Genomic DNA, 60,948 nt, shown 5'->3' with positions numbered 1-60,948 from the left:
ATAATTTCTGATCTTAATTGAGTGGTTAGATTTTCAAACTAATCAGTCCATTGTCCTAGAAGCATTAGTCACGGGCATTGGTAATGGAAAGGTCTTCATCAGCGCCCACAAAATCCTCTCCTGGGCCATCACTGGATCTGCTAGTATTGCCACCAACATGAGAATAATCTTCATCGTCAGGGCCTTTCTCGGGTTCTCCTTCCACCTTTCGCGTCAATCGCAATGGGACCCAAAGCGGTGTTTCCTGCTCCTGTGGAAAAACACAAACAGCTCCCCTGGATCTCCTTACTACGGGATCCGGTCCGCACCAATTATTTGTAATAACATCCTTCCATTTAACCATCTCAGTTATAATTTTAGGGTTTTGGGCAGCATGTCTATCTGCTGCTGACTTATCATCACTATTTAAAATTAAAAAATTTAAAGTAAAAAGTGCAAGGGAAAGTCTTTCCCTGGGAGATGCTCCTTCCGCAATTCCCCCCTTTTGTTTTTGAAGTATTTCTTTTAATTTTTTGTTGGTTCTTTCCACAATTCCTTGTCCTTGCGGATTGTATGGTAACCCTGTTGTATGGGCTACCTGCATTTGCGCACAAAAGGCGCGGAAACCATGAGAAGTATAGGCAGGGCCATTATCAGTTTTTAAGTGAAGGGGTTTTCCCCAGGCCGCCCAGGCTTCTAAACAATGTACTTTTACATGGGAAACCTTTTCTCCTGCCAAGGGCGTGGCATGTACTATGCCAGAATAGGTATTTATTTGCTTATAAACATCCCAGGGGAAATTTGTCTGATCAGCAGCCCATTGTCCTTGCCCTAGGAGCATGTCCACAGTCCACTCGGGCCGCCCTTCTTGTACATTTACTCTATATTGAGCCTGAGCTCTGTCCATAACTATAGACCTGAACTCAAGGAACTGTCCATAATCGAGGCATGTCCGCGCGACCTCATACCAATCATTAGGTGTCATAGCATTAACAGTTAGTCTTCTAAGCAAGGCAGTGGTATAACTGGCCGCAACTCCATAATTACGTACTGCCTCCATCAAATCCTTTAACTGTTTATAGGAGACTGGTTCAAAGGTCCTTTCCTGGGTAACTAGGCTCTCAAAAACTGGGAACGCAGCCGCCAGGCGGGACCACGTGCTTCCTTTTATGAAATGACTTTTTCCCGCCGCCACAGGATAAGGCGGGGGCGCAGAGGGCATGGCTCTCTCTTGCTCATTTCCTTTAGACACTCCGGCCAGAAGGGGTCGTTGAACTCCATACCTATCCTCCTTATACCTAGCAGCCGCCTCCTCCAAGCCTTTTCCCTCTTTCGGGTCCTGTTCCTCATCTGAATTGTTAGTCACTTCCTCATCTGAGTTGCTTAACTCCTCATTTGAATCGTTTAGCTCCTCATCTCTAGACTCCCTTATTTGTAAATGTTGAAACCTGCCCGGGTCCGGGTAAGACTGCCCTGGGGGCGGCTCCATTGTTCTTATGCCTTGGTCCTCCTTATCTCCCTCCTGCCCGGTATCTTGAAAGGGTGCGTCCACCCTCTGTTCTTTGACATAAAATCTCCCTTTTTTATTTTCTTTCCCTTTTCTCTTTGGCCTACCTTTTTCCTCCCCATTTGATTCTGCCTCGGAGAGACTATCCTGGTGCTTCCTCAATGTCCTACTGGCTCTCTTAATCTGTGAGCTGCCGCAACGCAGACAAATGCAATAAAAACACACCAGCAGCACACACAAAGGAAGGACAACAGCAAGCACCCAGAATTGTACCCAAAGAAACAGCATGCCTGGGGATCTCAGCTGATCAGGCTGATTCTTACCGACGTCTCCTCTCCGTATGTTGAGTTCTGAATCCTCCTCGGCCTTTTCGCTTGTCGCCCTGTCTTCCCAAGGTCCCGGGTTTCGGCACCAGTTGTGGTGAGCTCCTCGACCAGCGAGGAAGAACGACCACCACTCGAGGATTCTTCTCAAATCATACTTTAATGGAGAGCCTTTTGGTTGAAGGGAGAGCAGGAAGCGAAAAGAGCTGGGCAGGGAAATGCAGCTGCTTATATACATTCAAGGAACAAGGGGCTCTCTACCATTGGCTACTCTGTTGCTAAGGCCGTTTTGAGACTCGGGATTGGTCACGCCCTATTTCGTCATGCGCAGACTGAAGAGCAACTTGATACTTAGTAACGAGTAAAGGCCTCGCACTCACATACCAAATAAGTTACAAGGAGCGAGGCAGGAAACAGGTGCCATCCGGCTCCCCACACTCAATTACACAGAAAGCTGATTTGAGAATCAAAGTTCAAAGCCATTCTCGGCTAACATATTCTCAAGGCTCTCACCTCCAATTATCCAACAAAGATGACAGAAATAGAGGTGTCATTTAAGTGGTCAAGAACTGATGGGGGTTTTTAGTCCTCAGTCCCTCCCGACCCACAAGAGGGACAGAGAGAGAACATGCCCTGGCCAGAAGAGGGCCCACTGACCACCTGCACCCACCCCTCCCTTGCCAGAGGACAATCAGATGTGTCAGGGAGACCCGTCAAGGCAGGAACTCGTTTATTGACGAAGTACATTCAGCTAATATAGGGTGCTGGAGTGCTGGAGCCTATCAGCACAACGGTGGGCAGGGTGGAAGAGGTCCACATGTTTACTCTCACTATAAGTCTCAGCAGAGTGATAAAGCAATAACACATTCGTACCCAATGGTAATCAAGTCTCAGCAGAAAGTGATTCACAAAACCTACAATATAGCTCAAAATTAGGCATGGTGTTCATTCATGACAGCTCATTTCTTTGTGTGGTTATCTTAGTGATGCAGATTCATGGGCCAGCCTGACCCTGCACTTGGCTCCCAACAGAGAGCAAGTTATAAGTGAAATGAGACTGTGAGGCCTTATGTTTCAGCCTCTGTACTAGCATCTTAAATAAACAGATGAATGCCATAAAAATATTGGAGAGATGAGACTGCAATTTTAACAGAATTATACAGGTACAAAAACATGAAGAGAATGATTAATATAAATGTGGAAACTGTCTTGTGCTACGTATAACAAAAATGCTAATGCAACATCCTTTTAAAGTATCAAAGAGTGTTAAACAGTATCGTCTACTAATGGTTTAAAATCTAGGCTTTGGAGTCAGACCACTTCTGTTTAATCCTAACTTCCATGTCAGAACTCTGAGCTAGTGAAATTTCCTCAATAAAATAGTTTTAAGGAGTTCATCAGAAATATATGTTGGTGATGATGCTTACTCTTAGTTACTATACAATAGCCATGTGAAATTTGTTACTACCTTTGTAAGAATATTCCTGATGTTTTTCTCAAAATTACCTTTTTTTTTTTTTAAAAAAGAACACCCTTGAAGAATTTCATGATGGGAGTGGGGAGAACGATTGCAATTTAGTACTTAGCAAAAGTTCTGCATATCTTTAGCATAAGGTGAATTATTTCCCAGTTTCTCCCTTTTTTCTTGGCTGCCAGGAAGCTAAGTCCTAAATCAAATATAACAAGCATTTACTGATGTGCATCCATGTTCTCCTTTGTCAGTTTTCTTGTCTCTCAGTTTCATTTTCTCTTTGTTTTTTTTTTTTTTTTTATGTCTGCAAGCATAAATTGCAGTTAATGCTTGGTTCGGAGAACTGTGTTTTGTTTGTTTTAGTATAACAGGACTCTTGGCAAAGTTTATCATCTCAGACACTTTCACATCTAGGTTTCCAGCAAGTGCTAACCCTTGCCTCAGCTCGTCCCCAGGGAGAGCTGTGTACAGTGGGTGGTGACTTAGCTGGAGGAGGTGGTGCCAGACAGTTGCTAGGATACGGCCAACAACAGAGCACTTGGGTACAGAGGGCTGCTTGCCAGGATCGAGGAAGCTACATGTCCAGAAGTGGCCTGATTCTTAGCCAGGTAAGAGAACAGTTCGTGGCTTGCCTCTTCTGGCCAGCGCCTTGACCCAGTCTTGTGACTGTGACCCGAAAGGTGGACTTGCGAGTCACTGATCCTGCCTGAGCTCCTCCACCGGTCAGGAATGCTCCTCCGCCTTTAACATGTTTAATACCTTGTAAAGTCATCCTGTCATTCTTGACTCCTTTCCTAGCTCCTTTTTTCTGATTTGGGATCTGAGAGCATCAGCGTCCAGCCAGTATATAGACTGCACTGCACACACTGGTTGCTTCTTGGGGTAACACTATACGAGGGAGGCTGGGCGTACTCAGATCGTCCCTCATTAAAAGTCTACCCATCCCAGGAGGTTATTTTCAGTCTACAGTACATCCAGATTTTCCTGGCAAGGAAATCCTCTCTCCTTCACCCATCATCATCTTTAAATAATTAAAAAATCAACAGACCTATTTAGTAGAAGGGTGACTGCATAACAGGTAAAAAGGGGGATTTTAATGCAATGGTAACACACAGCTTTTTTTTTTTTTTTTGCCAGTCCTGGGCTTGAGCTCAGGGCCTGAGCACTGTCCTTGGACTTTCTCAAGGCTAGAGCTCTACCACTTGAGCTTCAGCACCACTTTCAGCTTTTTTCTATGTATGTGGTACCGAGGAATCGAACCTGGGTCTTTGTGCATGCTTAGCAAGCACTCTACCACTCGGCCAAACTCCCGGCCCAACACACAGCTTCTCAAAACAATGATCAAACCGTGTGAAATAAGCATACCTTAATGTTTACAAGTTTAAACAAGCAAAAATGAACAGGGGAATTTTTACTCTTAGCCATTCCCTTCCCATCACTATTTCACCTTCAGAAGCAATCCATGTGTGTACTAACATGTAGTTGCACGTGGGATGACGTTGTACATGCTGTTTTACAAAGAACCCTCTACATCTTGGAATCATTCTGTCAGTATTTGCAGGCGTACAGCATTATAATGTATATGTATATGTCTGTATATGTGTACATACATATTTGTGTCTCATTGTGGAGTTTCTAAGCATATCTTGAGACCTGGGAACACCTAAACAAAAAGATGGATACATTTTCCTAATAATCTAAAGTGAAGGACCAATAGGAATGTAATTGCAACATACAGCAGGAGATTTAATTAAAACTCACGATACTATGATGTAAGGAAATGTCCAAGGACTGTTTTGGGGAGCCTAATACAGTGCTGTCATTTAAGACATCAGTTTGATAGGATTTAACAGAGGTAGAAACTGCCTGTCTTTTGATTTATTCACTCTAATTATAGCAATGCATTTTATTATATGCTCACACATGTAGTCAGATACATATGCACACACATATGTCACAGCCTTCTTTCTAACAGTAAGGAACTAGAGACAGCTTGAGTGGCTATCAATTGAGGAACAGTTGAATTCAATACAGTTTAGCCCTGAGATGAAATTACAATGAACTTCTTGGAAAAAATTGACATGAATGCCATATTTAAGTAGAAATACATGTTAAGGAATGCTAAGAATATATTAAGGGAAAAATAAATATATTAATGGGAAAATTACAGTTTCAATAGGTATAGAAAGCTAAATGATGATTGGTGTTTTCTGCTCTAATCTATGAGAGCAGAGCTAATGTAAAATATACAGTTATAGGGAAGCTGGCTGGCCTACTGAAGCTTCTAATCATTTTTAATGCCAGAGCATAAATACTATATCAGTTTAATATTCAGCAATTCAATAAATCCTTTTTTAAAGATTAAGAAATAGCAGATATTTTAAAGTACTTTCCCACATGTTAGCAGAATATTGCTCTCATAATTCTTGTCTTGAGGTTCCTATATTAATTTTTATTTCTGTTTTTTTAAATTAAAATATTATCAATGTTCTTAACGTGATGTCTGTCGTTAATGACATAATAACTATATAATGATGAGCTACCTTATTGTATATTAGGATCTTCACTCTTTACCAGCCAAGATATTAGTATTTGGCATAGGAACTCATATAGGTAGTAAATGTATTTCTTTTTCTTCAATCTAGGAAAATGTCTGCCCAAAAGGAAGAAGATGCTGAGCGAAAAGAGGAAAATGTCTATATTCCATCTCAAGAAGAACAATTTCCAGAGGCATATCTAATGGATGATGAGGAATATGATCAAGAGGAGTTCAATGAAAGGGAGGAAGCACTTGTTCCTCGTGAATACTCAGCTACAATGTCAGAATCATTCGAGGAGGAACCTTTCCCATTGCAGGCGGAGTCCTCAATTAAATCCTTAGTTAACTTCAACCAGCAGAAAATGCAATATGAGATGGATTCAGACTTTCTAAGTGATGACAATTTGACATTTCTGACTAGACTAAAGGCTGTCAAGGAGTCTCTGCACATGTCAACAAAGGAGTCATCAGTAACTGGTAGGTAATGGAAAGCCGAGGGTATTATTTTCTCATTTCAACAAACTTGCTTTTTTTCACTTGTTTGAAGGCGTACTCATATTTCGTGCTATTCTCCCTTGCAAATCAGACTTCCATAATTGCACCCCTTGAATCTGTCACTACGTGTGTAATAAGTGAGCATCATTACATTGTAAATGCATATGCAAATATATTTTCAAATAAAATAGGTTTGCAAATGCTTAAGGACCCAGAAAAGTAGCAGCTCAATTCTTGAGTGTAATTGAATTTCTTTTATATAATAATTTGGAATCAACTGTAGGACATAGCTATCAAATGGCAGGATGAGGACTTGAGTCCAGAATTTCTAGCTTCATATTCAGTGTTCATCCCACATTTCATGTTGCTTTGATATATTTCTGCAGTCTGCTTTGTGTTAACTAACCTTATCTTTAGCTTTGGAAAAATTATTTCCTTTCACTGTAGGTCAGTTTTAAAGAGATACACAGAATCATGTGGCTAGTTTATAGGAGCTTCTACATTGTTGATAACAGAACAGTAGGGATAACAAGGTAGTTGGGTAGGAAACCATTAAGTCACCACTTTTCCTCTTTGTCCATGAGGTTTTGAGAGCTTCCTCCCATGAGACATCATTTAATAGCAGTAATTTTAGCTTACCTTACCCAGTAATATGTAGCGTTTGAATACAGCAGAGTGGTTCATGCTTGCATGGACATACTACATAAAGAATGGCAAGAAAGGAGAGAAAAATAGTGAAGCCATTATGTAAGATCAGAGTATGAGTCAGTGCTCAATGTAACAAAAAGTTTTTTTTGTCAGTCCTGGAACTTGAACTTAGAGCCTGGGCACTGTCCTTGAGGTCTTTTGCTTAGAACTAGTGCTCTACCACTTTGAGCAAACACTTTGTCTGGTAGTTAATTGGAGTCCCAGGGACTTTCTCAGGTTTCTCAGAGTTGTTATGATTACAGGGTGAACCACCAGCAGCTAGCTTTTACCTAAAACAGGCATTACCAATTGCCATATGTTGGTCAAAAAGGATCTCTCTGTAAGAAGAGACAGTACAATAGACTCAATAAGAAAGCCATTTGTGAACAGGTTAAAAAAATGATGTTTCCTGGTTAATGTGGAAGGTAGAACAGTATCTTTCCTGAAACAAGGCCCCCAGCACTGGGTGACATGCTCAACTTTGTTGCATAGTAGCACAGTGCTTCTGAGACAAGGTCCTGCCTTGTCACAGCAAGAAAGGGGACATTTGGCAGGTACAAACTTACGGGACACAATGTTAAACTAACAGTGCAGCTCAACACCATAAACTTGGAAAAGCTCCCAAGCTGCTGACAGTTATGTTTCAAATGAACCCTCTCCACAAGGCTAGCTCAGGGTATCCAGGCATCTGCTGCAGCCACAAGACCTTCAAGCTGTGGTTCTAATAACATTTTCCTAACAAAGCCATCTCAAAATAGGACCGCTTTAAATATTACATTACAAATATCCCTGACAACATAAGGAAATCCAGAGGACTTTGTAAATTACCAAGATTTCATAGGGGGAACATGGGTCATTTTTTTATTAAATAATTTTTTATTGTGATTAATAGAAGGGTTACATTATATTCACCAGATAGAAGGTGCATAACTTCACAAACAATGATACCCTTTCTCATGACATGGTCCCCATTTCCCTCCTACCCTCCACCCCGTTTATCTTGATTTCCCCCCTTCCCTATCCAATTTCAAATAACCAATTAAGCACATATAAAATATATCAGATAACAAGGTGAAAAATTGTAACAATGTGAGATAACCAAGGGATGGCAAAAGAGATGAGAGATAACATAGTACATTAAGGACAACAATCACTCATTGTATGGCTTTTGTTTCCTTATCCTGGAGGTCCTTACATTTAGTGTCATACTATTTGGCCTAATGTCTCTAGATTTTGTTCTATTGTAAATCTCTGCTAGGAGAGCGCAAGGTTTCTACTGATTATGAAAAATGAGGGAAACCATTGAGCCTAAGTTCCTTTGAGTCTGGCTTACTTCACTTAATATGATTTTTTCTAAGTCTTTCCATTTCCATACAAATGGGGAGATGTCGTTCTTTCTGACAACAGCATAGAATTCCATTGTGTATAAATACCACAACTTGTTGATCCACTCATCAACTGAGGGACATCTGGGTTGGTTCCATATCTTTGCTATGGTAAATAGTGCTGCAGTGAACATCGTTGTGCTAGTGTATTAGTATGTCCTTGTTTCTGGACGATTGGGTAAATGCCAAGTAGTGGAATTGTTGGATCATAGGGGAGCTCTATGTTTAGTCTTTTGAGGAACTGCCATACTGCTTTCCATAGTGGTTGAACGAGTTTGCACTCCCACCAACAGTGTAGTAGTGATCCCTCCTGGCCACATCCTTTCCAGCATCTGCTGTTATTAGATTTCTTGATCCTGGCCATTCTAACTGGAGTGAGGTGGAATCTTAGAGTTGTTTTGATTTGCATTTCTTTTATGACCAGAGATGTCGAGCATTTCTTCATGTGTCTATAGGCCATTTTAATTTCTTCTTCAGAGAAGACTCTCTAAATCTTTGGCCCATCTTTTAATGGGATGGTTGTTTCCTTGGAGATTAGTTTTGGAGTGATTCAATTTTTTGAGCTGTTGATATATTTTAGATATGAGGCCTTTGTCTGTTGTATGGTTAGTGAAGATCTTCTCTTACTCTGTGGGCTTTCTATTTAGCTTGCTAGCTATGTCCTTTGTGGCTCAGTTTTTAGTCACTTCTTTTTTACAGTTGTACGTAGTAGGGATTGCAGAAACCTACATTCTAGGTGATTCATAATTAGGTCATTAGAACTGAAAGTGTGGCTCATATGGCAGCAACCTGCTTACCAAGCCTGAGACCCAATCAAACCCAGTACCATCAAAAGAAAAATAGCTTGCTGTTGTAATCCCAACTACTTAAGAGGCAGAGATTAGGAGGATCACTGTTTGAGTACACCTTCAACCAAAAGGTAGTTGGTTGTCATCACAACAAACAAGCTGAGTGTGTACCTGTCATCACTACTACCTGGGTAGCAGGATTATTGTTTAAGGATAAGCCCTATATGGGAAAATAAAAGGAAACTCTGCTTGAAAAAATAAAGTAAAATAGAGCTGTAGGCAAGGCTCAAGATCTTGCTAACAAGCTTGATATCTTGAGTTCAAACACTAGACACACACACACACACAGAGGCATGTACACACCCACACCCACACACTTCTGCCTGTAATTCTATACCTGACTATAGAGTGTAAGTAAATTACTGGAACTTGCTGCACTTGTCTGATTATGTCATTTCTCTTTTTTTCTACAGTAAAGGTTATACTTCATCCTGTGGGCCAGGAAATTATAATATCTTTTAAAGTTGACAGCATGATTAAACACCTCAAGGAACATTTTGCGCAGTTATTAGGTATCCCAGATTATGCATTGCAGATAAAGTATGCGGGTAAGTTTTGAGGTCATATGTTGATCAAGACCTTTTGAATATGAGCATGTAAACAATCTAGGTTTCTGATTTTCTCTTTAGATTTTTGATTTCTTAAACAGAATTTACTATTTTAGTATAATATGATTTTGTAGTCATTCAGTTACTGCACTTTCTAAGACCTGCTCTAGATACTTTTCTAAGAACTCAAGAATTATGAAACATTATTAACATTCTCAATTTGTCTCAAAATTGTAAGGAAGCATGCACACAATGTGCAAATGTTAAAATGAAATTATGCCCAAAGGGGAACCTGGAAGATTTTAGAAGTTTTGATTAATAAAAATATATAGTAAGGATATAATAGTGAGACTTTGGAATGGAGAAGACACTTTAGAAATCAGAGGCTCATACCTATAGTCCTAGGTACTCATAAGGGTAGCCTGGACAGAAAAAAGGATTGCTGTCTCTAAGTAGCAAAAAGCCAGAAGTGGAGGTGTGGCTCAAGTGGTACAGCACTAGCCTTAAGCACAGAAAATCAAGCGAGAGTTATAAAATATTTTCTGAGTATGCTTTATATTGATATATATCAGGTATATTAATAATTTGTGAGTTATATTGAAAATCCACACTGAAGTTATATAGCCTTGTGACATGACCAGATATAGTCTTCATACCTCATTGTAAACAAGATTAACAACTAACTAAATTCTTATTTTAATGGAATACACATGAACAAATCCTCATTGTTTAGCTTACACAGTTTTTATTTTTTATTCATATATTTAATTTTGCCAGTACTAGGGTATGAACTCAGGGTCTGCATACTGTCCTTGGGCTTGCTCAAGGCTAGTCCTCTACCACTTGAGCCACAGCACCACTTCCAGCTTTCTCTGTGTATGTGGTACTGAGGAATCAAACACAGGGTTTTGTGCATTCTAGGTGAGCACTCCACCAGTAGGCCACACTCCTGGACCCTACAGTTCTCTTATTGACTTATAAAAACGTTACAAAAGTGTCTATCAAGAAAACAATTCAGGGCCCGGGAGTTTGGCTTAGCGGTTAAAGTGCTTGCCTAGCATGCACAAAGACCGGGGTTCGATTCCTCGGTATCCCACATACACAACCAAGCCGGAAGTGACAGAGAGGAGACTGCAACAAGCGACAGAGACCGAAAGCAAGCACGGAGCGAGCAGGCCGGAGCGTGCGGGAGCGAGCCGAGCCAGAGCCAGAGAGGCCGGAGCGAGCGGGGCCAGAGCGAAAAGGGGCCGGAGCGAGCGGGGCCGGAGCGAGCGGGGCCAGAAAGAGAGAGAGAGAAGGGGGCAAAAAAAAAAAACAAAAAACAAAAAAACAATTCAATTTCAAAATTGAAAATAAAAAGTATGATAGTGAATATATGTACCCTTCAACTTAAGATGTATTCAAATAATGTATTAAAGATTGATTGGGAAAACAGGGTCAAATTGTAAACACATAATAGTGATAATGCATGATAATCCTAACGGTTAGTTTCTTGAGTCCTTAGTAAGGTGTCAGAACTTCTGAAAGATATTTGATCTGCCTTATCACTTAACCCATCTACTTATCCTCTAGGGAAGGTTGGAAATATTACTGTCATTATTATTATTGTTGCTATTCATTCTTTTTTGACAGAAGGACCCTAAAACTCAGGAGGTATGTAAAGTCATACCTCTGACAAGTGGTGGTCTGAACTGAAATATGAGGGAATTGAAAACTGCTAGACATTAAGTCAAAGGTGCAACAGTGGAGAGGAGAGAACTTTGAGACTGGGATAGCTATCTGGTGGTACTTAAGCCTCTCTATCCTTTGACCTTCCTTCTCTGTGAGTGCCACGTATTTCCACTGGGTAACATTTCACGTCAGGAGCAATAGCAATATCGTGATTTTATGCCAGACATCTCATAAGCCAGGGGTGTGATTTTATGCCAGACATCTCATAAGCCAGGGGCTAAGGGACAGTGCTAGGTCTAGAGTTCAAGCGAAAGTACTGTTCCTCCCCGCCCCCTCCAAAAGAAGTGGAAACCCTTAATAGTATACCTAATAATCTAATGATCTGAGTTTCTACAAACTCCTTAAAATGAGCATATGTAGTTAGCCATTGCTATAACTGTAGCGTTAGCTTATATAGCTCATGCTTACTGTAATCCTAGCCACTCAGGAGGCTGTGATCTGAGGATCGTGGTGCAAAGCCAGCCCAGGCAAGAAAATCTGTGAGACTCTTTTCTCCACTAAGCTACAAAAAAAAGAAGCCAGAAGTGGAGATGTGGCTCAGTTGGTAGAACACTAGCCTTGAGCAAAAGAAGCTCAAGGACAGAGCCCAGTCACGAGTTTAAGCCCAGGACTAGGGCACAGACACACACACACACACGCATGCAACTAATAAATTGTATAGTTGAAAACTATACAAAATTCTTAGTATTCTCATCACAACAATGACTACTTGATTAATGAATATGTAAATTATTTTGATTTATTCATCCCTCAATTGTGTACACAATTTTATTGTTTCATTAAAAGCAAGAAATAACTATTTCTTTTATATATTAAAAAAAGGAGAACCACTTTAAATTTTCTTCTTTCTTTTTTCAGGAAAAATTCTTAAAGACAAAGATTGCCTCATACAGCAAGGAGTTAAGCCACTAGAAACTGTACAAGTGGAAATGATTTCTACATGTACAGATATATATCCAATCAGAAGAATAGAAGGATTGCATGAGTCTTCTAAAATCATGACAGTCACTGTACAAATAGGTGAGCTATTTCTTGTCTTTCAGGTGAAGCAATTGAGTCACTTTGCAGTTGAATTTCATTCAGTCTTGGTTTTATCTCCATAGGCACTAATCAGTTCAAGGACATCACTGTGGAGTTTATAAAGTCTGACTTCCACAAGCCATTTCTTGGTGGCTTTAGACATAAAATAACAGGAACTGAATACCACAATGCTGGAACACAAACTATACCTAAAAAGATTCCCCACAAGCCCAACCGGTTTTGTAGAAACACACAGGTGAATGTTTTCATATTTACATTTAGTTTTAAAAATTATAAAATCAATAACTTATATACTTAATGATTCTCTCAAATTAAAATTCTCCTGGTATGTGACATTTAAGACTGCAAAGGAAAAATGGGCTATATAAAAATATTCTCTTAAAAACGTATATATGGTGGATTCTTTAAAAAATTTTAATGCTTTATTTTAGACAGTTATTGAGAAGAAAAGATTACAACAGACTGCAAATACAACATCCACACAAATGACTAAGATTGGTGTATATGTAGCAAATATGACAGACAAACTGGTTGTGCCAGGGCCATATTTTACAGCAGAAGAATACCATGCTCGAAGGTTAAAGGCGGTAAGATTGCTCTTTTGCTTTTTTCCCTTACTTTTCTTTCCTTCCTTCCTTCCTTCCTTCCTTTCTCCTACCCTCACTCCCTCCTTCCTTCCATTCCTTCCTCCCTCCTTCCCTCCCTTTCTCCCTCCCTTTATTTATTCGTTCCTTTCTTTCTTTCTATGCTGGTACTGGGGCTTAAAGTCAGAGTCTTGAACTTAGGTCCTTGTCTTCTGGCTCAGAGTATTGTCACAGCTGTTGTGTACCATTGAAGTCACTGTGTTTCATAAGTTACATTAGATTCAGGAAAAGTCTACCTGGAGTATGAGTCACTTTTCATCCTGCTGAATACACCTTTTTTTTTTTTTTTTTTTGCCAGTCCTGGGCTTAAGCTCAGGACCTGAGCACTGTCCTTGGATTTTTTCTCAAGGCTAGAACTCTACCACTTGAGCCTCAGCACCACTTCTGGCTTTTTCAAAGTATGTGGTACCAAGGAATCGAACCCGGGTCTTCGTGCATGCTAGGCAAGCACTCTACCTCTAGGCCAGACTCCCGGCCGAATACACCTTTTTTAAGAAAATATTTTTGCCTGTCCCAGGGCTTGAACTCAGTGCCAGAGTGCTGTCCTTGGGCTTTTTCAAGACTAGAGCTCTAGGACTTGGAACACAGCACCATTTCTGGCTTTTTTCTCTGTATGTGGTATCCAGGAATCGAACCTGGGTCTTGGTGCATTCTAGGCAAGCACTCTACCACTAGGCTATGCTCCCAGCCCATGAATACACCTTTTATCTAAAATATTCCCAAATAAAAAACTGGCATCCTTAAGACACTCAGTTCTTCTCATTCCTTTGAGAATATCAGGTCCTTTGTGGGTTGTATTTGACCATCCATAGTTCCCAATACTTCTGACTTGTAATCTTGTCACCGTAGGATCATATAGATAGCATTTCAGAGTAATTGCAACCTAGTAGAATATTGAAGTCTATTTTCTCTTATACTATGATAGCCACTTCAAAACTTACTTATTGTGTATATAGTGTATCTTTTTTCATTCCCTTACTTTCAACCCTCTTGTAAATAACATGTACCTGTTGGTGTCATTTTTTTTTGGTTGGTAAGATGACCCAAGAACAGTTATTTAAATTATACACACACACACACACACACACACACACACACACACACACACACACATGACATGAAACTATCGTCCAAAGGCATTGAGAAGTGAATGATTTCTCCCCCTCACTACGCTGGGTTCATTTCCAACATAATGTATTGCTGTTGCATTGGTTCATCCTTTTTCCTTCATCTCACCATTATTTTGTTCCTTTTCCCTTCCCCAAATCAGATAAATAAATGTATATATAACATACAGGGTACCAAACTAAAAAATGACAACAGGGGATCAACCAAAAAGGGAAAAAGTGAAAGAAAAAAATGACTTCACATGTTATATTGAAAACAACAATAAAGAAAAGCCTCTTAATTTAAAGGAGATCCATGTAACCCTGTGGCTAGTTTTAAATCTGGTTTTATGAGTACAAATTATTCCAGTCTGTTGCACTTTTACTTTATTACTAAAGTTATGTTCACCAAATGGTGAAAGATGGAGTTTTACAGAATTTTAGGGGAAAGTGACTTTTGGTGGAAATGAAAGTAGTATCTCCTGGTAGTCTCAGTGCAAAAAGACAGCTGTGTATAAGTGGATGTGCCTCAAGGTCTGGACTGGGAAGTGGACCACAGTCTGGTTCCCCTGGGAACAAAGTTGAAAGACTAGTAGAATGTTGTATCTTCTCTGAAGTTCTCTGAAGTTACACCTTGGTTGTAAATCAAGGCTGCTTCTTTGTCAAAGTGACTTAGTTCCTTAAGGCAAGGGTGAGATGTTGCATTCTTACTGATCTCATTTCAAACAGTGAAGTTTCTGACAGCTGATGAGCTTTGAGACCAAAGTTTTTTCAGTGAGAGACTCATAGTCCTTCCAAGAAAAAAGATTGGTATGGTATTTCATAGCCACATAGTATCCATGGGAAAAATACTGTTAGCTGTTCACTTTGTTAACTTTACATCTGACAATCAGCACCTGATTCCAGACTTTCCTGTGCTAGTTTTTACTTTCTTACTGTATTGAGTTTGGATAGTGGCTCAATGTTTGACTTCTCTCTTTATAGCTAACCACTTTCATCATGAATTTGTTATAGTTTGCTGATAAGATTTCTGGCAAAAGCATCAACAGGTCAGAATTCTGTGAAGGAAGGAAAAAGTGAGCATGCCTTAATGTATTCAAGGGCTTCCCCTGAAAGCTTTGCCCAATGACTTCCACTTCCATCTCATTGGTCAACCCAATGTCACATAACTACCCCTAGATAAAGTTTGTGATACATGCATCCTCAAACAAACCTGTTGCTACTCAAAAGAGTTGAGATTTTTCTTAGGAAGAGGAATTAGAGAAGATGGGATATTAGGTAGAGATATAGAGCATCTGACACCATCTTCTAAGCTCCAACAAAACCATATACTAAAGGAACTTTATTCCTTTAGTATGCATATACGTATATGTATACATATACATACATAAATATATACATACATGGACAAAGAACACATGAGACTGGAAGAGAATAAATATCAGTATGATCTAAGTTATAAAGCTGATGGAGAAGTGTTAAGTAGCAGAAAAGATAAAATTTTAATGGCTGCCAAAGGGGATGGCATCAAGAGCCACAGGTTTGTCACACAGAATCTTGGAAAGTGAGTTGGAGGTTCTATGGGAGGTAGAGCTGAGGAACGAGATCTAAACAGGGAATAGTCAAAGCCAGTATGGTGTAAACTTTCAATGAAGAAGTCCTTTTTTCTTCAGTGATCCCTTTCTATTTGGGTCATGTTTGTTTTATTTTTCTATGGCTTCTATAGTATAATGCTTAGTAATTATTTTAAACTTTTTGCGTTTTAGGCATGAGTACTGGTTGATTTGTATGGGTTCTATAAGCTTGTCTCGTTTTTTTCTTGTTGTTTTTTGTTTTTTTGTTTTTTTTTTTTTTTGCTAGTCCTAGGGCTTTAACTCAGGGCTTTGAACAGTCTTGTACTTTCCCAAGTATAAGCTCATCTTGTTTTAACCAATCATTCTTATTGAATTTTTTCATTCATTTATTGGCCTTTTCTCATTCTTAATTAGTTTCATTGAACTTTTTCATCTTGTGAATCTTTCATAGTTTAGAACCAAGCACTTTACACAGATTTTTCTAACAGTTGTTAATAAAACTTTTCAACATACCTATTTGTACCAATGCAAGCGTAATTGAACTGTGTATCTTCTACATGGACAAGTGAACCAACTTCGCATCTTCTGCCATTATTCCTCTTATCCATTGAAGGAATTACACTATATTATTTATTGTATCAGTACAATTGTAAATAATGTTTTTGCATACTTAAGATAGCCTATGTCTGATTGTTAAGAAATAAAGTATATTTAGCTAAATATGAAAATTTTCCTTACTGCATCAATTTTCCCTCTTGAATCTGTTCTTGCTGGAACACATTCTCTAGTAATTCTTTCAGCTGATCTTTACTAGTTAAACCTAGTATGTGTGTTTTAGTTTGAATTTATGTCAGAATCAAACTTCAGAAGTATCTTTCTGAATAACTCTGAAGCTCTTTTAAATTGTGAGTTGGATATCAATATAGCTCTCATTTTTAGATGCTTTTAGGTTTTTCAATTTGATGTGTTTGAGGCTTAATAATACACCTTTTGCACCTTTACACTTTAAGAACTGTTTATTATCTATTGAGTAATTTGCATAATCAACTTTATTCATTTCCTCTGGAATTCATATGGGGCATATTTTGGAATGCCTGGATAAATCTTTCATATCTCTAGTGTTTCCTCAATTCTTTCTAATTTTAATGAACTTTTCCTCTGTATTCCAAAGTATAACTGTTTGTCTACTATTCCTTAGATATTTATCTATATAGCTACATAATATAAGATATGTAATATACACATTTCCATAGCTCTGTGGGTACCCATATCTGTAAAAAGATTTGCTCTACAATAAGGGAGCCAAAAAAATAGAATGGAAGAAAGACAGCCTCTTCAACAAGTGGTGCTGGCAGAACTGGTTAAGCACCTGCAGAAAGCTAAAGTTGGATCCTTCTTTATTACCCTGCACCAGGATTAACTCCAAATGGATCAAAGACCTTGAGGTAAAAGAATATACACTGAAAACTTTACAAGAAGGAATAGGAGATACAGTAGGTCTCCTTGGCACAGGCCGAAATTTTCTTAATAAGGACCCAGAAACACAACAAATCAGAGAAAGTCTGGATAAGTGGGACTGCATTAAACTGCAGAGCTTCTGTATGGCAAAAGACATAGCTAGCAAACTAACTAGAAAGCCTACAGAGTGTGAGAAGATCTTCACCAACCAAACAATGGACAAAGGCCTCATATCTAAAATATATCAACAGCTCAAAAAATTGAATCACTCCAAAACTCATCTCCAAAGAAACAACCATCCCATTAAAAGACGGGCCAAAGACTTCAAGAGGGTCTTCTTTAAAGAAGAAATAAGAATGGCCTATAGACACATGAAGAAATGCTCAACATCTCTGGCCATAAAAGAAAGGCAAATCAAAACAACTCTAAGATTCCACCTCACTCCAGTTAGAATGGCCAGGATCAAGAAATCTAATAACAGCAGATGCTGGAGGGGATGTAGCCGGGAGGGATCACTACTACACTGTTGGTGGGAGTGCAAACTTGTTCAATCACTATGGAAAGCAGTATGGCAGTTCCTCAAAAGACTAAGCAAAGAGCTCTCCTATGATACAGCAATTCCACTACTTAGTATTTACTCACTCGTCCAGAAACAAGGACATACTAAATATACTAGCACAATGATGTTTACTGCAGCACTATTAACCATAGCAAAGATATGGAACCAACCCAGATGCCCTTCAGTTGATGAGTGGATCAACAAGTTGTGGTATTTATACACAATGGAATTCTATGCTGCCATTAGAAAGAACGACATCGCCCCATTTGTATGGAAATGGAAAGACTTAGAAAAATTCATATTAAGTGAAGTAGCCAGACTTAAAGGAACATAGGCTCAATGGTTTCCCTCATTTTTCATAATCAGTAGAAACCTTGGGCTCTCCTAGCAGAGATTTATAGTAGAGCAAAACTAGATACATAAGGCTATATAGTATTTTGCTAAATGAAAGGACCTCCAGGATATAGAAACAAAAGCCATGTATTGAGTGATTGTTGTCCTTAATGTACTATGTTATGTCTCATCTCTTTTGCTGTCCCTTAGTTATCTCATATGGTTACAGTATTTTACCATGTTATTTGATATATTGTATATATGCTTATTTGGTTATTTGAAGTAGTATAGGGAAGGGCGGAAAACAAGATGAGGGGTGGGGGTTGGAAGAGGGAAATGGGGACCAAGACATGAGAAGGGGTATCAATGTTTGTGAAGTAATACACCTTTTATCTGGTGAATATAATGTAACCTTTCTATTAATTACAATAAAACATATGAAAAAAAAGATTTGCTCTATCAGATATACATACCTGTTCTACAGATTAGATAGATGACAATTAGCTCTCTGGTAACAGTCATCCTTGTTCCACTTTTACTTGGATACAAATCTTATTCGTGAATCAAGGAATCCATGTTACTAAGATCTAAACAGTGATTTAAGAGACAAAGTGAGATATAGCAAGGCATTGCTCTGCAAGGGTTCTTCTTTCCTTCTTCATTCTGGCTGGAAAATAATGAGAAGTGGTCCAGCCATGTAGGACATCTAGGTAGGAAGTAATTTTTTAATTATTGTAGGCCTTTCTTACCAGCTATAAACTGCTTGCTCATATCCTGGTAATGATATGAGGTTAATAATGTGTCTGTGTTATTTAAATCACTATTCTTTTGTGCCATTTATTCATTTTACAAGGTTAAAGAAGCTGAGTTAATATATAACATATTGACTTTTATACTCACTTTAGGAGAAATTTTGGTGGTCTTTTAATTGATTGTCTTAGACCAAAGCCTTTTCTTTGCTCTAAAAATATTGACTCTGGGGCCGGGAGTTTGGCGTAGTGGTTAAAGTGCTTGCCTAGCATGCACGAAGACCCAGGTTCAATTCCTCGGTACCACATACATAGAAAAAAGCCAGAAGTGGTGCTGAGGCTCAAGTGGTAGAGCTCTAACCTTGAGAAAGTCCAAGGGCAGTGCTCAGGCCCTGAGCTGAAGCCTAGGACTGGCAAAAAAAAAAAAAAATATATTGACTCTGGTCTGACTTTGGGTTCTGTTTTTGTTTTCCTTTAGTAAAATGGCCCTAAAACTTTATTTTTAACAGTCTATGTAGAGTTTATACTAGCACACAGTTCAGTGCTCCAAACCAATTTCTTATTTAAGAGCTGGGGGTGAGGCCTGAGAATTTGCATTGCTGCTGATATGGGCTACCATGCTTAGAGAAATACAATTCTAGAGCTGTGAGTGGCCTTTTGGTAGAGCGCTTGCTTAGCAAGCACAAAACCCTGGGTTTGATTCTTTAATACCACATACACAGAAAAAGCTGGAAGTGGTCTGTGGCTCAAGTGGTAGAGTGTTAGCCTTGAGAAAGCAGAACCACTTACTGGCACCTGGCGTTTCTTACATAGTTGGCTGTTTTTAAGGAAAACAGATTTTTAGTAGACAGCATGCACATATCACAAAATGCCTATAACACAACCCTGTTGGTTTTAAAGTATAATGCTTGATTCTGGGAAGGTGGTAGTTTTCTGGGTAGGAGATTTCTACTCATAGTGGTGTCATCAGCCTTCTGGGATACTACTCACGCTTTTCTAAGTAGCTTCTGAGTAGTTACCTGGTTAGTTGCCCACCTGGCTCATAGCATCTCCAGTTTGGGGATTACATCAATGCAGTTTGGGAGTACATCAATTGAAGAGCTATTTCTTGAATGTTATAGGTTGTCTCTCTAGTGCAAAATTAGGTTCCAGTTTCCTACACAATCTACACAATCCAAATCTTGTTTGGATTCTTCTAGTTTCTATTTCTTTGGAGGTCAGCAAAGGAATCATTCAATATCTCTATTGATTCCTTCTCCATACAGTCTCGTTGCAAATATCTGGCATTAGGGTAATAGAAAGAAATGTGTCAGTCATACATGTTTGGCCTTCAATCTTGCTGTGACAACTCTGCATTTATTGATCATAAACCATATGGCTATATCATGAGCTTTTTGATAGTGTAATTAGTGATACACTACCAAATATATTTATGGTTTATATAATTTAATAGTTAGTTCCTTTGATCTCCCTTTTATCTAATTCGCCTTTGGTGTTTTTCACGCATATTTTCCTGTTACGTGTTTAGGAAATACAGTTTTGCTTGAAAATATGTTTTTGCTCCATGCAATTAAGTAAGCTGGAGATAACTATTTGTGCCATAGTAGGACTTGAACACAGGGTCTGGTACTGTTGCTTGGCTTTTTAGCTCAAGGCTAGCACTCTGCTCTTTGAACTACACCTTCATTCCTAGCCTTTTCCTGGTTAATTGCAGATAAAGAGTTTCATTTCTGCCTTGGCTGGATTTAAAATGTGATGCTCAGACCTTAACTGCCCACTTTGCTAGGATTACAGGCATGATCCACTAGCACCCACCCATACTTTGCATCCTTTTTGAGGGCATGTACCAGGTTAGGCTCAGAACTTCCCCCTACAGTATTATCATCTTTATTTTACCGATGAGGATGAAAAATCACAGAGATGGAAAGTAACTTAACCAATATCAGATACATAACAAGTAGAGGAAAGAAGACTCAAACCAAGTTTTACCTGAACCTGTTCATCATCCTAAGGGCTTTCTGCAAATTTCAATGTCAAGGAGCAGTGACAAAAATTATCCACAGATTTTGATTCAGGGTGTGTGTGTGTGTGTGTGTGACATAGAACTAAAATTAGAATTTCAGCATTGTTTGATTGCTGAATTAGAACTGAAATAACCCTTGTCTTTCTCCATTGTCTGATCAACAACTTTTCATTTTTTTAAAAAACGTAGGTGATAGTAATCCAGACTTACTATAGACGATGGCATGCTACAGTCTACGTAGAGGAGTTAAAAAGACAGAAGCGGATGAAGCTGGCTTGGGAAGTAGAAGACCAACTAAGGAAGAAGAGAGAGAAAGAAGAATGGATACAATCAGACTACAACAGGAGGCACAATCCTAAAGCAAATGAAGATTTTGAGCTTCTTTTTAATGCACTGGAACGTAAGTTTGACATGAATTATCTTTGAAATAAAGTGATTTTTGAATCTTTGATTAATAAGAAAAAATTTTATTGAACAAAAGGAAGACCTTATTATTTCAGAGAGCTGTCTAGGGAATCTGAAGTGGGGAATTTAGAAAGATGAATAATATCTTACATTTGAGATAGGAATTTGTTGGGAGCCAGAGTGGAATCAAACTGTACTTTGATTTGCATCAGATAATTGCTTGATTGTCTTATTGTTTTTTGGCCTTCTCCTGTTCAATTGATCTGAGATTTACCATATGAATGGAACCCCCAACAGTTCCCTGATTAACCATCTGGATGTAACACCTGGCAGTACCCTGGTCTCAAGAAGGGATATAAGCTTTGAGTTGATAATAAACGGGGCTGCAGTTTTTGCCTGGGCTGCAGACCTCCCGGACCCGATGTGTTTGTCTCTCTTCTATTTTTTCCAGTCCCTGCCCCCTATTTCAGGAACCCCAATTTGCTGCCTGTAGGCCCCGGCAGGAATTAATACTGGAATGTAATTGGCAATGGTCTTATATTGACAACAGTAAGTGTGCATATACAATGTTACAAAGTTTTAGTGTATTCATTTACTTGATCTTCAGTCATGTCAGAGAAAGAACTGCCTCATCTGGTTTCTGAAGTTCTTGACAGTGTGAATCTGGAGTAGAGAAGAAGTTATATCTCTCAATGTAGCATCATGTCTATGAATGCTTTTTACAACGTGGAGTTGCCAGTGCTGTGTGTGTGTGTGTGTGTGTGTGTGAGAGAGAGAGAGAGAGAGAGAGAGAGAGAGAGAGAGAGAGAGAGAGAGAGAGAGAGAGAGAGAGAGAGAGAGAGAGAGAGAGATCCTGAAGCTTTAAACTCAGGGCTTCACTGCTGTCCCTGAGCCTTTTGTTTGTGTCCTGTCTCTTCAACTATAGCTCCACTTCCAGCTTTTTGGTGGTTCACTGGAGATAAGTGTCTCATGGACTTCCTTGATTTGGCTTCAAATGTGACCCTCAGGTCTCAGCCCCCGTAGTAGCGAGGATAAAAGGTGTTAGCCATAGGTACCTTGTGGCAATGCTTTTTAAATCTTACTCTTATGTCAATACTAGATAAGTTAGACCTCAATACACCCACAGGATGCATAGTAAATTGAAAGCTTCAGTTTGAACAAGACAAGAATTCTTTATTCAGAGTACTATGTGAAGCTATTTCTTTTCTCTTCTTTTCCGCTTAAAGTTTATCTCATGTTGTTACGGTATCTGACTTTGGTACTTGGTATATTGCTTAGTTGTATATTTGAAAATGGGAAGGTAAGGGAAAAACAAGATGAGCGAGTGGGGGTGAGGAGAGGGAAAGTGGGAGAAAAATATGGGAATAGGTAACAATGTTTAAGAAGAAATGTACCCACTATCTGATGAATGTAACTGTAGCTCTTCTGTACATTACCCCAACAATAAAATAAAATTTTAAAAAAGAATTCTTTATTCAGAGCAATAGATAAAGCATCCCTTTCTCAGAGCTCTTTCCTTGTTATCCACGTTTAAATCTTAGAATAAATATTCCCCTAATCAAAGTAATAATAGAAGTCAGATATCCTATATCATCCAAAGTGTCCACATAGAAATGCCTGTGAGAGATTGTTCCGTGGTAAATATGTCTACAGATTTTCTATGTTAAAGTAAAATTAATATATTTTATATAAATCTATACATGATTTTTTCTTGAATACTACTACACAAAAAAGCAAATCTCTTTTTTCCAAGTGAATCCTAAAATTATAAATCAAAGCCCTGAGAACAATAATTTTAAATTCTTTTTCTTTTTGTTGTAGTTGAAATCTGATTCACAAACTCAATGATTGATAGTCCTTTCTATTTAATCATTTTCTTCTTTTCACATTTCTAACTGCAATCTTTGAGACTGCTGCCCTCTTGTGGTACATAGTGACAACTGTGTACAGTAGTTTAAATCATAATGCAAAAACTTAAATATTAAAAGGAAGAGCAGTTAGGAATGGTGATGTATGTCTGTAATGCGAATAAACAGCAGTCTGAGGTAGAAGGACTGTGAGTTAAATGTCAAACTGGGTACATAATGAGCTCCTGCTTAAAAAAAATAAAACAGCACAAAACTTGGATACATAGGACCATATAGGATGACGCTAAATGAAAGGATCTCCAGGATATGGAAACAAGAACTTTATCTTGAGTGATTTTTGTTCTTAATGTAGTATGTTATTTCTCTTCTCTTTTGTTGCCCTTTGGCTAATCTCATATTGTTACAGTATCTGACTTTGTTACTTGGCATATTTTATATTTGTTTATTTGAAATAGAAAAGGGAAGGGGGAAAACAAGATGATTGGGAGGGAATGGGGAGAGGGAAATGGGGACAAAAGCCTAAGTAAGGGTGAGTAGAAATGCATCTACTACCTGGTGAATGTAACTGTAACCCCTCTATACATTACAGTAAAAAAAATAAAAATAAAGTAAAGATCCAAAGGCAAGACAAAACAAATCCAAAAGGAAAAGAAAAACATGATATCAATTTAAGTAAACAATTTAACTGCTTACTATATAGCAAAGAGAATATTGTCTTTAGCTAACACTTTTTATGTTTGCAGTGTTCAGGGTTCCTTCTTTCAGTAATCTAAATTGTTATGTGAATTAATGATTTATAAAAATAGTTATATATGTTTAAATAATTATATTTAAAGGAAACATAAAGTAATTTGGTTTGTATTGCTACTTAAAAAATTTATGTAAGTATACTATTCAGAATAAAGGTTCTGTGTCTGGATTTCTTTTGGGGGGTGATAATTATGGCATGAACTCAGGGCAAGTTTTCTAGGCAGGTGCTTTATCACTGAGCCATATCTCTAGCTCATATATGCACCAGCACTTCTGAGGTAAGGGCTGACTCCTGGACATTTACCCTGCTTATTTTAGACATTTCATGGTAGTTGGATGACAAGTACCTGAGGCCATACCTGACTTTTTCTGATGAGATAGAGCATCATTAAGTTTTCTGCCTGGCTGACTTGAACTGTGATCCACCAGGCTCATCCTCCCAATTAATTAAGATCATAGGTGGAAAATACCTGTGCTCCAATTGTGTCTGGCTTTTAAATTTCAGTATGATGTCATGAACTTCATTGATGATTTCATGTGCAGTTTAATTTGGTTCATATTGTTATTTCCCTGGAGTATGTCACTGCATGAGTGCATCATGATTTATTTATCCATTTTGCTGTAGAGCTTTCCCTTCAGTTCTGTCCCATTTTGGCAAACACAAGCAGTGCTGCACAAAACATGTTTTGGTGAAGGTAGGTAGGTAAATCTTGGGTGTAAGTCTAGGACCTTAGTGGGTAATTTTTTCAGAGATTGTTCTAGTTTATACTCTTTAAGGAGATGATGAAAGTTTGAATTGTCACATCATCCCTATTCATATGTGTTACTTGTGGTCTCTCTGGAGTGTGTCCACAACTAAACCCTGTCTTACGACTGACTGCACATCCGGTAGGCGATATAACAGGATTTCAGTCAGTGTAAGGCAGCCCCTCTCACTCAAACATTTTTGCTTAGGAATGAGGAATGACTTGGTCCAAACAAGAAGCTTAAAGATAGAGAAAGGGTTAGGAAGCAGAAGTAGAAGAGGTCAAAGTGGCTTCTGTAGAGGGACTATTGCTGTGCTTTTGGAGAGACTATTAGGGCTGTGATATTGGTTAGCTAGTTACCTGTTGAGAAGAACTTCAAGACAGCCTTCCTGGGGAATTTTGAAATGAGTTATCTTTGTTTGTGAAACATGGAAGACGGGTGCCTAAACGTTGCCCAAGATTGTACATTGAGGACTGACTCCATAAGAAAGTAGAGATTTATCAGAGATAGATAACTTGATATCTTGAGATTTTGCTATAAATTGAGACATACATCACTACTAGGAAATTTTTGGTATCTAGTTGTCTTTACCAAACCAGGACTACACAATATAGAGAACAAGCAAATAGAAAGAGGTCCTCTTGTTTCTTGTACAACAGGCCTAACTACAGACATGATGAGGTTTATGTCAGGAATAGCTAGATCCACCATGAGTGCGGGTGTCTCTGGAGTGCATGTGTCTCTCTTGGTCAGTGGAACTTGCAGGAAGGAAATCAGTTCAAAGGCCCTAGGAGTGTGAGTGTGAATTGCCTGTCAGGCCTCAAGCATGGGATTCTATCTAGCCAAGAAATGCGTTTTCAATAAACTTTCAGACAAGAGTTCAAGTATCACTTGATTGCATCTATGGATTGATTTCACGGGCTCTTAAGTTTATTCTGTTTATCTCTCCTCTTTTTCCTCCTCCTGTGCTTCCCCCCGCTTTGGAAATGTTAGATTGTTTTTAAGTGAAAAGTCTTGAGTTCATTCTCTAGTCCCACCATATATATATAGCAATTGTACAATAGGGTATCGTAGCATCTGTAGTAATGGTACCTAAATTCCAAAGATTGGTATTTTTTTCTTTTTCTTTCAGGTCAATATGGCTCAGATTTATCAATTTTCTACTGACTTTTCCTTTTATATTTCCTTTATTTCTAATGCTTTACATCATTAATATTCTGCTTACTTTTGGTTAAAAAACTTGCTTTTCTTTTTCTAGTCATAAGGTGAAAGCAAAAGCCATTGGTCTGAACTCTTTCCTGATACAGGTATTTGGTGTTATGAATTTCTCCCTAAATTAGCTACATCCCCAAATTCTGTTATGTTGGATTTTAACTTTATTTCAGTTCAAAATGCATCATGATTGCTGTTTGATTTCACAGATTACTTAAAGTATGTTATTTTATATGTGTCAATTATGGAGGAGAAGGGCATTGACGTCTCAGGTCATGATTGTGGTTCTTTCTGTTTTCCTATCAGTTCCGCAAGTGCTTCTTATTTGGCTATCTCTTTTTAGATACATAAATATGGAGGATTGCTTTTAATTCTCTTATTGCTTGTAGCATTCTTATTTGTGTTGTGGTAATTAAAAATAAATATACCTTCTTAGCCTTCCTTCATTCATTTTCCTTCCTAACTTCCTTCCTTCCTTTCTTCCTTTCTTCCTTCCTTCCTTCCTTTCTTCTCTCCTTCCTTCCTTCCTTCCTTCCTTCCTTCCTTCCTTCCTTCCTTCCTTCCTTCCTTCCTTCCTTCCTTCCATCTTCTTTCCCTCATTCTCTCCTTCATTCCTTTCTTCTTTCTTTTTTTCATATATTTTTTTCCTTTCTTCTTTCTCTCCTTCCTTCCCTCTCTTTCTCCCTCATTGCTTTCTCTCTCTTCATCCTTGTCTGATGTAATGTATTTTCTATGTAGTTCTGGAAATGGAGATGTCATTTTTTTCAGCTGTTTCTGTTCCCTGATATATTTTCCCTATTCTTGTTAATATTTGGAACATAGTATTTTTTCTACTACCATCCCTCAACAATAGATTTACTATTGTAATCTAATGGGAAGTTTAATCTACTTTAATTTCTTTTAAAATATTATTGTAAAGGTGATGTACAGAGGGGTTACAGGTATGTAAGTTAGGTAATGAGTACACCTCTTTTTAAACAATGTCAACCGTCCCTTATCTTTCACAGTTTTTCCCCTTGAGAACTTTACTCACTAGATACTGTGTTGAAAAAGAATATTTTAATTGCTAATTACCTTGGGTAGGTTGCTTTCCTTTGAAATGGCAGAGTAATAATTAATGGAAATGGAAAACCCAACTACATATGAAAGTAAATGCACACTGTGAATGCATACTTTTATGTCTGATTCCAAATTTTCCCAGGATATGTATTTTTTTTTACAACAGAGTAATACATTGCTCTTGGATAGTTCCAGAATGGCTTGAATAATACATTATTGGATTAACTATATTACAGCATTAAATATATTACAGGTTCTAAAAGTGTCTCATATGAAACTGAAAATTAAAATGGCCATACTAATATCAATGACTTTTTATTTACTTCTTGGGAACATTTATATGATTATGTGAGATAAATATTCTGTTATTTCTGAAACTAAGCAATTTTTCTTTTTATTCATGAACTGCCTTTTGTTATATTGATTTTGTCATATTTCTTAAAGTTCTTTTGGTTGGTAAAGCAGCTTTTAAATAACAAGCTCATCAATCATAACCTGGACAAAATAATTTAGCTCTTAAATTACAATCCTTTTGCTGAACATAATTTATTTTAAATTTACAAATTCTCTTTCTGGAGCAATCAAACCATATAATGTTTGAATAATATATTCCTGATAAAGGACTAAGTAGATTCTTAAGAACTTTAAGAATCCTATTCTTATTCTAAGAATAAGACTGGCAGATCCCTGACCCATCAGAAAGATTTCAAGTTGAAATGTAAAAGGACAAAGAGATAGCTCGATAAAGCTGTAAAAACCAGATATCATAAAAAATAGTGGTTAAACAAAAGAGCCAAATAGGCATTTTGGCTTTAAATGTTTATCTCTCAACTCACAGAGACTATTGTTAAAGTAAACCTGCAATCTTCATAGAAACCAAATATATTTTCTGTGTAAGTCATTTTATATAAATATGTTTATATAATTCTGAAGTGTCCTTGCAATTGACCATGTCTTGAATATAAATGAGAAGAGTCCATGTCTTTGAATCGTATCTAGTAGGATAAGGGGACATGGTTTTATGACAGGAAGAGATCTATCCAAATGAGTCTATAAACCTGTTGGTGAAAATGGTGGTTTTGGAGGATGATTATGAATAGAAAGAAAATCAGAATTTCTGTTTTTGTGGAAGTATTTTACATCTATCAATTAGGAAGAGGGAAAGAAACATGTTAGTTACTTGAAGAAGGGGCTGTGTCATCCTCATTTTTATATGTGCTAGAGAATTTTGTAGACTTCCCTTCACACAATAATTGCTCACAAGTGGTTGAGTGTTTTGACATGACAAAGAAATGAGAGGATTTTTGGCAGCTATAATAACTGCATCAAGGAAACAGCTTTTTAAAACTCAGAAAAAAATTCTATGGTCCAAACACTATTCATAAAATTGTAAAATATCACATTGACAATATAATTATAAATTAGCCCTATGTAGAAAGAACGATTTATATGACCAATTAAATAAATAGCCCTTTATTACTGATGAGTATACATTGAAAAGCCTGTATACAATTGAGATAATGGTGCGTGTGTGTGTGTGTGTGTGTGTGTGTGTGTGTGTGTGTGTGTGTTTGCTAGTCCTTAAGCTTTTTCTGCTCAAGATTAATGCTCTACCATTTGGGCTACAGACTGGTGGTTAGTTATAGATAAGAGACACAGATTTTCCTATCCAGGATAGCTTCAAACTGAGATAATTGGATCTCAGCCTCCTGAGTTGCTTGGATTGCAAGTGAGAGTCTCCTGTGCCCAGAGAGAGCATGGTTTTTGACAGGCAGGGTCATAGTGTTTAGGAGAATGAATGACAGAGCTAGACTGCCCAAGTTTGAGTCCTGGCTACACCTCTTGGGTAAGTTTACAGATCCTTAATTTTCTTTTCTGTGGTGGAGAATAATAACATTTACTTTTTTGGCTTGCCAGGAGATTAAATGAGTTCATGTGCATGAAGCACCTGGAATATGGTTGGCACATAGTAAGCAGTACTATATGATGTTTCTGATTATTTAATTGAATAATTTAATTAGAAAAGAGAAGGCCAGAAACTGAGAAGACAGGAGGCAGAAATAAATATGTACTGTACTTAGAAATGCCCCCTCCGCCAGTATAGCCTTAAATTTAGAAAAAAGGTAGTTAAGAGAATCTATACAATGTATCTATAAGGAGAGCAGACAGAGTAGAACTAGTTTAGTAAAACCACAGCATCCAGTATAATCTAATTTGATGCATTGCAATCCTGCTTCTGGAGAGATAGCTTTCTGAGAGAAGGTAAAGTGGTCTAACCTTCCATGGAAGGAAGACAAGCTTCTTGACACCTGTATGGGAATCTGAGAATCCTGCGGAAGTGCAAGGCCTGCTATGGATGATCAGGCCTTTAAAACTAAGTTGCTGCTACACAGGGGACACCTGACAAAAAAAGAACTGCAATTTGTGACACATCATGCATTTGGTCACAACTACTCTTGGGAATCTTGAATGAGTCATGGAGAAGGGACATGCTCCCGGAAAGCAGGACTTTCCATTGATCACTCAGAGATTGACTGTTGAAAATATTGCAGTGTTTTTCCTTGGTACTGGGTACATATCCCCACACTTGTTTGCTTGCTTGCTCAACTGGTGCTTTACCACTTGAGCTGTGCCTCCAATCCTGCTTCTTTTTGCTGGCTTCAAAATGCCATCCTCCAGAGCCCCTTCAGTAGCTAAGATAACAGTCACTGGTACTTGGCTATGTCATTGCATTTTTACAAAGTTATTCTATTTTCAACAGAATGCCATTTTATATTTTAAATATAACTACTAAGCTTCAGTTTACATCTTGCTTTATGAGTTCTTAAATTTTTATCTGTACTTACTGCACAAACCATGATAGTTATTTCCTAACTATTTCCTGACTTATAATATCAGGCATTCTCCTTAAAGATTTTTGAATACTTTTTCTAAAGTCAAAGTAAATGCCTTAATCGTTCTTCGTAGCCCTTTCTCTAGCCCTTAGTCCCTTAAATTGAAATTTGCCATGTACTACAATGTTCTCTTTTTGAGAAACACAGCAGTAATTTGAGGAACAGTTATGTACATGTCTGACAATGTCTCCCATTTATTCAGGAGCCCTGCATAACTTGTAGAAAATCCTCAGGGTTTTAGCAGAGGGGTTCAATTTCTTTCTAACTTCTAATGTTGTTTCAAGCATCATTTTATTCTCTTTCATATTTCTTGTACCATTTTAGTCAGGACATAGGAGAAGGGGTTGAGAGATTGTACAGATGCCTTTACCATAGCACAAGCTCAATATGCCACATTTTGAGAGGAGCTTGAGCCAGACAGGAAAGAAAATGATGTCAAATGATGTGCAATTTAAGAAGTGGAAGTGTTTATGTCTTAAAAAAAGAAGAAATAAATGGGATGTGACATAAGTGGGCTATCTTTAGATGCCCAACAGGATGTAATGTAACCCTAGAAGTTGACTTTGTAAACGAATGCCAAGACCATGGGGAGCCAAACAACTCTCTCCAAGCTACTGAGAGAAAGGTGCTTTCTTAGATGTAGGCTGAAGAATTTAGTTTCAGAGGTTGTTTTCAGCCTTATGCTACTGGTAATGTACATAAGGTTAGCATTTTAGAGATGTGGGATGAACAAGTTTTCCTACATAAGTTTAGAATGTATAACAAATTAAGTGGAACACTAGTTATGACAAAGATATCTGAGACCAGAAATTCTGATTTATGTAAATTTGAAACTGGGCCTAGAAATCTATGTTTTTATAATATAGATTAATTTTGAGGATATGATCTTACTTTATAGGTAAGATGATCATATTAAAATATTGTTCCTTTGTGGCTTTGTCTTGGCATGTAATTCAGGGAATGCCATCTTTATTGATAGCAATCAAGATTTGCAATATAAATATAAGAATGTAATGCTTTGCATTTGGGTTCAGAGTAAATGCAATTATTTTGGCAACATCTGGTGCTATAATTGAGGGTTTTATAAAAAAAGAGAGGGAAAGAGGAAATGATACCTAACTGAATGAGGGTAGTCACTGAGGTCAACATTTCCATATAAATCTGTCTTCCAGGAAGCAGATGGTAATAGGTGAAAAACAAAGGAGAGAGAGGCAAGGAAAGTCTTCAGATGGAGATGATATTGGACACAGAAACAGAGATTCGAGGAACAAGCCATCGGGTGTGGAGGATCACAAGTTGATACACTCTTAGGAATGCCAAATCAGCCCAGTGGCCAGTTCTAATTTAACTGACCATAGAAAAGCGGGTTGTTGTTCTGATGGTTGCTTGTCACTGAGAGCTTTGTCTGCAGAGGCTAGCAGCAGATCTGAAGTGCTGGAACCATCAGCTACTTGTTTCTTTTGACACGTGCTCTCCAGAAGGAAGATCTGAGCTGTGTGCATCCATAGCACCCCACAGCCCAAGCCATATGTTTTCCCACTGCTGGTAGTGTGTATATATATATATATATATATATATATATACACATACATATATATGCACACATATATATGTATATATATATTTCTGTTTGCTTGATTTTACTTTTATTGCATTAAGTCTCTCAGAGTCCATTTGGTCCTGTTTTTTTCCTGTCCAGGCACCAAATATATCATGTGAATGATTCTATTCCTGTATAATTTTTTTAAAAAATGGACTCAAAAATAAAATACTCTGTCAGGATATAATGGAAAAATGCTTTGTAAACATGGGGCACTTTAAAAACTCGGTCCTTTTATTTTTATTCTTGTAGTCTGGCGGCAAGAAGAACTTGCACGCATTAACCAATATTCCACTGGAGCTGAAAGGAAAGCTTGCTTGTGTGAACTTTTGGAAAAAGAGACCCAGCTAATTGCTTCCATTGGGAGATATAGAGACGCTGCTCTTAAGGAGAGACAGGAAGCATCAATACAAGCTTTTCTCAGTAAGGTAAGTGAAGTAACTACTATTTAAATACACATGTATCTTGAAGTAAAAAATGCTGAGCAGCGATCTGAAAAAGATCTGTATCATAAGAATTTACACAAATTTTCTTGAACATTTTGATAGCATGTATATATTCAAATTTGACTTACTTATTCTTCTGATACAGCTGTAGATTTTATTATACCCTAGAACAGAGATTAACGAGGAACAAGAAATTAGCATGTTATTCACTAGAGCGATTCGTTCATGAAGAGAAGATAGAGACATCTTCCCTGTGACTTCCTTTATTTTGATTTAGGCTGGTTACATGAACTGTATGAGTTCAACAATCTGATAAAATGCAGAGTAGTAAAGTTGCAGGATATCTGGGTCTGAGGTGTCCCACATGGAAAGTAACCTGGGGAAACAGCTGGAGACAGCAATACTGTTGCTTTGGCTCACTGCAGCTTAACAAACTGGAAATTTCTGACTGAAAGAATATGTGATTATTGAAAAGTATAAAAACACACAATTAGGGGGGAAAAAACCTACAGTAATTACCCTTTTGTGGTCAAACTGCCCGTTTGAGATTGAATATCCTGTTTCCATGGTAACAACTTCCTTTTATAAACTTGGTCTTTCTGAACAATTAAAAGCCAAACCATCCAGAAGAAAAGCATGAAGGTCTCCAAGATATTTAATGACTCTACTTCTATGATGCTTATTTGTTCTTAAAAGTGTATTATACTACTTCAAATGTTTTCCTGATCTTATTTACATATTCCCCCCCTTTTTTCTTACATACTCTCTTTTTGATCCCAGTTTCTCTTCGGTTTTAACTGCAGTTCTAAATTCTAGGTCAGAAGTTTAGGAACTACCAAATCCTATATCCGATTCCCTACTGTCAGCACTCTTTGATTGTCCAAATTATACCTCAAATATCATGCAACTCTAAACCATGTCATCTATCTGTTGCCTATTTCATTTCTAATCTGATTTTTGTACTCCTATTCTGAACTATTCAAGTGACCTTTCTCTATGGATATTAGTATTGCAAACACATTTGTCTATATAGAAACCTGGATAGCATTCTTTTTTTTTTTTTTTAATTGCCAGTCCTGGGCTGAACTCAGAGCCTGAGCACTGTCCTTGGACTTTCTCAAGGCTAGAGCTCTACCACTTGAGCCTCAGCACCATTTCCGGCTTTTTTTTTCTATGTATGTGGTACCGAGGAATCGAACCCGGGTCTTCGTGCATGCTAGGCAAGCACTCTACCACTAGGCCAAACTCCCGGCCCCCTGGATAGCATTCTTTTTAAATACATTTTTATTGTAATTAATAGAAGGGTTACATTATATTTGCCAGATAGAAGGTGAATTAATTCACATACATTGATACCCTTTCTCATGTCTTGGTCCCCATTTCCCTCCCCCCACCTCCACCCCTCATCTTGTTTTCCCCCCTTCCCTATCCAATTTCAAATAACCAAATACAAATATATCCAATATATCAGATAACAAAGTGAGATACTGTAACAATATGAGATAACCAAGGGACACCAAAAGAGATGACAGATAACATAGTACATTAAGGACAACAATCACTCATTATGTGGCTTTTGTTTCTATATCCTAGAGGTCCTTTTATTTAGCGTCATACTATATGGCCTTATGTATCTAGGTTTTGCTCCATTGCAAATCTTTGCTAGGAGAGCCCAAGGTTTCTACTGATTATGAAAAATGAGGGAAACCATTGAGCCTATGTTCCTTTAAGTCTGGCTACTTCACTTAATATGATTTTTTCTAAGTCTTTCCATTTCCTAACAAATGGGGCAATGTCATTCTTTCTGATGGCAGCATAGAATTCCATTGTGTACAAATACCACATCTTGTTGATCCACTCATCAACTGAGGGACATCTGGGCTGGTTCCATATCTTTGCTATGGTAAATAGTGCTGCCAATGAACCTCGTTGTGCTAGTGGATTTAGTATGTCCTTGTTTCTGGACAATTGGCTAAATGCCTACTAGTGGAATTGCTGGGTCATAGGGGAGCTCTGTTTAGTCTTTTGAGGCACTGCCATACTGCTTTCCATAGTGGTTGAACGAGTTCGCACCCCCACCAACAGTGTAGTAGTGAAAAACCTGGATAGCATTCTTTTTAAATTTTCCTTTTTATTTTTCTGTTATTTTAATTCTCTCTCTCTCTCTCTCTCTCTCTCTCTCTCTCTCTCTCTCTCTCTCTCTCTCTCTCTCTCTCTCTATTACTTGATTATTATCTCCCTAATTTTTTCTTTTCTTTTTTAAACTTTTTCCTAATTCCACTATCATTGACTTTCATAAAATTGCAGTGCCATGAGATGTTGACAACTTTGCCTATAGGCCATACAGACCAAGATTTGAACTACATGGAATTCCAGTTTGGTCAAAATTCCTTGGGATCTTCCTGAAGCATGGACAGATGAAGGCTTCTGAGGATCTGTAATAGGGCTGTTCCCTTCTATTGCTTCCTTCCCTCTTTTCTGAGATTGTCATGAGATGGGACTTACGTGTGAGCGCGCGTCTGTGTGCACGTGCGCACATGAGAGACAGACTGAGGGAGACAGAGGGAGAGAGGGAGAGGGAGATTGACACTGCTTTAATTGAGTCTGTTTTCTTTCTCATCTGGATTACTTTGTTTCTAAGGCAGACATTTGCCTGAAGTCTTGCTTCTCTTCTTTCCTCCTCCACCATCCATACCAGCACCATAATGGCAACACTGAGCACATCTCTGATTCTGCCTTTCTACACTTCCCCGAGGGAACAAAAGTTTTCACAGCCTTTTCTCTGCACACTTTACTCATCACTTTGATCATCCTCTTTCCTTGAACCATACTCTATTGCCCCCACTGTACTTCAATATATGTCTTGAGAAAGATAATGCACTCTTGAGGCTTTTGCTTCTGTAGTTGCCACCACACAGAATATCTTCTTCCCTCTTCCCTGCTAGTGAGCTACTTTTTTGAAACAAGCTTTGACAGAGGACCTGCTGATCTTCCTGTATTAGCCTGTACTATTTGCTGTCTCATCTCTGTTTTGTACACAATGATCATGCTATTTTTTTATCCCTAATATCTGATTACTTCCTAGATTCTGTATTTGATAAGGTGGCAAATTTTATTCTTTCCAATCTTTCTATTTTCAAATCTTAGCATATCATTTATTATGGAGTATCAAAAATACTTGCAGAGGAAAGCAGGGAGGAAAAGAAAGGGCAGAATAATGGTGTGAAATTTTATATTATATTTGAAACATCATCAAGAGATTAGGTAGACACTTGTCACCTTAAATTCTTGAATTTCCTAATCCTGAGAAAAATGAATCTACTGGAGAGAAGCCATAATTTTTATAAGTATAAGCTAACCTTTTTCTTTGAGCAAGTAGCTGTAATTTTTAGCAAAGCTTCATCAGTGGGAACTGTGTTCCCACAAGTCTCTTTACCTTACCAGAAACAAGGACATTAGGCCAGGACAGCATGGGAGCTGGAAGCATCTGAGTGCCAATGAACAAGGAAAATGGATAGCACCCATCTTTCTTTCTTTCTTTTTAATTTTTTTTATTGATTTTAATTTTAAATTATCTTTAAGTAGTTGTACAAAGGAGTTACTATTTAACAAAGCAGCTTATGAACATAATGCATTTGGATCAATGGTCAATCCTTTCAACATTTTCACCTCTCTCCCAAACCCACTCCTTTCCTCACTCTTCTTAATTTTGTAGGATATATATTGAATTTTTTATTGCATTTCCTCCCCTCTTCTCCTCTTCATGAGTTCATGCCTTTTCCCATTGACCCCACCTCACCCACCCCTTTTGAGTATCTACTTCCTGGTATTTTGTTGAAGTTTGACTTTTGCCTTTCTAAGGAATTATACACCATTTGAATTCTCCCTTAAATTTACCATGTTTCAGTTACTGTATTTATATATATTTGCATACTGCCCAATGTATTTAACTAAATCTGGCTTCCATACATAAGGGAAAATATGTATCCTTTTGTCTCTTGGGGCCAAATATTTTACAGGTTTTGTCATTTCTTTGCAAATGGTGTATCAGTCCCTAAGCTAACTTCAGGGCATCATTGGATACAAGGAAATGAGGCAACTTCACCTTAATTGTAGCCACAGTTTCGTACTTGGTCATGAAAAACACACCGGAGAATGGAACAACGATTACACTAGAACGATCCCTAGTATGTTTTCATAGCCTAATTCATCTAGCCTTTGTCAATATTGTAGACAAGTGACTTTTAGCCTGCTTCTAAACCATTGTAGTAAGTTAAAAATGTTGTCACTTTAATATAGAATCATTTAAAAATATCTTTGTGTATATGATGCTGTAGTAAACATCTAAAAAATAAGATGAATAGACTCAATATCTATTCTTTATGTCCATTTACTTCCCAGTATATATTCCCCTGAAATAGTCAGGGGAAATCCGTGTTGATCCAAACAACTTATCCTCATGCTTTACTTGATGGTTGAGGAATCCCAGAAGCTAGATAAGTCCTTAGGTTTTGTAGATGTCAAAACTAATATCTGATCAAAGTCATAGTGAAAACTTCACAATCTACATTTAGCACCACAATGTTTAGATGCATGTATTCCTTCCTATAATTTATAAACAAGTTTGTAGACTATGACTTTATGTTTAGGTTTAGTTAAATTCATTCTAAGTACTACTTAGTCTATGGAAAAATATTTTACTTCTTTCTCTTCTTATTCTGAACCTAGAATTTCTACTGAGCCATGTGATTTTTGAGTTAGTCCAATCAGTATAAGAACTAATAAATTTGAGTAGTTTTTATGCTAAATTCTCATTGTTAGTATGAAGGTGTACTGCTGAAAAGTTTTGTGGCATTAAATAATTTGTAATTTTAATACATCAAATATTGAATTCTAAAGGTCATCAAATATTAAAAACTCTCAACAGAGGTACAGCAAGTTAGGTTAAGAAATATAAATGAAAAGTCATCAGTTGCTTTCTAATATCCTTCAGGTGCTTTTTATCCAAATCTTGTAAAGAGACAATTTAAATTTCTGTAAGAGGTTTCCTTTAGAGTGAAGATAACTTATTTCTTTGATTCTCTTTGATGCATATACCAGTTCTTACACCTTAAACACCTTCAATTCAGTCAGGCACTGGTGGCTCATGCCTGTTCAGGAGGCTGAGAACTGCAGGTCACAGTTTGAAGTCAGCCCAGGCAAGAAAGTCTGTGAGACTTTTACCTTCAATCAACCACCAGAAAACCAGAAGTGGAGTTGTTGCCCAACCTAGTAGAGCACTAGTGAAAAATATGGAATTTCCCCATAATGTTGAGAAATATGAAATCTCTCCATAAGTAATAGTAACCAATAGTAACCACACAACACAAACATTTTACTTAAGAAATCCAAAATCTTAAGAGAATAGAAGAATGGCCTTTAGAATAGTGCAAGTAGTTGCAGTTTATACAATGGGCTGAAGAACAGCCAACAGGATGTGCAGTTTGAGTTGGTTCGAGTCAGTGAAACTGTATACCTTATGAACCTGAATAAGAGGGGGAAATTCCAGGAATAAAACAATAAAATATGGCCAGAAACAAGACATGCAGTCAACTGCCTGTTTAACCAAGTGGAAATTCAATAAACCCCTAGCTGAGTCTTACCTAATGTGATTATAATCAATCATTAATCAATCATTACCCTGTAACTATGCTTCTGCTTCTGTAACCTGCTTCAGCCACCCATAAATATCCCCCTCTCCCCAGCCTAGGTGCGCAAGTCTCCTAGGAGACCTTGTTGCCCTCGGACGCCCGGGTTCCCAAATAAACCTCTTGCTGATTGCATCCGACTGTGTGGACTCGCTGTTCCTTGGGAAGGGGGCTCCGTCTGAAAGACGTCCCGCTGAGTCGGGAGTCTAACACTAGCCTTGAGTGAAAAAGCTTAGGAACAGTGCTCAGGCAGGTCCTAGATTCAAGCTTCACTACTGAGAAAAGAAAAGCAAAACCAAAACAACAAAAAACTCTACCTGCCCCCCCCCCAATTCCTGCAATTCATATTAGCTGTATATTTTCCAAACTCAGCTGGCCAATAGCTAATGGTATAGAAAAATGCATCCACCTCTCTCTGAGCAAAACAAGGATTTTGCTATGGATGTGTGAAACCCTTTGCTGAGGAAAATAAAAGTTGATCACTCTCCAGTCGCTTTGGGAGAGTGAAGTGTAGGTCTTATTTGTGTCTTGCGAGACTTGAGGTTTAATTCAAGAGGAGGGAAAGACTTATCCTCACAATGAGAGGATAAAATCCTCTAAAGGTTTTCATCATCTTTCCACCTTCCTTTCTACGAAATGTGTCTTCCTGCTGTTCTTTTGTTTCTTTGCTCCCTACCCCCAGGCTGTCTCATTTGCTGGCAGGTAAATGGGATTTATTACACTTCTATTTTCTGAAACAATTTAAAGACATGATTGTTGTACATCTCCTATGATAGCCAAAACACTCAAAGAACAAAAGAACTAAGGAAGATAAATAAGCAAAGTTGACATTTTCTTTTTCTTTTCTTTTTTTTGGGGGGGGGGGTCATGGGTCATGAACTCTGAGCTCTTCAGCTCAAGGCTACTGCCCTACCCTTGAGTTAAGCCCCACTTCCCATTTTCTATAGGTTAATTGGAGATAAGAGTCTCAGGCGCTTTTGTGTCCTGGCTGGCTTTGAACCTTGATCCTCAGATCTCAACCTCCTGAGTAGCCAGGATTACAGGCATGAGCCACAGCCTCCAATCTGAAATGTCATATGTCAGCCCTAGGAACATAGAGCTTCCAATCTAATAGTCTTTGATGATATCACTCTGTTCTCTAACATGCTTAGTCTTGTTGACTCTTCAGTTTTTTTCTTAGGGACTGCTTTCTTTTTTTTTCTGAGTCAAATGCTTTACAAGCCACTCAGAATTACCTGTTTATTTACAGTTATGAACTATACTCACCCATTATTTTAATTATTCAATTTCTAATTTTTACAGGCTTAAGATGTGAAAGTTTTTGGAATCAGGAGAGTATTTTGTCTACTTAGTGCCTATTTACACTGACTGTTACATTAAGCTTCATAAATAGTTGTTTGATAAATGAGAATCCATGAAGCATCCAGAATTAAATGAAAAATATATTTTTGAAAAGTCTTTTGGGTGCAGTGGCTTTAATAAGCATAAAATAATCATAGAAAAATTTAGATTCAAATATCATTGTTCCAACTTACTGAAAAACATTGCATACATTTGTATGTGTGTTTATTTTACATGTGTTATACAATTTTGTATATAGTTAATGAATTGCTTCAAATTATAGTATTTAAAAGAATATTTATTGATAAGACAGTGTTTGAATTCAGAATTGGAGGATAGGAAGGCTTTATTTGTAGAAAGATTTGGAAAAGCTCATGATATTTCTATATATAACACTGTGTTCCACAGGACTAATATTTTGAAAGGAAAATAGAATGAAGTCAGTATATAAATGGAAAAGATTGAATAAACTAGCTAAAAGTAGTCATTATATGAAAAGGTATTACAAGAATTTTTACTATGAAATGTTACTTGTATACAGAGCAAAAGATATTATTGCCCACACTTCTTAGAAAATAAACTGTATTTAAAAGAGCCACCCTAAGGAAAATTGCATGCAAAGGTTAAGATACTAGTTAGATGTTAGAAGATTATAGTATAAAACCTAGCCTAATACTGCTTAAAACTTTTGGAAAAGGGCTCTCAAATAAACTCTATACTCTAGTGACGCTCCAAGACTACCTGAAACCAGTTTGAAATCAGGCCATGCAGAAAAACCAGGGCACCTCTATTTCCAAAGTAACAAGCAAAAAGTTGGGCTAATAGGGTGACTCTGTAGTAGTAGAGTGTCCACTGAACAAGTCAGCTGAGCAAATGGTGGAGGCCCTGATTTTAAACATTGGTACCTAAAATGTAAGTACAGATATATACTTATTGATAAAATAGTATAAATGTATGAATTTATGTAGACAAATATACATTATTCATAGCTTCTCAATTACTATATTAAATCTAGAACTAAGACCATTTCTCAAGAAGGTGTTTAGTTCTCAGCAATGTTTATTTTGGCTTTAACTCGATTATGAAGCTATTGTTTTGAAAATGTATGAAATAATTTAAAAGAGGCAGTTTTGTAGTTCTCAATATAAGTTAGCTAATTTGAAATGTATATAGAGAATATTATAGTGAAAAGTTCTTCATAATTTTTTCTTTTTTTTTGTCACTTGTGGGGCTTGAACTCTGGGCCTAGGCACTGTCCCTGAGCTCTTCAGCTTCTACCACATTGAGCCACAGCACCACTTCCTCTTCATACTTTTTTCTTTTACTAAAATGGTATTTTGCTTCATCTAAAAGTTATCCAATTTTCTTATGTTTTAGTAGTTAGTGATACTTTTAGTTATAGATGATATTAAGCAGAAGAAAGAGCAAAATTGTTATAGCATTTCATTAACTAATTGTAAACAATATTATTTGCAGTGTTCATCTCCAAGGATATGGAGAAGAGCTGATGGTAAAGTAATTGAGATGGATACACAGTTCACTATCAGAGCTAGAGAACTCCAAAACATTTATAAATGTATCATAATGAAAAATGTCTCTCATGATGAAAGGTTGGATTTACTGTTGACGCTTAAACATACTGTGAAGGTATGATGGCTTTTTCTTAGATTTGGGAAGATTCACTATTTACAAAAAAGATGATGTGAATACCAAAACAACCAAAGTGTTTTTGCAAGCTGATTATATGTCTTTGAGTTGAGTAAATGAATTTCAAGGCAGGCATATATCTTTATCATCTCTATGTCTATGTCAATATCTAATTATAACATCAATGTCTCACAAAGTTGGGTCCCTCAATAAATAAATGATTTTGTTTGGATGATAAGGACCAACATAGAAGCTGAGAACATATGAGAATCTAGACAACTGCAGCTAATGATTGAGATATCATGAAAATATGAAAATAAAATCTGGCTGGGAATGTGGCTTAATGGTAGAGTGTTTGCCTAGCATGTGTGAAGTCCTGGGTTCTCTTTCTCAGTACCACATCAACAGTAAAAGCTAGAAATGGCGCTGTGGCTAGCCTTGAGCAAAAAAAAAAAGCTCAGGGACAGTACCCAGGCTCTTGAGTTCAAGCCCTAGGACTTCTCCTCTCACTTCCTGGGAGCAACCATAACCTGCCTTCCACCACAGTAGTCCTTGTCTGGAGTTGTCTTCCTGGTTTTACCACCTTTGTGTAAATTCATACATCCATAAATAACATGGCTTATTGCTCTTTGGAATTTTATTTAGTGAAATTATAGTGCATGTGTTGTTTTGTGCTTATTTTGCTTAAAATTAGTTCCTTCATTTCCATAAATTAGATGATGTGTCATTGAGGATGAAACTGTAATTTATTTATATAATCCAATAATCATTTCTCATTTTTGGTCTCTTTGAAAAATGATTCTACAGGTACATTTTTCTAAAGCACAAGTATGGAAATTACTAGGTTATAGGATATATATATATAAGTCAATTCTACTCTTAGAGATGGCTAAAGTTTCCAAATGATTTGTACTTTTATCAGCATTGTACTTGCTTGTTTGCTTGGATGCTAATTTTGCAAGCAGTGATTATTTAAATTTTATGTTAAATAGTTTTATGTTTTGTTTAGGAACATGAATGCAAGCTGACCCAGGAAATCCTAGAATTAATTGACAGAGAAGTTGACCTTATGATGAGAGGAGTCAAATCTCAAAACCTTGAAGGACTCAGAAAAAGAATTGCAACACTCTTTTTTCATTATATTAAAACACCTCTGTTTAATCCTGAAGTTGCAAGATATCTTAAGGTACTCAACTGTTTTTTTTTTCTCCTGTGTTTCCTTTATAGAATCTATGGCGCAATATGTTAAACTGGAAGCTTTCAATTTTGCTTTTACACATTACCTGGAATCTATATGGAAGGCCATTTTAGTGGTGAAATATCCTTTGAATGATCACTGTGTTTATAAACTGAGCTTACTTATTAACCTCTTTCATGTCTTTTATCAACCTTGAAATCATTCCAAAGCACAGAACATTCCAATTGCATATCACATTATATTGGGTGCAGTTTGATCTCTCACCTCTCCACATATTATACATAGTCTTTTTTCCACCCTGAATGCTATCCTCAGTTTCATCCAACTTCCACTGTGTGTGTGTGTGTGTGTGTGTGTGTGTGTGTGTGTGTGTGTGTGTGCTTAGTTCTGGGTCTTGAACTCAGGGCCTACACTTGTCCCTTAGCTTTTTGCTCCAGCTCAAGGCTGGTACCATTTGTACCACAATTGCAATTCAACTTTTTAGTAGTTAACAGGAGACAAGAATCTTTCTACTCAGATTGGTTTTGGACCATGCTCCTCATATCTCAGCCTACTGAGTAACTAGAATTATCAGCAATAGACATTGATGCCCAGCCCATTCATTTAAATGGATTTAATTTCATGTTCACTCTTTCATGAATAATGAAGAAGACAGAGCTTTCTATTTATGAGATTTTTACCTTCCATATGTTTTCCCTGTATTACTTACCACAGTCATCTGAAAGACTTCTAAATCTGACTTGTGTTTGAATCAAAGTATCTTTTCTAACTCTAACATATTTAGACTTCAAGGAGTTTTGCTCACTAAAACCAAGGTGACTGCTTTATTGCTTTCTTATTGTGCAAAATTATTTAGAACATGTTTTCTTTTCACTTGGAGGGATATTGCTAAATAATTATAAATTGTGTTTTGTTTTAATAATCATTTTTAGAGTTTTAATTTAAAAAGAACACTGAGCATTGTCAGATATTTGACAACACAAAACCTCAATATTTTTACAAGCCTTTAGACGAAGAAGAATGGCCTAATTTTTATATTATTCCTTTTTTTAAAATAATTTTGTGATTAATAGAAAGGTTACATTATATTCACCAGATTAATTAAAAAAATTTAAGTATATTGTCAGAAGCATATTAAAGTGTAACAAAAATCCAAAAGAAAAGTTGCTTCTTCCATTGTTTCAATTAGTATTTTATCTGTCCAGGCTAATTTCTAGTCATTCTCATAGACTTATTCAGTTCATCCTTACTTGCAGCAATATAAGGGAATTACATATTCTCCATCTTCATATAAGGTCACAATTATACTTTGAGTCTGTCCTCCAAAGGCTCATGCCATTGAAGACTTCATCCCCAGCTGGTGGTGCTAGTGAGAGGCAGAGGATGTTGACTTTCAATGGTTTAAATCCCTTGATAAGTTTAAAGCTGAACCAGTTGTCAGAAGGTGGGGCCTTGTTGGAAGAAGCAGATCACTATTGTGTGTCTTTGAAGAATAAGTTTTGCGCTGACTCCCTCTCTGTCTGGCTCTCCTTCCTGGCTCCCAGAAGGTGAACAGCTTTGTTCCACCATGCACTGTCCACAGTGATTTTCTGTATCATCTCAGACCTAGAGCAATGTTGTCAAGCCACCAGGACAGAATCTTCTCTAACCACAGGCCAAGTTAAATCTTTCCTCCCTTACACGGGCTTTCTAGGCATTGTGCTATAGTGGCCAAAAGTGACTAATAATTCTATCACTTTGTTCACTTTTGGAATTTACTTTTAGTAAATTTCACTCCTTTTGATGAATTTTGACAATTTTTAGCCAAATAATTTAGCAACACAGTCAAAATTAAATATAAAAGCAATAGTCTTCTAAGACCCTAAAATTCCTCTACAATTTCACTTCCCCTGATTTGTAGCAAACACATTTTTTGTTTTGTTTCTGTAGTTTTGTCTATTTTAGAATCTCACATAAACAGAATCCTAACATCTAAGAATTAGATTCTTTTGAGATTAGATTTTTCAATTAGCACACTGAGTTTGGGATTCGCCCTAGCTTTGAGTGTTTTAGTAGTTTATTAGAGTGGAGCAATCTTCTCATTGCATAGACATAGACAACTTTATTTTTACCCTGTAAATGTAAGTCATGGCATGTTTGAATTATTTTGGAGTCTTGGGATTTATGAATAAGGTTGTGATGAAGAGCATTAGCAATTCTAACAAAAGACTAACAAAATTAAGCAAGACTAGCAAGTTTTCTATTATAGAAAGACTAGGAGAAACATAAGATTTATCACCTAATAGGGTCCTGAATATAACTTAAATGTAAATAAATCCTCAAATACCTGAAAAAATATGGTTATGATAAACACTTGATTATGGGTTTGGGGTTAATTGATTAATTAGGCATAAATACCTAGGAATTTCATTATAGAGTCACATGGTAAATGTATAGTTACCCCTAGAAGAGACTTCTAAACTTTGTATATAAATAGTTATACCAGATTACAGTATGTAAAGGAGTTCCAGTTGCTTTCACTTTTGTCAATACTTGGTATTGTCAAGTTTTAATTTAAAAAGGTAGGTAGTAGTATCCTATAATATTTTCATGTATATTTACTTAATAACTAAAAGTATTGAGCCTCATATTTTATACCATATATATATGTCTTTTTTGGTGATGTTTCTTGACATATCTTTGGCCACATGCTCCTTTACTTGCTTAGATTGTTTCCCATTACTATATTTTGAGAATTTTTAATATGTTCTGCATATAAGTTTTTGATTAGAAATGTGGTTTGAAAATATTTCTTAGTTGAAGAGAGAGCAAAGCTCTTTTCAATCCTTAGGGTTCTACACAGCTAACGTCTGCATGACACAGGGTGAGAAAGTAGTGAGTTTATTGGGCTTTTATTTATATTCAGAACTGGCTGAGGAAATGATTAATATAAACCCAGAAATCTAAACAATTTTATAAATGTAAGAACTGAAGCCAGGCGCAGTGACTCCTGCCTGTAATCCTAGCTACTCAGGAAGCTAAGAACTGAGGATCACAGTTCAAAGCCAGCTCAGGCACTAAAGTCTGTGAGCCTCTTCTCCATTTAACCACCAGGAAATGGGAATTGGTGCTTTGGCTCAAGGGGTAGGGTAGTAGCATTGAACTGAAGAGCTCAGGAACAGTGCCCAGGCCTAGAGTTCAAGTCCCATGACCCAAAACAACAACAACAACAAAAAACCAACAAAAAACAAACTGAGTTTGCCTCTTTTTATTTTTATTAGTATATATCCATTATAAAAAAGGGGCTTTATTGTGATATTTCACGTATGCATGTACATACTTCAGCCCCTTCTAATCCTCCTCTCAGTTTTTAAATAAAATTTTAATATACTATCCCATTTTCTTAGTGCATATAAAGTACTTCGATTATATGCTAACTTATTTACTACATACATATAGGAGTTGATGAATCATAAAATAGATTTTTATTATTTTGGCAGAATAAATTGAGTAGTTTGAAATTTAAAGGAAAAACTAGGAATTTTTCAGTTAACAAGTTCTAAAGTATTCTAATATAATTTTCCTGTTTTTTTTAATGTTTTAGGTCCCTCAAGATCCGCTCAAGTTTTACGATAAGATTTACTTTTGCTATAGCTGCCAGTTATATTTGCCTTGTACAGAATTTTCCATATCCTGTACCTCCCAAAGAATCTACCGTTGTCGTCAATGTGTCAGCCTTGAGAATGAGACTCAAAAACGGGAATCGTTTTTGAAGTACAAGTGTATACTTCAAAGGCTCTATGATTCAGAAGTCAATTATGAAGATGACTCTCAAATTGCTTTCCTGATGCAGGTGAGGTCAGTCATGGCAGAAGTTTATCTGTCTTCTAAGGGGCTGCAGGGACAGATGACTTACAATGCTGCTGAACACATTCTGATTTGGAAAGCACCTCCTTTGATTGCCTAATGAGCACAGGGATTTCATTCCTGAGGAGGTGTATGTGGATTTATGTACTGCATTGTGCTCTGCAGACACACTGGTAATTACATCAGATCTTACACACTACAGAAGAAGACAAGACAATAAAAGGAATGTAAGCTTCTGCAAGAACAAATCAGAGTGTTATGAGGAAAAATACTGGGAACCATGCAGTGTGTAAAGGGGCAAGTAAGGCAATTTGCAGGACAGAAAAAGGCTTCCTTGAAGATGTGGCTTCTACTCAAAAGACTGAGGAAGAGTTAATTTGGTAGCCACAGAGCAAAGAGTCACGGGGTTTTGAGGAAATTTGAGTCCTGGTTCTAACTGGTTTTAGGTGAATCTGAGACAGGCATAGATTTAATGATACTTAATGATTGGAAACAGAGAAGTTTTCTATGTTTGACCAGGATTCCTATATCTGGAAAAACAAGGGAGGAAAGTTTTACTTTGGCTCATAGTTTCTGTTCATTTCATGTAAATGGAGTTGCTTTAGCCAGGAAGGACACAGAGGAGGGAGAGAAAAGGGGTGGGGTGAGGGATGGAGAGAGCCAAAGTAGAGTATTCAAATTGGCCTGCATCTAGGCCCTGCTTCCCATTTTCCACCACCTTCAGTACCATAAAATTATGAATGGATTAATTCATCCATGAAATCAGAGCTCCTATCATCCAGTTACTTCTCCAAAGCCCCATTGACTGGCAGCCAAGCCTTGTATACAGAGCCTCTGGGGTTATTTTCTGTCCTATCCAGAGCATTTTGATGCCTTCTTTTTTTTTCTCTTGACTCTTATAAAGAGGTGATGAGATACTCATTCTAATGTATCTTTCACAATCATCTTTGCAGTTCCTTTTGAAGTGTATTCTAGGTGACACTAAATACTAATAGATATTTCAACTCTTCTTTTATTTCCTTTCCTGAACTAATGAGATCTCTCCACAGTTTAAAAAAATATGTAAGTTTGAGGCTGGGAGTTTGGCCTAGTGGTAGAGTACTCACCTAGCATGCACAAAGCCCTGGGTTTAATCCCTCAGTGCCACATACACAGAAATAGCTGGAAGTGGCACTGTGGCTCAAGTGGTAGGGCCCTAGCCCATTGTCCAAGGACAATACCCAGACCCTGAGTTCAAGCCCCAGGACTGGAAAAAAAGTTGTTTGTTATTTTTCCAAGAGAAAAGAGTGGTTTGGTAACTGCTTGAAATGTGTGTGAAAAGTCGTCAGTTGCTAGCCATTTATTGTCTTTTCTATAGCATAAACTCCCAGTATTATTCTGTTTTCCTTCAAGGGAGAGAAAAATGATATGTGCAATGAATAGAGGACACTAATAAACATGATTACCCAAGCTTTTCTAGGACAGTGGGAATGTGGAATTATTTTTCATGCATTGTTAGGGGCTGGTGGGGAGCTGAAAGAGCCACCAATTCTGGTGGCAGGATATAGGACTACCTGGAATTAGATGACATCTTGAATGTGATTGTCATGCAGTGGATTTTCCTGGTATGGTGTTCACAAAGACAGAAAGGACTGTGAATCATGTTAAAAAGGATGAACATCATGTTATCAATAGAATGAAGGATATTGTTGATGGAAGATATAAGAAAGATACTTCTGAAAGAAAAGACACTAAATAACTTAGGTGATTGGTTTTAGACCTTTTTTTTGTGTGGGAAGGGGTCATGGGGCTTGAACTTGGCCTGGGCACTGTCCCTGAGCTCTTCAGCTCAAGGCTACCACTCTACCCTTGAGCCAAGCCTCACTTCCCATTTTCTAGAGGCTAATTGGAGAGAAGAGTCGCAGGTCCTTTTGTGCCTGGGCTGGCTTTGAACCTTGATCCTTAGTTCTCAGCCACCTGAGTAGCTAGGATTACAGGTGTGAGACACCATTCCCAGGTAGAACATATTTTAAATAAAGACTTTTGGGGGGGGGATAGAGTCTTATTTTGTAGCCTCGGATAGCCTTGAACTCATGGTCTTCTTGCCTTTTCCTCCCAAGGCTAAGATTACAAGTATGTGCCAATATATCTGTCCTACAATCTAAATAAAATTATAAATCCAAAAAATCATGCTGAGCCAGGTGTGATGGGCAATAAGCACTGACACTCAGAACATACTGAATTTGAACATGTTGGCATGTAAAGTGAAAATACAAAAGCTAAGATATATTGAAAGTAAATATTTTTCTTAAAAGGGACTTGAATATTTCCCTGGTTATTCTGTAATTCCTACAGATGCCACTTAATACAATAGACAACAGTATTTACCACTGCAACAAGGTCAAACACTACTTAAAGGTAGGCAATTGCTAGAAATGGCCAACCGTATATACCATGTGCAAAAGTGACACATGAACAGAAATATAGTTTGTAGAGTTTTGCAGTTTGATACAGTTTTGAAGTGAGCAGTACAATGGAGACAACATAAAAAACTCTTACATAATTGAACAAGGCACCATTTTGAATACAATTAAAATGTATGGAACATATTTTCCCTGTTTTTCTACATAAAATTTTTGAAATAATGCTTCTTTTATCAGTAATTATGCTTTTGTGAAGCTTGTACCTAACAACTCTAAATTTATATATGTGGATCTCAGGATAAAAGTTCATTCTAAGTGTTGCAGCAATTACAATATAAATTCATTAAAAAGTTTTAGTTATTTAACCTACCCATCTTTCCTTTTTCTCCCCATTACAACAACAAATCCTTTTATTAGAATCAAATAAATCATATCTTTTTTTGGTATGCATTTATTTGCTACTGAAAAAGCACACAAACATATCAAAAATCTCCATTTATTACAGCTCGAACCCTTAAAAATCAGAAAATAAGTCAGCCACCTCTCCCAATCAAAGTTAGGGTTGTTGTGCCTTTAAATGCCCAATGCCAAGTGGCCTTGTCTTGAGGTAAGAAAGGATCTGCCTCAGGGAGAAAACAAAAACAAACAAACAAACTTGTAAGCTCCGGAAGGGGCTAACCTTGTCCAAAAAGAAAGGTACTCATTTTGTCAGTCCTGGGATTTGAACTCAGGGCTTGAGCACTGTCCTTGGGTTTTCTCAAGGCTAGAACTCTACCACTTGAGCCTCAGCACCACTTCTGGCTTTTTCTAAGTATGTAGTACTGAGGATTTGAACCCGGGTCTTCATGCATGCTACGTGAGCACTCTACCACTAGGCCAAACTCCTGCCCCCTCTTTTATCTTTATAACCATAAAAATGTTTATAAAACGCAAGAAAAATAGCTCCCCAACCCCACACCCCAAACACTAGGAAAGGGAATGGCAGTATCCAAGAGTCTCAAAGTTCTTAGCTTATCAAAACAGAATGCTGGACGGCTGGGGGGGGGGGGGCTCCTCAGAGCAGGAGGTAGCTGTCTTGGGGGCCCTTGTCACCCCCGAGCTGGGGTCATCAGAAGGGTCTTCATTGTTAGCCTGACGGTAGTTGCAGTGGCGGCAGGGCCCTTCCGAGATGGGGGGAAGGTTTCCAGTAGGCCAGTTTGCCTCAGGGTGACATTCTGGCTCGGGGCCAGCCTGTCCGGCCTGGCCAGGCCTGAATTCTGCAGCTGGCTGTTGAGGACAAAACTCCGTGAGAGGACGGTGGAGTCGGTGCACCTCTGATCCGTAGGCAGATATATTTCCAGGGGCCATCTGAGGGGATGCCTTGTCTGCGGATTCCGGAAGTGCTTCTGTGGGGTCCTCCAGCAGCCCTTGTATCTGCGAGTATCTATTCCTGAGGACGGATCTCAAGTGTGCCAGCTTTCTCTTCTGCTCCAGGATCACTAGGTGGAGACCAACCTTGGGCCCAGCGGGCCGCTCTCACCTTAGGCTGGGCCCCAGGGCCGGAGCTTCACCCCAGGATCAGGGGGGGTGATACCGAGTTCAAGGTCAACCGCTGAAGGTCGGCTGCTAAAGACTCAGAGGATTCAGGTCCATCGAGAGCCTCCTCTTCCTCGATCAGGGCGGCCGCGGGGCTGAGCCTGCAGTGGAAGCCGCGGTTCTCAGGGTCCATGGCGGCGGCGATGGCGTCGGCCTCATTTTTTAAAATAAATCTCTCTCAGCTGTCTATTGCAGTGTGGCAGTCAAACCCCTGGTAAAGGATTTTCCTGTGATAGTGAATAAGGAATTTTTCAAAAGTTCTTAATACCATGTACTGTATTAAGAGAATAAATGATAAGGTAGTGTCAAAGCTATGTAGTTATACAAGTAGCATTCAACATATAATTTATTTGAGGTTAAAGATGGATTCATGACTTGAGAATAATTATATAGATTAGGCAGAATGAACATAGGTGTGATAAAAAAGGACTATGTGCTACTAAAGTCTAGCAAATTATGTGCACCTTTAAAATGTAAACCATGTGGTTTGTTTGCTCAAGCAGTATAATCATTACAGTGTGAATTTAGAAGAAAACAAAAATTTATTTGTGGAACTCATATTGACATACAGCTCAGTGATATCCGGTACCTGATAGAGAACATCTGGGCATCCCAGTCGATCCTCAGTGCGTGCAAGGACATTGATGACTTGGTCATGGTCAGATGGGATACGTCCATAGAGTGGGCCCCCTGGAACTGCATTCTCCTCACCAAAGAGGAAGGTGAAGCTCATCTCAAGGTAAAGAACATCGAAAAGGTGAGTCATTGGACTTGTATTTGGGAGGTTACTTTTGTCATTGGAATTGGAGGACACCTGATGGACACATTCCACAAATAATTTAAGTATTTTTGTGAGATTACAAATAGGATGTGTGGATTCATACTAACAACACGTGGGAATGGTATATATTGTAGAGATTAGAATGAGGGGGGAGCAGAGAAATAAGAGATCTGAATGTGTAAATACTCCCACATCATACCATTCCTTCTAGTAATTTGAAGTACATTAATTCCCCAGTAAGGTCTATGAAGGCAAGGATTTCATACTAATGTTGCTCCCAAGTTAGGAGTTTAGTATGGATTTGTTGAATAAATACATGAATATATTGCCATCATAGGTATTAAAGAACCCAGAGTACCTCTGTGCTGATGACTCATTAGGAAGTTTGCCTGAAAGCATACTGTCATCATATAGATATAGTGTCCAATTAACTAGAACTAGAAGAAATCATTGCAAAACTAAATAATCTGTAATTCTAGCAATTTACAAAATGTACTCTGTAAACCATGTTAATGAACAAAAATGAGAGGCCCTAGAAGAGTTCCTAACAGAGCTCCATTTACATGAAGCAAGCACAGGATCTTCTGTTGACTAAATCACCTTTCATTTTATGCAAGATGTCAACTAAAAATATATATGTAATATATATATATATAAATATGAAATGGGGCAGTCAGTTTGAATGGTATTATTCCCTGCCAGTTTTTCTTGAGAGAATGGTGGGAAAATGGGGTAAAGGACATAAACTAATTACATTTTTACCTTTTTTTCTTTGTTCAGAGTTTTAAGGAGCTAGCCTAGGAAAAATTCTGCTCTGGGAATTAACAGAAAGGAGTGGAAGAAATTGAATCTATGATAAATGTTATGTTTAGTAAACTAAGCTGACTTGTAATTACGTAATTACAGGAAGCATAGCCAATCCCAGCAATATCATTTCATCTAGGCCCCATAATGAAACTGAGTTCATTCCCAAAGCTGACATTTCAGAGCCTCTTCAATTAATCCACACAACTCCCTTTGTATATTTAATCAATTTACTGCATTTTCAAATTAAATGTTCTATTCACATACATTTCTAATTTTAGGATGTCAATTGGTTTTAATTTACAGAAATGGAGCAAAAGATCTCAATGAAATAAGCTGAATTTTTTTTATGATTTTTCAGTTTGTGTAATCATTTAAGTATTAATATTCAGTCTAGTTAAAGAATAGCTTCTATTTTGCAGAAAGTTAAAATGAATTTGCTTAATGCCTAGAGATATTTACTTTCTCAGTATATTAAAGATATTTGAAATTTAAAGTAACTTTAAAAATATTTAATGTTAGTATAGAGGTGATATACAGAGGGATCACAATTACGTGAATCAGGTAATGAGTAAATCTTTCATACAGTGTCATCTGTTCCCTCATTCCCTCCCCTTCACACTCTCTCATCTCTTCCCACAAGTTATATAGTTCACTTTTATTGTTGTCCAGTGCCCTCCACTTTATAGCAATTGTTGACTCCTTGTGAACTTATAAGATATAGGGAAAAATGCCTCCTTGAACTCCAAGTGAAACAGATTGTGCTCATATTGGCTAAAATAGGAACAAATGTACAGAAAAGAAATAATGATGTCTCATAATAGAAAAGTTTTGCCAATCAAAAAGAAAGCTATTTCAAGTTTTCTAAGTTATTATTTGGCATGAAGCAGCCTAGGTAGTAACTGTGAATATAAAAGCACTTAAATTTTGTTTTTAACTGAAATAAAGACAGTATATTTTGCTATAAAATATGAATGGAATAAAATTTTGAAATAGAACGTAGGTTTTTTTTTTGATGTTTATCCCTAATGTCCACATGTTGGGAATAACTAATTTTATTTTGTGAAAGTTATTGAAATCCTTTTGGGAATTTCTATCTTACCTCTCATTCATATCTATCTATTTTTCACTTATCATCTATCATCTACATCATCGACATCTCTCTCTATATATAATATATTATATATGTGTGCATGTGTAGCATTTATTTTATATAGAATTTTATATAAAATTATCTGCAGTTGGTTTGCTTATTTAACAATAGTGGATATCTTTCTACATTTTATTATTGTTTTAAGATTTATTACAGTTATTTCATGTATTTCATAGAATGTTTGACTCATCTTTAGTAGTTATTGGCTTTATGAGTTTTTCCAAGTAAACATTATAAAGTTCTATGCATGTATAGATGAATATAGTATGACAGAAATATTATTTTTCCTTGAATAAAATATGGACTAAGAAATAGGGAAAAAAAAGATTAGTGCAAACTATTTGAGTATGTTACATTTGTCTAAAAAGAGAAATCATTAAAACAATTACTTGTGTAAGACATAAAACCCACTGTTGGTTTTTAGACTTTTTTTTTTATAATTTTTTTTTTGCCAGTCCTGGGCTTGAGCTCAGGGCCTGAGCACTGTCCTTGGACTTTCTCAAGGCTAAAACTCTACCACCTGAGCCTCAGCACCATTTCCAGCTTTTTTTCTATGTATGTGGTACCGAGGAATTGAACCCAGGTTTTAGTGCATGCTAGGCAAGCACTCTACCACTAGGCCAAACTCCCAGCCCCCACTGTTGGTTTTTAAGCTTTAGATTTTTCTTTTTTTTCTTTCTTTCTTTTTTGTGGTTGTGGGGCCTGGACTCAGGGCCTGGGTGCTGCCCCTGAGCTCTTCAGCTCAAGGCTATAGCCCTACCCCTTGAGCCACAGCACTAGTTCCAGTTTTCTAGTGGTTAATTGGAGATAAGAATCTCACGGGCTTTAGTGCCAGGGCTGACTTTGAACTGTGATCCTCAGATGTCAGCCTCCTGAGTAACTAGGATTACAGGCATGCGCCACGATGTCCAGCTATCCTTAGATCTTTCTTTCTAGAATGTCTTTGTGAGAAAGTCTTTAGTAGACAAATGTTTTTCAGAAAATAAATTTAGGAAGAAATCAGGTAGTATTTGTGATTTGATAGACAAGAAATCTCACTAAGAATAATAAAGAGAGTAGACGGTATTGATTCAGTCAAAATTTACTTCTGGATGTTGTTTGTGACTACTATGCAAAGGAGTTGGAGGGAAATCAAAATGGAGTAAATTAATTCCTCATTATTTCAGCTGCATTCGAGCTCTGCTATACTAACAAGGCGCAAATTATAAAGATAGTAATGATGTGGGTTTAATTTCCTTATGTAATAAGAAGCTCCACGATTGGGCAGCCTGGACCTTGTATGGTGTCTCCACTATGTTCTTGGGAATATAGGCCCTCTAAGGTCTTTATGTGGTGATTTTTATCCTCTGCCTTTCATCCTTGTACTTTCCAGCTCTTTGTGGAAAGATTGTAGCTTTATCTTTTACATTATGGTTAGTTCCCAGGGTTGGGTAAAGACGAAAGATGCTTGTGGTATGTGAAGCCTTCTTTGAAAATTTTTTTTAATTGATGGGACTAATGGAGTTGGGAGAGATGGGAGAGAATATGAAAGGGGTCACATTAATAAAGATGCATTGTATTCATAAACTGACATGCTGAGTTGAACTCCCTTGTACATTAAGACAACAACCAATAAAAGCTTTATTACAAGCTTTTTACAGATACCCAAAGGTGTGTATGCATTTGTAACTCATTATATTGTCTTTACTTACAGTAAAGTATAGAAAGAAAATTGGTAATATCGTATCAGATATACATCAAGTCGAAGTTGAAGTGAAGGAGTCTGAGAAGATGAGTATTAGATTGCCACTCAGCAGTGGCTTAGACTTAGAGAGCACAGAGGTAACCTCTGAAAAAGCTCCTAGGAGGAACCCTCACAGCAAAAAAGCTCTGAAAGACAATATTCCAGATTTACGCTGTAGTGCATGAACTGATAAGCAAAGAAAAAATCTGACATTTAATACACTTTGATATTCTTTCTTTCCTTTTTGCAGGAGTATGAAAATTTCTTTCTCCACAAGATCAAACACAAACATATCCTGGCTAAGAACTACTTTTCTCAGGTTCCACTGCTTGCTTCATTTATTGTTAATCATGATGAATTAGAAGATGTCAGAAGTAAATACCGTGTAGACACAACACCTAAAACGATCGAACCCAAGGAGACTTACAGTTAGAAGATCCAGGAATATTTATTTTATGACAAATGTTTGTCCACTCTTGATAAAGTTATACAGAGGCCATACACTATGAAAATGGAACTTAATCTTTTTATTGACTTTACCATTATTTTTGTTTTTCATAGTTATTACACGTTTAATGACAAGAGAATATTCCTACACAAATGCTTCCTTATTAATAAGTGTTAATTTAAACTACATTTGTGTTTCTGGAATTAATAGGTTAAAACAAAGTAAACATTATTTTTAATATATTTTCCCAATACATTTTCCACCTTCCCCTCCCATTACATTTTAAAATACTTTTAAGGTGATTTATAGTGAAAACTCAGAAACCAAGAAACTAGACATAACCTTCAATGTGATGTGCTTAAAATAAAATATAATTCTGAGAGTGCTTATCATATGATTGGGAGAAAGTATAGAATTCTTGAAAAGCCTTACACAAAGGATAGGACTGTCTTCATCTTAATATTGAGATTTGAATCTTGGCCTTATATTGTCAGCTTTTACCTTCCATTCCTCTCAAATCCCAGAAAAACACCTGAAACCATAAATAATCCACATTCACATTAGGAAACAAGGAAAACCGGAACTACTGTGTTAGGGGGAAAATAAAATCCTCCTGTGGAGAAATGTTGAAACTATAAGAAGAATGAACTTGAAGAAATCAACTGTAACAATGGCTTTTTGTCCAATAAACTAAAGGAATAATCTTGGCTGCATATCTGTGAGGGATATGTAATACAGTACATCAGTCATCTTAACAGAAAACTAAGGGGGTTGGCACCAGTGGCTCATGCCTGCCTGAAATTCTAGCTACTCAGTGGCTGAGGCTGGAGGATTGAGTTTCAGAGCCAGCTTGGTTTGGAAAATCTGTAAGACTTTTATCTCCAGTTGACTGTCAAAGACCAGAAGCGGCACTGTAACTCAAATGGTAGAGCATTAATCTTTGAGCGGAAAAGCTCAGGGACAGTGCCCAGGCCCTGAGTCCACGTAAACATGCACACACACGCACACACACACCAGAAAACCAAGGCCCCCCCCCCCAAAAAAAAAAAACCAAGAAAAGCAATGGCCTGCTCAGAATAACATTAAGATGTATTTATTTACAAATGAACCTATTAGAAGATGTAGGCATAGTACAGAAATCCAAGACCAGTATAGGTACGGTTTATATACCCCTAGATCACATTAATTTGGTCAGGGAGAAGAATGGGAAACCATAGAAAAGGAAATAACTAGGGTCTACCACCATCTGTCATGGGAAGAACCACCACAAGGGAATCTTATGCACTAAAGAAATAAAAATCTGATTCCACACATCTCCTTTCATCAGCTCTGTGGAGTGGGTTAACAAACTCTGAAAGGAAAACAGATGGAGAAGACATAATTCATAGGGCTTCATTGCAGGAAGCCAGAAGCAGGTAGAGTATGGATGAGCTCTGGAGATCTACATAGAAAGTACCTGGATCGCCAAAGAACTAAGCAGGAAGATCTACAATTCAAATAGCACTATTTCCTTTACATACGATGATCGCAAAAACACATTACTTTTTCTTCTAATTTTAATCAGTGATTGATGAGACCATTCTCTTAAATTTAAGAATCAGGCATTTCAGTCCAAATATTCTGTAGAAATATTTGACATCAACATTTTAGCAATGCATTTTCTAGAATGTCTGCTATTTTTCTGTACTTAACAAAAGCATAGCATTTGCTCATTATTCTTAAGGAATTAAGTGTCTGGAAGAATGAGGTCTAGTGCTTTAATCTTATAGACAGTCCAGACATTCTGGAAACTTTTTTTATTTGTGGGTCATGGGACTTGAACTCTGGGCTTGGGCGCTGTCCTTAAGCTCTTCAGCTCAAGGCTACTGCTCTACCCCTTGAGCCACAGTGCCACTTCTGGCTTTCTGGTGGTTAATTGGAGATAAGAGTCTCACAGACTTTAGTGCCCAGGCTGGCTTTGAATGGCATCTCTCAGATTTCAGCCTCCTGAGTAGCTAGGATTACAGGTGTGAGCCATCGTACTTGGACCACTGTAAACTGTAAACAACAAAATTACAGGTGAGACTCGGGCCATTCTGATACTGGTGAAGTGGCAGCAACTTGACAAAGACACATGCAAGTTTATACTTAACTGTGAATATTCAGATTTTTTGAAAGGTATGGGGAATTTGAGATTTCTGAGGAAGAAAGGTTAAGAAGATAGTGACAAATGGAGAGATCAAATCATTTGAAGGATAATAAGAATTCCTCTATTGACTCACAAGTGAAGCATAGACTATGGAGTCTACGCAATGGAAGACTTGTAGAATAAAACTGAGAAGAGTGAATAAGAAAGTAGAGGCAGGAAAGATAGATAAAGGGTGGGACATTTATGCTCCTAGGTTCTTCCATCTGTTTCTTGGTCTATTGACAGTGGCCGTATTCCTACACCTAAGATCATAGCTCTGCCTAAGTAGTCATTTTCCTGCATTACAGCTCTCCTTGAATTCTGAGAATTATTCCTTACCTCTTCAGCTATAGCTTAAGAGTGAACATTTCTGTTTTTATAGAAAAAAATAAGGCTTTTGAAGTGCTTTAGTTTTTCTCACTGATTATCATACATAGTGCCCTGTATTCTGTCAACAACTCTTTTAGTAAATTCTTGTCAACTTTATAATATTCAGCATGTGGTAGCATCACATTACCCCAGCTATCTCCAGCAGTGGCACAGTATGAGGTGTGCAGATGGAGAGGAAAGCACAAGCACAGTGATTGAAGCAATTAGTCTCTGCGTTAGCCATCTTCCCACTGTGGTGACAAAATAGCTGAGAAAAACAACTTAGTGAAATAACAACTTTAGGCTTATGGCTTCTTAGGTTTTACTTAGTATGTGGTTACCTGGGCCTGTGGTGAAGTATATCTTCACTGACCTACTCTCCCTGACATGGAGTATAACTTCCTAGTTTCTCCTACCTTCCAATAATGCCATCAACTTGTCAATCCACTAGTGGATTGACTGACATACTCATGAGGTTATAGTCCACATGAGCCAATCATCCCGAATGTCCATCACTTGGCAAGCAAGCCTTTCCCCATGAGATTTCAGAGAGCATCTTAGATTCAAACTGTAATGATTACTGAAATGATAAGGATGATGGCATAGGTTGGGTGTTTCTTTGACTTAGGGTTCACAAAAAAGGGTAAGCCTTGAGTTCAAACCCCAATACTGGCAAAGAATACTAATAATGATAATGTTCAGAAGACCTTTATGACCACTGTAGAGAAATTCCTTCTCTCCAGTATTTTCAGGATAGATGTGGTTGAGGATTAATTGAGGGAACTGATTGTAATGTTTGTAAATTGGTATTCACTAAGTGTGCATTTCTGTTAGGTATCATGGATTAGAACGCAGGTGAGGAGGTATGGTCTGGGATAAATGAGTCTGTACACTGGAAGTGTTGTAGGATCTGTAATATACCAGTCATTTTGGAGATGACTATGAAAGATGAGACAGGCAGGGGGAGAGAGTGAGAGAGCGAGAGAGCGAGGGGAGAAGGGGGGTGGGAGGGAGAGAAGAGCTTTGGGAAGTTTATCTGGTTATCTTTGTTTTTATACAATGGAGAGATGTAGGAGGGATATGATTTTATGAAATATGCTTTGAATACAAGAGTAAACAAACCTATGAAACACAGAGGATCTTGAAAACTCCATACAACTGTAATAAACAGAAGGATAGTGATGAAATAAAGAACATAAACATGTGAGAAGTCATATTAACAGAGAGATGTACTTCTAAGTAGAAATGTAAACGATTTGTGGTTGTACATAATTCAATGTACATGAAATACCAAAGCCCAGTAGATTATTTTTTGTAGTTGGGAAAGTCCAGATTTCTAACTGGTGCAAAACTTTTATGTTCTATTCATATCTCATATTCATATTCACCCCAAGTCACTTGAGATACCAACAATTAAACATTACTGAATTCAGTTTTGATATGTGCTTAATTTGTTTTGACACGATATAAAAATGTCAGCTCTCTACAATCTGAGAGCACTCACTCTTAGCATGCATATGTTGTTATTGTATGTGGGAGTGAAGACATTCAAATTCAGTTTGTGTTTCACAAACGTCCTGCAACAGCTGGCCACAAGATGCTCTGAGCGGCAGGCGTTGACTCTGTCATTATCACAAACTGTTCATGTTTGGAAGGTTCGTGGTTGACTCTGAGTTTTCCTTCACTGATTGTATAAATGCATAACATTTATGAAAAGAATTCCTTCTGAATCATTGAGACTGAAAACTGAGTATAGGTATATTTTTAAAATTGGCATTTATTGAAAACATTCTTCTCTTTTTATTTGTATCATGCATATATATATATATATATATATAAGAAATGGTTTTAGAAATCAACAGTGAATTGCATTTAAATTGATAAAAGGATATCAGAATTCTCACCAAATCAAAATCATCTAATATATTATTTCCTTGACTAAATTCATTTTTCATGCCTCTCTTTGAAATAGTCTTGTGATTTTATATATAGACACATATATCTATATATTACTCTTTTGTAAAGTGTGGTAGATTACAGTTTTACAGTTCAAAATGATATTCCATCATGCCTATTAGCAAATGACCTATTTCCCTGACAGGCAGCTCTTGGGATCTAGTAAAGCAATATGGAGAATTACATCTAATTGAGTGCTAACTGGAATAGCACTTGGGTTTCCCAGGAACTCTGACTTATAAAATTTTATGAGAATAAGGTAATCTATTAAAGACAAATTTTTTTCAACTAGCTATGGATAGCTGTCTGCCTGTGGAAAAAATACAAATTAGAACCTGTTCATTTAGGAAAATAATTAACCATTTGTGATCTCTAAAGAATAACTGTCAGCTCCCAATTCTGATTCAGTGTAAATACTAATATGTTCTTAAAGAAGTTTCTCCCTTGCTCACAATGACCTTCTAAGCTAATGAGTTCAACTCTGAAGGGCTGCAAATTGTTGACTGGACAGCTTATATACCTCAGTTGTTAACGAGGCTACTGTCAGCTTGATCTTCAGGTGATAGAACAACCAGCATCAACTTTGACTGTTGTATTCACCATTTCTCAACCTCTACACTGAGTGTGAAGATGACACCACCATACGTCAGCCAGTGATATCCACCACACCTGTCCTCCACAGTCCAACCCTAAGGTGTTGTCAGCCAGATGGTGCCATAAATGATCCTTTTGCAGAGTATTTTATTTTATCAAGCCAGACTTCTAGGTGATAGAGTCATTACAAGATCAGGAAAATATGTGTCTGAGAGCCACAGGTGCACTTTTCTGTAAAATGAGTTCCTTTGTGGAAAGCAATGTCGTGATGCCATGATGAGTTGGGGTTTCTGTACATTGGTGGGTGATGGTGTGAACAGAAATGCATCAAACCAAGAAGAAAAAAAATCAACACATATATCAAGTATTTTTATAGAATAACTACCTACCTCATAATGGAAAAGATTCAATGCACTCAGCCACTATATAACCTACTTATTTCTCCAGGAAATGTGGTTTATTATGGACCTGTGTTATTGGTACATTAGGCACCCAACTGTAATGGTAGCAAATTCAGCCAAGGTGAAGAGAACACCGTATTAAGCCCAGTCACAAGCGCTCCCTCCACCAGTTGCTTTGTAAATGATCCCATGGAGAAAGCATTATGGAAGGCTAGGAAAAGTACCGGACACACAAAAGCTAGTCCCTTTGACTACCAGTAGTCTCCCCTGTAGTGGACATGTGCAGTACATTTGCATAGGACATGTCTACCCTCCTCCAGAAGTCCTTGTCATAATTTTGGATTAAGATGGAGTAGTAATTATGCCTTGGCACTGAACTGTTGCTAAATAACATGCTGTTCATATGCTTAAAAAGCCTAGGTAGATGGGCTGGTGGCTGCAACCTTTGGTTGTTGCTTTATAGTGTGAGGCTGACAATTGTTCAGCAATAGGATTTTTCAGAAATTAGCAGCATACTTGAAATACAAGGGCATGAAGTGTCTAGTAAGTGAATGAGTACTCTTTGGTGTTTATGTTTGTTTGTTTTTTTATGTTTGTTTTTAAAGACAGAATAGGTTTCTCAATTCATATGTAGTACATTGGTGAGAGACCTATGTGAAATGAGGTTTACTACCAAAGACACGTCATTTTCCTAGCAGTATGTATGGTTTAACCACAGGACAATACTATGGAACTGTAGGCATTTGCCCAACTGCTGTTGGATTCTGCTTCTCCTGAGTGTCATTCTTTGAATATATCTCTGAAAAGTATGGAGACCGAACTCTGCTTTATAGAAATTTAGTTAAGTGTCCAGGTACACCAACTTTGAGTAGCTA

General features: G+C 37.5%; 1 protein-coding gene across 1 annotated transcript; it reads left to right on the top strand.

The window, feature by feature from the left end:
* The first annotated feature begins 2,805 nt into the window (after positions 1-2,805).
* Iqub (IQ motif and ubiquitin domain containing) lies at positions 2,806-55,287 on the top strand. Its single transcript, XM_090332237.1, has 15 exons — positions 2,806-2,848; positions 3,695-3,888; positions 4,079-4,248; positions 5,926-6,296; positions 9,648-9,782; positions 12,372-12,533; positions 12,617-12,789; positions 12,986-13,141; positions 21,190-21,400; positions 31,788-31,963; positions 40,486-40,656; positions 41,666-41,842; positions 45,438-45,686; positions 50,249-50,434; positions 54,389-55,287. The coding sequence occupies exons 1-15, from the start codon at positions 2,806-2,808 to the stop codon at positions 54,569-54,571; spliced, it is 2,757 nt and encodes a 918-aa protein (XP_090188363.1). The 3' UTR covers positions 54,572-55,287.
* Positions 55,288-60,948: the final 5,661 nt, after the last annotated feature.

The sequence above is a fragment of the Megascapheus bottae genome, chromosome 5, assembly GCF_031878675.1.
Source record: "Megascapheus bottae isolate mThoBot1 chromosome 5, mThoBot2.hap1, whole genome shotgun sequence".
Taxonomy (NCBI): domain Eukaryota; kingdom Metazoa; phylum Chordata; class Mammalia; order Rodentia; family Geomyidae; genus Megascapheus; species Megascapheus bottae.
Note: the sequence above shows the minus strand (reverse complement) of the source record. Positions and strands in the feature narration are given on the sequence as shown.

Bases quoted from the DNA above. Each gene is read 5' to 3' on its own strand.
- Iqub (XM_090332237.1), top strand. From the start codon at position 2,806: ATGGGCCAGCCTGACCCTGCACTTGGCTCCCAACAGAGAGCAA. The intron at 12,534-12,616 runs GTGAGCTATTTC...TTATCTCCATAG, and splicing joins GACAGTCACTGTACAAATAG to GCACTAATCAGTTCAAGGAC. The intron at 41,843-45,437 runs GTACTCAACTGT...TTAATGTTTTAG, and splicing joins AAGTTGCAAGATATCTTAAG to GTCCCTCAAGATCCGCTCAA.